Source organism: Callithrix jacchus, chromosome X, assembly GCF_049354715.1.
Source record: "Callithrix jacchus isolate 240 chromosome X, calJac240_pri, whole genome shotgun sequence".
Classification (NCBI taxonomy): Eukaryota; Metazoa; Chordata; class Mammalia; order Primates; family Cebidae; genus Callithrix; species Callithrix jacchus.
In genome coordinates, this window is record NC_133524.1 from 26,962,607 (window position 1) to 27,034,695 (window position 72,089).

At 42.0% G+C, this 72,089-nt stretch overlaps 3 pseudogenes across 2 annotated transcripts; all 3 read left to right on the forward strand.

Annotated features, from left to right (window-relative positions):
- Positions 1–6,410: 6,410 nt before the first annotated feature.
- On the forward strand, positions 6,411–9,485 carry LOC144581102 (melanoma-associated antigen B6B pseudogene; annotated as a pseudogene). Its single transcript, XR_013531650.1, has 2 exons — positions 6,411–6,503; positions 7,478–9,485. The product of XR_013531650.1 is annotated as a melanoma-associated antigen B6B pseudogene (transcript).
- A 21,210-nt stretch (positions 9,486–30,695) lies between these two features.
- Positions 30,696–33,952, forward strand: LOC118150563 (melanoma-associated antigen B6B pseudogene; annotated as a pseudogene).
- A 21,047-nt stretch (positions 33,953–54,999) lies between these two features.
- Positions 55,000–58,075, forward strand: LOC144581094 (melanoma-associated antigen B6B pseudogene; annotated as a pseudogene). Its single transcript, XR_013531631.1, has 2 exons — positions 55,000–55,092; positions 56,068–58,075. The product of XR_013531631.1 is annotated as a melanoma-associated antigen B6B pseudogene (transcript).
- Positions 58,076–72,089: the final 14,014 nt, after the last annotated feature.

Below are 72,089 nucleotides of genomic sequence, written 5' to 3' on the forward strand. Positions count from 1 at the left end.
ATGGTATCAAGTTATCTCTCCAACCCGAAGGAAAGACAGACAGAATCCAAGTAAAGAAGCCAGAGTCAAAATATCCCATGTACGCTATAAATATATATACCTTATAGATATTTCCATAAATATTCAAAACAACCACTAGAAGTATCCTTTTTGTTTGAGATGGAGTCTCACTCTCTGGCCCAGGCTGGGGTGCAGTGGCACAATCTCGGCTCAGTACAACCACCGCTTCCTGGGTTCAAGAAATTCTTCTGCCTCGGCCTCAAAAGCAGCTGATATTATAGGCATTTGCCACCACACCCAGCTAATATTTGTATCTTTAGTAGAGTAGGGGTTTGGTTATGTTGGCAAGGCTGATCTGGAACTCCTGACCTCAGGTGATCCGCCTGCCTCGGTCTCCCAAAGTGCTGGAATTACAAGCGTGAACCACCGCCCCCTGCCAGGAATGTCTTGCAAAATGGTCCAATTAACCTGGAAAGCCACTACATCAAAATTGTAGGAAAACACGAAATGTATCTTCAAAAAAAATTAACTGAAGCAGTTCACAGATTAATCAAATTCCTAAATGGCCACAGGGAACTTATTCACCACTATCTTTGGGAATGACAAGAATGGAAACTATTATTAAGCAAGGTGAAACCTTTGAACACACATACATGAGGCCTCCAAATACCAAGGGTAGGGTGGGTTACAGGTTCCAGTAACTTTCCATGAGTAGCCAAAGCTCAAGCTACAGGACTCAGGGTGGGAGGGGCCATGCAGTCGCCGACCATGGTGAAGCTCCGCCTACAGGACTCAGGGTGGGAGGGGCCCTGCCGTCACTGCCCAAGGTGGAGCTCTGCCTACAGGACTCAAGGTGGGAGGGGCCCTGCCGTCACTGTCCAAGGTGAAGCTCTGCCTACAGGACTCAGGGTGGGAGGGGCCCTGCAGTTGCTGACCATGGTGAAGCTCCGCCTACAGGACTCGGGGTGGGCGGGACCCTGCAGTCACTGTCCATGGTGAAGCTCCGCCTACAGGACTCAGGGTGGGAGGGGCCCTGCAGTCATTGTCCCAGGTGAAGCACCGCCTACAGGACTCAGGATAGGAGGGGCCCTACAGTTACTGTCCATGGCGATGAATGAAGCACAAACCCTCACTGTGGCACAGGTGATTGTATTACCTGCGGGAAATAGAAGATTTACTACCCATCCTCAATCGCACCTCCAAGAGAGGAAAGTAGTAGTAAAGGGAGATAAGGGAGGAAAAAGAGATGGGAAGACACATGGAGATTCATGGAGAAGTAGCCAGAGAGGACAGATATGTTTTCACAGCATTTGCAAATAATATATTTACTAAGAAAGGCTTTCACCACTCGGGAAGTCAGGGTGGTGCACATATGCCTCCCAATTCCATACCTAGCCCATGATTTGCAGGGAAACTTTAGAAAACTCTGCCTGAAAACCTCTCAGAAACCATGGGCTGCCCTATGAGCAGTCAAAGCATGTTCTTCACCTAAGAGTATATTCCAGGCAAGGCTGGCATAAAGTTTATAGCAACTCTGAACATGGCGGGTGCCCACCCAAGCCTATCTTAGCGTATCTTAGTTATGTGCTAGGGCCTTGAGCTTCAGAAGTGGAAGAGGCTGGTGATGAGGGCTTCTAACAAGCACAGAGAAGTGTCTGGAGACCCTGAGGTCTTCAAGAGTTCTCAAAATGAGCTTATAGCTGGCAAAGAAAAAAAATGATACAAGGCAAGGCTTACACTTCATCATCTAGCATCCAGCACTTCTGTCCAGAGACTCTGGTCAGAAAGGCTCTCCTCCAGAGAAGGGCTTTCAATGACACTGTTTGTATCTGCATTTGGACAGCAGAAAAAAAAAAAAAAAGGAAAAGAAAAAAAAACACACTTGGTTATGTGCAGTTAAGGGGAAGTGGGAGTAAATAAAATATGTATTAGTCCATTCTCACACTGCTATAAAGATACTAGCTGACATCCTGTAATTTATAACAGAAAGAGGTTTAATTAGCTTACAGTTCCACATGGCTGTGAAGACTTCAGGAAACTTACAATTGTGGCAAAAGGCAAAGGGGAAACAAGACACCCTCTTCACAAGTTTTTGGCATGGAGAGAAGTGCAAGCAGAAGAAATGCCAAGTGCTTATGAAACCACCAGCTCTCAGGAGAACTTACTCACCATCACCAGAACAGCATGGGGGAAAAGTGGCCCCATGAACCAATCACATCCCTCACTCGACACGTGGGGATTACTGGTCTCTCCCATGACATGTGGGGATTACAATTTGAGATGATATTTCAGTGAGGACACAAAGCCAAACCATCTCAGAAGAGGTGAGAAGAAACAAAAGTGTAGTAAAAATTACTCCCCATTTTTATGTTTGCTCTGCAGCAAATTTGAAATGGTTTCTTCATGTCAGCAATACAGGATGTACTCAAAAGATACTGATGACAAATATTTTCAGGGCAGGTATAATGATTGAGTGGCAAAGGCACTGGCCTTTTGGCTACAGTTCAGGAATATTAAGGTCATAAGGAAAAGGTCACCCCACAGAAATTAGAGTTCAAATGAAAATAAGCCAGGAATATATATACAAGGGTGACAACTGAAATTTTTAAAAAGCCTGGATAGAGATCACACAACCTGTTATGACTGAATACTTCAAAATGAACTATCCACTCATCTATCCTCTTTCCTTTAAAATCAAATCATGTATACAAATCAAGTTTCAAAGAGAACTGAATGAATTATTGCTTTATTGCCTTTGAATTGTCCCTTTAATGTTTACTTGACTTCAGAGCCGAAGTTCATAAATCATATGCGTCACATATTTATTACTGCTTACCAAGTATATTAGCCAGAGATTTTATATTTACAAAACAAATGTATAAACTTTCAATCATTTTATTGTGATCTAGAACATTGCAACATGGCAATGGACCGGGAATTTTCACAGATCTGGGAACAAACTCTGAATTGAAACAGTTATGGTCCAATAATAAATTTTTAAAGTCAATGTTGGTAATTTTTTGGTTGTCTTATTCTTTTGGCATCTCCTTTGTAAAATTAAAAAATCTATACCTGGATTTCTTAGCATATTCACAATTGTGTGAGAAACTAAATCACAATATATTATACATAGACATCTTATTCACTGTTTCTCTTATTCTCCAACTATTAATTTAGTATCTCTTATTTAGAGCTCCTCCTCATAATTCAGGCAACAGTAAGAGGAAGAAAAAGTAGACCAGCCCATTACCCAGAGACTTTTAGAGTCTATAGATGCTGTCATATAAGGAGGATGGTGGAACTTAAAGATGTAAATAAGTGATAAGAAACTATAACAAAGGAGTATACGTATAATAAATTATAAGAAAGGAGTAAGCAAGAGAGACGGTTTTAGATGAGAGCAGTCAAGTGTAAATACTCTGAAAGAATACAATTGGAAGCACTGGGACATGGCAAATTTTGTAAAGGTAAATTTAAGTTAGCTGGGATGGTGGTCTAGATGAGGCCATGACAACTGAGAACAGGGGACTGACCCTCAGACGGTGTATGTCAGAGATGAGAGACTAAAAACTGAAATGGAAAACTGCCCTTAACATATACTTTGGAATTATGTGTAAACCAGAGAGAATCTCCACCTGGGGCAGAAATGAAAAGTATCCTGTGCTCATGGTCCACCACAGGTCAACACAGTGCAAAAGTTAGGTGTTTTCTGCACATAATCTCCAAGGTGTTTCTGAAGAGTAGGGATGATATTTCCTTGAGATGTGATGTCCAGAGGCCACGGTGATGGCACTCTTCACTGGGCTGGGAGGGCCAAAGCCCACGCCATCAAAAAAAAAAAAAAAAAATAGGTTATCTTGAGTGTAATTGGCACTCTGCACTGGTCCGTGAGGGTCAGAGCCCACTCCAACAAAAAAAGTAGATTATCTTGAGTGTAACTGACTGAACTCTAGAGAGGGCTTGATTTTGGGTAGGGAGGAAATAAATAAAAATAGAGGTGATTTGGATGAACAAACACCTGGGAGGCAGTTTCTTTGTTCTTCATACAAAGTTTAGGACTTTTGGGTTGTATTCAGCTGGAAGAGACTTGCCCACTCAAAATTAAATAGGGAAAATTAACAATTTTACTTGCCAAGCATTATTTTATTTTTTCCAAAAATACTACATATTTTCTGACTTTTCAGTGATTTAAAACAATAAAACTTTATTGTGGTTTGTGTTGTTGTCTGGGGTAATAATAATCAGTAATGAATGTAATTCTTAAAAGATTACCTTTTCAGATGCCTTATAAACATTACATATATTCCAACAGTTCTACAAGATAGGGCTTATCAGGCTCATTTGCTCATGAAAACCTTGCAATTTCCTCAAGTTCACTGACTCCTAAGAGGCAGAGCTGGGACTAGACCCCTGGTCTGAACTAGTTTAAAGCTCACATTGTTCCACTCCACCCAGCCTGAGGCAGATCTTGTGTCTGTTCATTCAGTTTTCTTTTTATGATTCCAAAATGTATTTCAGGTGATAAAAATAAAGATCCTGTAGCCTAAGTACTATAAGCAGTCCTAATGAAGAAAGGTTAATATGAGAATAAATCCTGACTTGGGGACTGCATGTGGGCTTCATTTTCCTAGGATCCTGCTGCTTCTAGTCATAAGGTTCCTTGAGAGCTGACTCTGTCATGGGGCTGGCTTTTGTTTAGCTACAGCAATTCCTCTCATTACAGAACCCTTCCCCTGGGACTTCCTCAATGTGACCTCCTGTTCAAATATGGAACCTGACAAAAACCAATAACTAATTATATCATGTAACGTGAAATACACCTTTCACAACAGCAACAATATCCAAATTACATCTAATAAAAAATCAAATAGAAATGTACATGTTCATTAAGGAGACAGCCATAAAAATTTTCTGAAAGACTTAGGAAAAGGAAGTATCCAATAAAGGAGTATACCATATATATTTACTGTGGAGGGGAAATTGTAAAGATGTTGATTCTCCTTTAATTTTATACAGATTCATTGCCTCAAACCCAGGCTGTTCTTTCTCATGACCAAACTGAACCCTGGAAAAGTTAAAGGAAGAATTAAAAAAAAAAAAAAACAATATTAACAACAGCAAAACAACAAAAATGAGACCCCTGAGAAACAGTAATTTTGTACTGAACAAGAACTGGTGTGTGGGCAGGTAGGGGCATGTGGTGAACTAGTGACAGGTATGAACACTACAATAGAGGGAGACAACAGAATTGGCTAGAGGCAAAGTTTTAAAATATTGGTCTTTGCTTCCTTCGTTGTGCCATGGTTCAATGCATTTTTTTTTTTCCTGCTTCACTAAAGGAAATTCAGTCGGGAACTCAGACCTCATGTGCCAGTTCCATGGGGTAATACTGGGACAGCAAAAACATTTGGATAGGCTGAAGAAGTATGAACCCAGACAATGTGCTAATAGTTCCTAAAACCTCTTTAGTGGAGGAGGACTGGCCTTTAAATTCATACTATTTTAATATAATATAAAGAATGGACTAAATGAGAATACCAAATACTGCAGTGAGTCATGAATGTAATATTTGGTATTCTAGTTTAGTCCATTCTTTATATTATATTAAAGATATATACGTACCACCTGATAGTGGTACAAATTCATTTATGAAAATGTTGAATACAGACACTGATGACAGCCAAGAGAGAGATCCCAGACATAGCTGCCAGGCTAAGAAGTCCCCTCACTTTCTCCTTAGGAATTGTACAGGACATAGCCAGAGGAAGGGGATGGATTCATATGAGAAAATGGAGAAAACCAAGACCCTGCCAGCAGTCAATGTGAGGACCCTGAGTGAGGAGTGAGGGGCTCCACAGCTCAGAAGAGACAAGAGTGGCCCCAGAATCTCCCTTCTTCTTCAATCTTGCATCACAACTTAATAGCAGCAGCCAGGTCTAGGATGCCCCAGGCAGTAGTGGTCAGGTGAGGTATAACTGAATTACACATGAGGAGTCTCAAGAAGTTGAAGTCTAGTGTGAGAGGGTGTCCTCAAGTCAGTAGAGGGCGCATGGCAAGAATGAAGTCAAGACACTCAGTGAGGGCTGAGGGCAAACTCCATTCCGGAAGAGGGGCTGCCACAGAGCCCCTCCCCTACTGTCAGTCTTGGAAGGTCCCGCCATGGCTTCCGGTCTTGGACTCTAACTTTTTTCCTACTCTGGGCTGTGGGGAATGAGATCCTTGGTCTCCAGTCGAATGATTTACCTCAACAGACAGAGAAGTCCAAGCATCCACAAAGAGCCCCTGAAAAAACTTTATGTGAGTTCTGTGGAATCTGCTGTGCGCACAGAACACCGGGGAGAGTGACAGAGCCCTGCCCCTACCGTTATGCTGGGAATACCAGGTGGGGGTGACCGGAAGTAGTTCCCCCTGACTTCCGACTAGAAAGGGGGCTGGGCCCGAAGCCTTCATCCGTAAAGTGCTGTGTCACCTCAGCGGCGTTCCAGATCTTCTCAGCTGTTTTGGTGGGTATCTTGACCTAAAACTTGGGGTGAATGCCCCGACGACCACAAACCCTTTCCCCCTAAAAAAAGAAAAAAAAAAAAAAAAAAAAAAAGCGGCTCCACAGAGCCGGTCCCTGAGGAGTCGGCAAGCATAGCCGCTAGGCCCAAAGTGCATTCACTTTTTCCGTCGGGTTGAAGAGCATGAAGGCCTCGGTCCAAGGCTGGTGGACTCAGGTCAGGAGGGAGAGAAATCTCAGGCACTCCATAGTCAAAAGAGAATCCTCCTTAAGATTGAGGGGACTCCATGCCCCAGAACGGGGTGACACCGAAGTCTGCTGCTGACGTCAGTATGGGGTCCCGGCAGGTCTCTAGAGACTGAAGTGCATTCTCACTTTGTTCCCGTCAGCGTCAGAGAAGTAGGGCCCTGGACGTAAGGAGATGGCAGCCGGTCAGCGAGGGTGATTTCCAGGTTGTGGGAAGAGTGAGGGCGAGGAGTCTGATTACCATGGGGACAATTCTCACTAAAACAGCAAGAGAATTCAAATGCTCCCACTGTTGTTGGCCATAGGCAGTCTGGGTGTCCTTGGAATGAAGTGTTGGGCAGAAGTGCTTCTTTATTTCCTCCTCATTAGTATTGTAAAAATTACTAGTGTCAATGTTAGAGCTGCAGAGGAGAATGGGCCTCTGGGTCTTGTCAATTTTTATGATGATCCTGAATATACATAGAGAGGATCAGACCCCTGAACAGAGGGGCCCCCATTGCCAGCCCCTGCTGTCACCTCAGTAAGCCCCAAAATGGGCTGTCATGCTACCGTCTAATACTCACTCTTAACTTCCTCCTGAGTTCGAAGGGCACAAACTTACCAGGAGAATAGGAGTCCTGTGAGTTCCTAGAGCAGTTGTTTCTCAAAAACCTGTAGAAGGGGCCCTGGTTAAAGCCAAGACGCTTGCTCTCTGGTGAAGGTGTCGATGTGATGCCATTCTCTCCCGTCCAGGTGCCAGCCTTCCTGCCCACACTCCTACCTGCTGTCACAGGCCAAAACCATCATGCCTCGGGGTCAGAAGAGTAAGCACCGTGCCCGTGACAAACGCCGAGAGACCCATGGTCAGCCTCAGGGTCTCACAGGTCCCCAGACCACTGTGGAAAAGCAAGAAGAGCCCCATTCTTCCACTGTCTCTTCTCCTGATTATCGGGGTGCTCATCCTAAGTCTTCTGATGCCTCCTTTCCTCAGGAGTCTCAGGGAGCTTCACCCACTGGCTCTCCTGATGCAGCTGTTTCATGCTCAAAATCTGATGTGGCTGCCAAGGGTCAAGATGAGAAAAATGCAAGCACCTCCCCAAATGCCTCCGTTCCTCAGGAGTCTCAGAGAGCTTCACCCGCTGGCTCTCTTGATGCAGGTGCTTCATGCTCAAAATCTGATGTGGCTGCCAAGGGTCAAGATGAGAAAAATGCAAGCACCTCCCCTAATGCCTCCGTTCCTCAGGAGTCTCAGAGAGCTTCACCCACTGGCTCTCTTGATGCAGGTGCTTCATGCTCAAAATCTGATGTGGCTGCCAAGGGTCAAGATGAGAAAAATGCAAGCACCTCCCCTAATGCCTCTGCTCCTCAGGGGGCTCAGGGAGTTTCATCCACTGGCTCTCTTGATGCAGGCATTTCATGCTGGAAATTTGATATGCCTGGCTTGAGTGAAGATGAGGAAAGTGCAATCGCCTCCCATAGAGCTGCCTTCTTTAAGACCACAGATCGAGATCCTCTAAACAGGAAGGCTAGAGTGTTGGTGCAGTTCCTACAGGAGAAGTTTGAGAAGAAAGAGATCATTTTGAAGGCCGACATGCTGAAGCGTATTAACAGAAAGTACAAGGTGTACTTGCCCGAGATCCTCAAGAAAACCTCCAACCATTTGGCAGTGGTTTTTGGCGTTGAATTGAAAGAAATGGATTCCAGCGGCGAATCCTACACCCTTGTCAGCATGCTGGGCCTCTCCAGTGAAGGAATTCTGAGTGGTGTTAATGGGCTGGCGAAGTCGGGTATCCTGATGTCTCTCCTGAGTTTCATTTTCATAAGAGGGAACTGTGCCATTGAAAAGGAGGTCTGGGACTTCCTGAGTGTTTTGGGGATCTATGACGGAGTCGTGCACTCAATCTATGGGGAGCCCCGGAAGATCATTATGGAAGATTTGGTGCAAGATAAGTACCTGGAGTACTGGCAGGTGTGCGACGGTGATCCTCCATGCTATGGGTTCCTGTGGGGTCCACGAGCCCATGCTGAAACCAGTAAGATGAGCGTCCTGAGAGCTTTGGCCAATATCAATAATACTGTCCCCGGTTTCTACCCACATCTGTATGAAGAGGCTTTGATAGATGAGGCACAGAGAGCATTGAGACTGAGAGCTTAAAGGCAGGGCTGGCACTGTTCTCTTGGCCAGGGAACCTTATGGGAGTATATCCTACAGATCCACTTCTAGGGAAGTCTGAATTAGAATTTTTGCCGTATGCTAGAAGAAGAGAGTAGTGAGCTTTCTAAATAGTGCAGTATAGTAGAGGCTGGAGGGAAAAGATGTGTATCTTTCTTTTGTCCTGTTACACATGAGTAACACAGATTTATGTTTTGCTTTTACTATTAATATTCAAGATTGTTCCTGTTAAGTGAAGGTTTATTTTGCTTCATACTATAAACGTATCAGTAACATAGCTCTCACATTCATAGCTGTTTAAGCAATTTGGAAGTTACGGTTTTGGTATTAATAAAACAAAATCATACACCGTTCATATTTTCTCTATAATTCAGAACTAGATAACATGGTAACAGAGAAGGGATTTTGATATGAATCTTAAAGAACTCCACAGTAAACTAGTTGACACCGTAATATAATGAGAAAACAAAGTAAAAACGGAAATGTAAAAGTTGCCTAATTCTTGGGGTTTGCCTTATTCCTTTTCTTAATATAAATAAAGGATGGTTGGATTTATTTAGGTTATTAAAAACTGCTGTTAGTTTGTTTTATTCTAGTGTACTTCATATTCTGTTATTGACTACATCAAAAAAACTCCTCTGATTGGAGAGTGGTGTTTTCTGGGTTTAAAAAAATCATATGAAATGCAGTGATCAATATAAGCCAGAATGAGCTCACTAAAATCCTTTTTGAAACAAGGCTGCTAAATTTAAAAACTTTCCATAGGCTTTTATTGTTTCAGATATCTTCGAGATGTGGTAATTGTGTTTCTTAATATATCATTAGGAAAATTAAAAATTAATAATATTGTGTAAAAACCCATATTATGGTAACTGCCATTCATTACTCAGTATTTCCTACTTAGTATGCCTTATTTTTTCATTTTTATAATTTTATTTTACTTTAGGTGCATACTATAGCTGCCATTTCTCCCCATGCTATCCCCCCACCCTCCCCTAACCCCCCTCAACTGTCCCCAGTGTGTGATGGTCCTCTCCCTGAGTCCACATGTTCTCCTTATTCAACGCCCACCTATGAGTGAGAACATGCGGTGTTTGGTTTTCTGTTCTTGTTTCAGTCTGCTGAGAATGATGGCTTCCAGACTCATCCAGGTCCCTACAAAGGACACCAACTCATCATTTTTTACGGCTGTGCAGTATTTCACAGTGTATACGTACCACATTTTCTTTGCCCAGCCTATCGTTGATGGGCATCTGGGTTGGTTCCAGGTCTTTGCTATTGTACACAGGGCAGCAATGAACATACGTGTGCACTGTCTTTATAGTAGAATGATTTATAGTTCTTTGGGTATATACCCAGTAATGGGATTGCTGGGTCAAATGGAATTTCTATTTCTAGATCCTTGAGAAATCGCCACACTGTGTTCCACAATGGCTGAACTAATTTACACTCCCACCAACTGTGTAGGAGTGTTCCTATTGCTCCACATCCTCTCCAGCATCTGTTTGTCTCCAGACTTTTTAATGATTGCCATTCTAACTGGCATGAAATGTTATCTCAATGTGGTTTTGATTTGAGTTTGTCTAATGATGAGTGATGATGAGCATTTTTTCCTATGTTTGTTGGCCTCATATGTGTCTTCTTTTGAAAAGTATCTGTGCATATCCTTCACCCACTTTGGGGTTGTTTTTTTTTTTTTTTCTTATATATCTGTTTTAGTTCTTTGTAGATCCTGGATATCACCCCTTTGTCCAGTGGGTAGATTGCAAAATTTTTTCCCATTCTGTTGGTTGCTGGTTTGCTCTAATGATGGTTTCTTTTGCTGTACAGAAGCTCTGAATTTTAATTAGATCCTATTTGTCTATATTGGCTTTTGTTGCCATTGCTTTTGTTGTTGTAGTCATGAAGTCCTTGCCTATGCCTATGTCCTGGATGGTTCTGCCTACATTTTCTTCTAGTGTTTTTATGGTATTAGGTTTTATGTTTAAATCTGAATCCATCTGGAGTTAATTTTAGTGTAAGGTGACAGGAAGGGGTCCGGTGTCTGCTTTCTGCACATTGCTAGCCAGTTTTCCCAACGCCATTTAATAAACATGGAGTTCTTTCCCCATTTCTTGTTTTTATCGGGTTTGTCAAAGATCAGATGATGGTAGATGTGTGGTGTTGCTTCTGGGGCCTCTGTTCTGTTCCATTGGTCCATGTCTGTTTTGGTACCAGTACCATGCTGTTTTGATTACTGTAGCCTTGTAGTATAATTTGAAGTCCAGCAGTGTGATGCCTCCAGCTTTGTTCTTTTTACTTAGGACTGTCTTGGCTATGCAGGCTCTCTTGTGATTCCATATGAAGTTTAAAGTGTTTTTTTCTAGTTCTGTGAAGAAGGTCATTGGTAGCTTGATGGGGATAGCGCTGAATCTATAGATTACTTTGGGTAGTATGGCCATTTTCACAATATTAATTATTCCCAACCATGAGCATGGAATGTTTTTCCATCGTTTGTGTCCTCTGTTATTTCATTGAGCGGTGGTTTGTAGTTCTCCTTGAAGAGGTCCTTGACTTCCTTTGTTAGTTGTATTCCTAGGTATTTTATTCTCTTTGTAGCTATTGTGAAAGGGAGTTTGCTCTTGATTTGGCTCTCTGTTTGTTATTGATATATAGGAATGCTTGTGATTTTTGCAATTGAATTTTGTATCCTGAGACTTTGCTGAAGTTGCTTATCAGTTTGAGAGGATTCTGGGCTTAGACAATGGGTTCTTCTAGATATACAATCATGTCATCTGCAAATAGGGACAGTTTGACTTCCTCCTTTCCTAATTGAATACTCTTTATTTCTTTTTCTTGCCTGATTGCTCTGGCTAGAACCTCCAGTACTGTATTGAATAGGAGTGGTGAGAGAGGGCATCCTTGTCTAGTGCCTGATTTCAAAGGGAATTCTTCCAGCTCTTGCCCGTTCAGTATGATGTTGGCTGCGGGTTTGTCATCTATAGCTTTTATGATTTTATGATACACAGCATCGATACCTAGTTTATTGAGCGTTTTTAGCATGAAGGGCTGTTGAATTTTGTTGAAGACCTTCTCTGCATCTGTTGAGATAATCGTGGTTTTTGTCTTTGGTTCCATTTATGTGATGGATTATGCTTATGGATTTGCATATGTTGAATCAGCCTTGCATCCCTGGGATGAAGCCTACTTGGTTGTGATGGATAAGCTTCTTGATGTGCTGTTGCAGTCTGTTTGCCAGTATTTTATTGAAGATTTTTGCATCGATGTTCATCATGGATATTAGCCTGAAGTTTTCTTTTTTATTTGAGTCTCTGCCTGGTTTTGGTATCAGGATGATCATGGTCTCATAAAATGAGTTAGGGAAGATTTCCTCCTTTTGTATTGTTTGATATAGTTTTAGAAGGAGTGGAACCAGCTCCTCTTTGTATGCCTGCTAGAATTCAGTATGCCTTATTTTTATAGACAGTACTTACACCCCAAAATTCCTACATGATAGGGTTTAGCAGCCTCACTTCGATATGAATAAACTGCAAATATCTAAAAGTTCATAGGCTTGTAATTGACACAGCTGGGACTAGATCTCTGGCCTGGATTCATCTAGAGCCCACATTTTTCCATTCCTCTCAGCCTAAGCCAGACTTTGTGTCTTTTAATTCATTTTTCCTCCCACTGCCCAAACTGTTTATCAGAGCATTAAAAGGACACAGTACCCAAAGCACTTCTTTGGAATATATAACTAGAGCAATAATAATGCTGAATACATGACTAGTATAAATTAAGAAAAGAAAAGATAATATTCACTGACAGTATGATCATCTACATATTCAACATCAAATAACCTGATAAGATCAGGAGCTCCACAAATCATCCTGCACTTCCCTTTCCCCATAGAAATTAAATATGCTCAAAGCAAAGTACATAATACGTTAAATCTGGCTGTTGAGGCAAAAGAATAGATCAGTGTGTTGTTTTGACTGATAATTCACCACTTGTCCTAGGCCTCCCGGCTTGTGGTACAGCTTCCCCGTCTCATACAAAACCTGGGACAGGGAGCCATTGTCTGCAAGGTTTGCAGTAGGGAACCTGTTCAATAATTTGCAGTTGTGTGACATTTCCCAGCAGTCAAAGAGAAAGGAAGATGAGAACCCCCATCAATGAGGATTCTGGAGACTAATGCCTCCGAATATAGGGGTCACTGAGAGACCAGGCCCTGCCTACTCTCAGATCTAGAAGGCCCAAGGTATAGCTGTAAGCTAAAATTTCTCTATTTATGTAAGGCTCTCAGGTATATAAGAGTCCTGATCTAAGGGTGGTGTGTTCTGGTTAGTGGGAAGAGGATACCAGACTCTGAAATCTCTCAAGATGAGGACTCTGAATGAATTATGAGGAATGATCCACCCAGAAGAGTAGGGGCTCCTAAAACTTTATTTTTCTTTCTGCCTTGGCTGGCCATAGTCAGGACTATCTGGTTGAACTTCCCCCTTGTTTTCCCTAGGGCTTCTACTAGTACTTCACGGAGATAAAGGCTTTGATCTCATGGCAGTAGCTCTGATTCTGCTCATGAAGGAGATCCTAACAAGCCTGCATTGGATTTAAGGTGAGGACAAGGGTAGCCAACGAGTAGCACCCTGACTTCCCTCTCTGGTTTCTCAGTAAAGGGCAAGCTTTGGCTTGAGGCTGACAGACTCAGGTTAGTAGAGGAAGGACTTCCACATCCCCCAATCAATGTTAGAAACCTGAGTGAGAATTGAGGTAGCCACTGACTCCAAAGCAGTGGAAAAGGATTCTGACCCTGCTGTTATTCCTCAGAAGATCCTGAATCACTGTGGCCAGATGTGGCTGTCCCTAACTTCCAATTTTGACATTCCAGGAAGATATGGCCTTGGTCTGAAGAGTGTGGCCTTAAGTACACAGCAGTGTGGAAGGTGGAGTTTCAGATTTGGTTACGTAGGAGTCAAGTTAAAGACACTGAGGGAGGATAGAGGAGACCACTCATCCCAGAACAGAGGGAATGCACAGTGCCTTGTCCCTATTGTCAGACCTATGAGGACCAGGGCAGAGCCATCAGGCTAAAGTGCTTGGTCTGAGGCTGGTCATCTCATCATAGAGAATGTTATCAGCTTGAGCCAGGAGTCAGGGCAAGGATGATGAGGAAGGAGCAGAACATGGAGCATAACAATGGAGGCAGCACATCATCTCTCCCCTACTGTTAGTCCTGGGAGATTCGGGGAGAAATGTCAGGCAGAGCAAAAGCACCCCTCAATTCCTTCTCAGGGTGACAGGGAAATGAGGGCCTTATTGAGAGTTGGACAGTAACGGGTCAAGAAAGGGAGAAATTGTGAGCACTGTCATGAGTCAAAATGAAGAATCTGAGCGAGAACTGGTGAGGCCAACCATCATGAGGCCTCAAAGTGCCCACCACAGCTTTCTGTCTTGGGAGAGTACAGGCAGGTATGGCCATATAAGGCTGCCCTGCTTTTACTCTACTAGGTCATGGAGAATTCTGGGCCTAGCTATGAGGAAATGCCCTCCGGTCAAAGAATAGAGGAGCTGTAGGTCCACCTAGGAGTCAAATTGAGGACCCTGGGTGGAGACCAAGGTGATCACACTCCTTCCCCACAATAGAAGGGGCAATAAAATGTCCAGCCCCCATCCTGGCTTTCAGCATTTCAAACCCCATAGCAGGACGGTCAGGTAGAGGCTTCCCCAGTGTTTTATGCCGGTCTAAGGGAGGTGAGATCCTTATTAAGAATGTGAAGCCAAGATAGCGTGGAAGAGGGGTTCCAGGCCCTATGCAGAGCCAAGATGAGAACTCAGAATAAGATCTGAAAATATAGTGATCCCAAGACAGAAAGGATCCCCTACAGTTGTCACCCCTGACAGTGGAGGTAGGCTGAGGCACCCCTTTACTTTTTTGGGTTCCAGGGGGATTTGAAGTGTGAACATCAGAGCAGCACAGGAAAGAGGTACCAGGCCCTGACAACAATTAGCATAATAATCCTGAATGTCAACTGAAATTACTCCCCAACCCCAAAACACAAAGAATCCCATAGTCAGTCCCTGCTCCACCCCAGTAGGTCCCAAGCTGGGCTGTCAAGCTGTAGCCTAAGATTCACCCTAACTTGCTTCATGGGGTTCTCAGAGGACAGGCTGCCTGGGAGAACAAGTGCCCCGTGGGCTCTTAGAGCAGCGATCTCACAGAAACCTGGATTGGCAGCCAAGGTGGTCACTCCCTGCTGACGGTGCTCACACTATTTCATTCTACCACCAGGTGTCTGTCTCAGCAGCCATCCTATTCACACTTCTGTCTGCTGTCCCTGCCCATAGTCATTTCTTGGGGTCAGAAGAGTAAGTTCCACACTCATGAGAAATGCCACTAGGGTCTCCAGGGTGCTCATTTCACTGCAGGAGAGGAGGAGTCCCTCTCCTCCTTTTCTCCTGTTTTGAGGAATGCTCCTCAGATCTATCTTGCTACTGACATTCTCCAGGAGGCTCAGAGGGCCGCCTTCCTCATCACTACTTCTGTAGATGTTTCATACACAAGATCTGATGAAGATGCCAAGAAGCAAAATGAGGAAAAGCCAAGCACCTCTCCAGCAGCAGCCTATACTTGGACTCACACAGCGACCTTCTATTCAGTATTCCTGCTAGAGTAGTGTAAAATAAAAGAGCCCTTTACAATCAGCATTGCTGAATGCTGTTAACAAAACAGCCATTTCAATGCTTCTTTCAGTAGACTGGATATTCCCAACAATAGGATTCTGAGTGGTGATAAAGGGTTTCTTAAAGTGGTATCTTGATGATGCTCCTGGAAATAAGCTTCATGAAGGTTAACTGCACCACAAAAGAGATCTGAACATTTCTGAATAAGATTTGGGTATATGCTGGGAGAATGACTTCATTTATGAAGAGTCCAGAAAATAATTTGGTACAGAAAAGTACCTAGAGTATCAGCAGGTGTACAACAGAGATCTTCTGCACTATGGATTCCTGTGGAATCCAAGAGCCTGTGCTGAAACCAGCAACATGAAAAACCGATGACTTTTGGCCAAAGTCAATGATATCTTCCAGGAGTTTCTTCTCATCCCTTTATATAAGGATTTGAGACAGGAGGAAGAGCAAGCCTAAGGAATGGATGTAGCCAGAACTGAGGTTAATGCCATGGCCAGTGCATATTCTGGGGCTACAAACAGCAGTTTCTCCCATGTCAAGTGAAGCTTGAGGGAGATTTTTCACCCTTTTGAAAAGTAATGCAGTTAATGTTCTAATTAGTAGAGGACCTAGGCAGGACTGGAAGAAATATAGTTTATATCTTGGTTGCATTTATGTTCTATGTGAATAACTGGGTTTTTGTTTTCAATTATTGTTTTATTTTATTTATTTTTTCCTTCCAACTTTTATTTTAGGTTCAGGGGATGCATGTGCAGAATTTGTATATGGGTAGATTGCAACTTGCTGTGGTTTGATGTACAAATTATTTTATCACCTAGGTAGTAAGTATAGTACCCAACAGGAAGTTTACAATCCTCATCCTCCTCCCACCCTTCCCCGTCAAGAAGAGTCCAGGGTTTAACATTCCTTGTGTCTATGTTTACTCAATGTTTAGCTTCCACATGTGAGTGAGAACATGTGGTATGAGGTTTCCTGTTCCTGTGTTAATTTGCTTAGGATAACGATCTCCAGTTGCATCCGTGTTACAGCAAAGGACCTGCTTTTGACCATTTTTATGGCTGTGTAGTATTTCATGATGTATATGTGGCACGTTTTTTTTTATCCCATTCACTATTGATGGGCATTGAGGTGGATTCCGTGTCTTGGCTATTGTGAAAAGTAATGTGATAAACATATGCATGCACGTCTCTCTATGATAAAAATGCTTTATATTCCTTTGGGAGTATACCCACTAATGGGATTGCAGGATCAAATGGCAGACTCTGTTTTAAGGTCTTTGAGAAATGTCCAAACTGCTCTTCACAGTGGCTAAAATAATTTACATGCCCACTAGCAGTGGATAAGTGTTCCCTTTTCACCGCAACATCACCAGCATTTACTTTTTTCATTTTTAAATCATAGTCATTCTAATTGGCATGAGATGGTATCCGATTGTGGTCGTGATTAGCATTTCTCTAATGATTGGTGATGTTGAACATACACAAATCAATAATGCGATTCATCACATAACCAGAAGTAAAAGCAAAAACTATATGATCATCTTAACAGATACAGAAAAGGATGTTGATAATATTCCACATCTCTTCATGTTAAAAACCCTCATCAGACAAGGCATCAAAGGAAGATACCTCAAAATAATAGAGCCATCTATGACATACCCACCGTCAACATCATACCAAATATGCAAAAGCTAAAAGCATTGCCTTGAGAACTGGAACAAGACAAGGATGCCCACTCTTGCCAGTCCTATTCAATATTGTTCTGGAAGTTCTAGCCAGAGCAATCAGGAAAAAAGAAATAAAGAACTAGATAACCAAATCAGAAGAGAGGAAGTCAAACTATCTCTCTTTGCAGATGATATGATTCTATACCTAGAAAACGCCATAGTCCTTTCCAATAGCTCCTAGACCATATAAACAACTTTAGTCTAGTTTTAGGATACAAAATTAATGTAGAGAAATCAGTAGCATTTCTATATACCAATAATGTCCAAGCTGAGAGTCAAACAAAAAATGTAATGCTATTCACAAGAGCCACAAAAAGACTAAAACACCTACCTATACATCTAGCCAGGGAGGGCAATGACCACTACAATGAAAATTACAAACCACTGCTCAAAGAAAGCAGAGACAACACAAACAAATGGTAAAGCATTTCATGTTCATAGACAGAAAGAATTAATATTGTTAAAATGGCCATTCTGCCCAAAGCAATTCACTAATTCAATGATATTCCTATCAAACTACCAACAACAGTTTTCACATAATTAGAAAAAAATCCAAAATTCATATGGAGCCAGAAAAGGGACCAAATAGCCAAAGCAATTCTAAGCAAGGAGACCAAAGCCAGAGCTCTGACACTACGTGACCTCAAATTATACTACAAAGCTGCAGTAACCAAAACAATGCAACTCGTAGCAAAACAAGGCTACAGTAACCAAAAAAGCATGCTGCTGGTAGCAAAAAAGACACACAGACCAATAGAACAGGTTAGGGAATCCCAGAAATCCAGCCATATACCTACAACCATCTGAGCTTCCACAAATTCTACAATAACAAGCAATGGGGAAAGGATTCCTTATTCAATAAATGGTGCTGGGATTACTGGCTGGCCATATGCAGAAGAGTGAAACTGAACACCTTTTATACCATATTTAAAACTCAACTCAAGATGGATTAAAGGCTTAAATGTAAAACCTAAAACTATAAAACCCTTGAAGAAATTCTAAGAAATACCATTGTGGACATAGTCCCCAGCAAACATTTCATGATGAAGACACCAAAAGCCACTGTAACAAAAATAACAACAACAAAAATAGATCAAAAAAAAAAAAAAAAGCAGAAAGAGAAAAATAGATAAAAACAAAAAAATAGACAAAAGTTATATAAAAATAAAGAAAATTAGCCAAATTACCAAAAATAGACCGAAAAGAATCCATAAACAAGTATGATCTAATTAAACCAAAAAGCTTCTGCACAGTCAAGGAAAGTATCAACAGAACAAACAGACAACCTAAAGAATGAGGGAAAATCTTTGCAAACTATGCATCTGACAATGTCTAATATCCAGAATCTACAAGGAATTTAAAGAAATATACAAGCACAAAACAACTCCAATAAAAAATGGGTAAAGGACTTGAACAGACACTTCTCAAAAGACGACATACAAGTGACCAATAAATACATGTGAAAAATGCACTTTTATGTATTTAGGTATCAGTTAAAATATTTTTATCTTACATCAAAGCTTTATTTGCTATTTTCACAGTCTGCAAGCAGTATCTTTGTACATGCAAAGGTCATCCTGTTTCATAGCAGTTAACTTGATTTCAAATTGCTCTTTTGATTTTCCACCTGCGTAATATAACTTCTTTATAGTTAAAAATTATTTTAAAAACTTGTAGGCATACAATAATGGGTGGGTCTATAAAGCTTCATTTCTAAACATCAAAAATATACTTTTTTGTAGGTGAGTGGGATTGGATAAAGTGCCTCTTGCTTGTTCTCCTCAAAACTCCTAGAGCTTGTAAATATATAAAGCAATTTCAAGAACACCAGCAGGTAGAAAGCTTAAAATTCCTATACACAGAACTTGAGTTCCTTTTCTGTCATGACTCAAACAGGAATCTCAGGAAGCAATTCATAAGAAAGGTTAGAAAAATATATACTGTGTGTGTGTGTGTATACATACACATAAATATTATATATTTTACATATTTTAATTCCTCTCACCCCATATTGCAAAGAATTTTGAAGATCATAATAATCTGGGAAGTGCATGACTGTGTGTGTGTGTGTGTGTGTGTGTGTGTGTGTGTGTGTACACATAAATATACATAATACCACCATGCCTGGATAATTTTTAAAAATATGTTTATATATACATATATATAACATTTCCACTCCCCTCACCCCATCTTACAAAGCATTGTGAAGATCATAATAATCTGAAAAGCACATGACTTATAAGATATTAGATTAATTTAGGAAACAACACTGTATAAAATATCTTCGATGACACAATATATTATTTTTGTGATCCCCCTATTTACAGGATCTATAAGGTTATGTAGAATAAGATAATTTAAGAGCTCAAATTCCTTCAAAACCAGCGTAACTTTTAGTAGGCTGGATGCCACCAGGGTTGTCAAGAAAGTGCCCATCAGAATCATGGAAGATGTTACGGCATCAAGTGTGACCGTAACTACGTACAGAGACTCTGGAAGGGCAAAGGGGAGAGACTGAGAAGTATTAATTTTAAGGATTATTTCTTGACAGAAATCTCCAGCTGATTTCCCAGAGCAAAGAAACTGATCTTCTGTCCTCCTCCCTGCAGGAACTCCCCCAGAAAAAAAGAGAAAATTCTAAAGCCTGGTGGGAAAAGGAAACATAGACTGGCAAAGACTCAGAACAATCATGCCTACTGCCTCTCTACCTGGCTTTAAGCTACCAGAGGTTTGGCTGGTGCAGAATTCTAACAGACTTTCTAGCAGTTTCTCAGAGCAGAGCAGAGCAGAGCAGAGCAGAGCAGAGCAGAGCAGAGGTTTGCTACTCCCTAAGGGCATCTGGCCAAGGCAGATCCCCTTCCTAATGTAGAGTGGGTTCTGCTTGCTTCAGGTGGCTTCCTCTATCTCGATTCTGTTCCTTTTACCCCATGGAATCATGATGCCATAGGACTTTTATTTTCATGTTTTAGCACATGGCAGAGGGAAAAGGCACATTCAGAGGCTAGAGGATGTCTCTCTATCACTTGAGATTTGGCATGGGTTCAACATATTAATTGTGGGGAAAGGTAATTTCCCAGTGGATAGTGCCTTTCTTTTACTTTCCAACTCTTCTGAAAGTTCACCCTGAAATGCTGGTTTACACAAAGACCAACAACTAATCTGGCTTCCTGTATTAAAGAACAGGGCTGGGTGGTTGGGACTGCAGACATCCAGTGGGACATGAAGAAACTAGTAAGAAAGAGATTGAAGTGATAGCCCTCATCCTGGGTAGAACAGTCTTCCACACAGACCTGAGCCACCTTTAAGAAGTGTTTGGTTTGGAGGTGAACCAACCTATATCTGCGGATTTTTACTTTGTTGTTGCTATTGTTTGAGACAGGGTATCTCTTCCATTGTCTAGGCTGGAGTGCAATGGCTTGATCACGGCTCACTGCAGCTTAGACTTCCTGGGCTCAAGTGGTCCTCCCACCTCAACCTCCCAATCAGCTGGGACTACAGGTATACACCACCACGCTTAGATAATTTTTGAAAATATTTTTAATAGAGACAGGGTTTTGCTATGTTGCCCAGGCTGGTCTTGAACTCCTGGGCTCAAGGGATCCTCCTAAGTCATCCTCCGAGTGTTCTGGGATTACAGGCATAAGCCACACTGCCCAGCTGGATTTCTACTTTTGAAATTATTCGTAGGTTCCAGAGCAATCTCTGGCCATCATGATGAATATTTTATTTATTCTTTATTTTTTATTGCGTTTTAGGTTTTGGGGTACATGTGCAGACCATGTAAGATAGTTGCAGAGATACACACATGGCAGTGTGTTTTGCTGCCTTCCGCCCCTTCACCCACATTTGGCATTTCTCCCCATGCTATCCCTCCCCAGCTCCCCCGCGCTGTCCCTCCCCTATTCCCCCCAATAGACCCCAGTGTGTAGTACTCCCTTCCCTGTGTCCATGTGTTCTCATTGTTCATCACCCGCCTATGAGTGAGAATATGCGGTGTTTCATTTTCTGTTCTTGTGTCAGTTTGCTGAGAATGATGTTTTCCAGATTCATCCATGTCCCTACAAAGGACACGAACTCATCATTTTTGATTACTGCATAATATTCCATGGTGTATATGTGCCACATTTTCCCAGACCAGTCTAGATGAATATTTTATGTATTTATTTATGTGTTTGGTTTAGAAACAGGATCTCGATCTGTGGCCCAGGCTGGAGCACTGTGACAGGATGATGGTTCACTGCACCGTCGGATCCCCGGGCTCATGTAATGTTCCTAACATGCCCTTCCAAGTAGCTAGGGGTGCAAGTGCATGCCACCTTGCCCACCTGATTGTTGTTTTCTATTTTCTGTAGAGATGGGGGGTCTTGGCCAGTCTGCTCTTGAACTTCTGGCCTCAAACAATCCTCCCACCTCAGCCTACCAAAGTACAGGGATTACAGGTATAAGCCACTGAGCCTGGTCTGAAAAAATTAAAAGGATGTATCAACAATGCAGCTATCAGCACCAGGTAGGAATAGCTGAAGACTACTTTAAAGAAATCAGACTAAGGATTTTCCCAAATCTCTTGCTCAGCCTCTTAGGTTTAGAACCTCAGATGTATGCCTAATTCTATTTGCACTCCTTACCAATATCTAAATTCAATCTCACTTCCCCAGATGCACAAAGAAAACTCATTTTTCTGAAGGTATACGGCTTGGCTTGTCCTCCAGAAAAATATTCTCACTTGATTGTTATTTCCCTGATTCCTGGAAAACCTGAAGTTGTCAGTTCAGCTTCACTCAAAACTCCCAACATCCCAAACACCATGAGGTTACTCTTTTACCAGAATTTCTTTTTTGGCACTGAGTAATTCTCTACAATATTGATTTTTGAGGGCTCACCATAGAATTTCACAGGCCAAAGACCTCTAGCTCATTAAACAAGAAACCAAGAGCAACAGTATCTGCTGGAGAGGAAAACAAGGCAGATATACCAGAAGACCAGCTGTGAAAATGCTAATGTGCAAAAGGGGGAAAGAGAGATACTCTACATGCATAAGATTTTACACTCTGTGTATGTTTTCATTTAAGGTGATCCAAAGGCCTACGTGAGAAGGATTGGATAGAGAGAAAGTGACTTCTTGGTGCACAAAAGTTTAAAGTGTATTAAATTAGTTTAAAAGATTTCCAGACTCCTTGATGCAAACATGAGAAACTAGAGTATAACCCCAGCACCTTACCCAGTTTAAAAACATAGGAAATAAATAACCTGACAAAAACAAGCAATGGGGAAAGGATTCCCTATCTATAGCTGGTTTTGGGAAAACTGGCTAGCCCTATGCAGAAAGCTGAAACTGGATCCCTTCCTTACACTTTATACAAAAATCAACGCCAGATGTATTAAAGATTTAAACATAAGACCTAAAACCATAAAAACCCTAGAAGAAAACCTAGACAATACCATTCTGGACATAGGCATGGGCAAGGACTTTATGACTGAAACACCAAAAGCAATGGCAAAAAAAAAGCCAAGATAGATAAATGGGATCTAATTAAACTTAAGAGCTTCTGCACAGCAATGGAAACTATCATTAGAGTGAACAGGCAACCTACAGAATGGGAGAAAGTTTTTGCCATCTACCCATCTGACAAAGGGCTAATATCCAGAATCTACAAAGAATCCAAAGAACTTAAAAAAAATTACAAGAAAGAAACCCCCCCCCAAAAAAATCAAAAAGTGGGCAAAATATATGAACAGACATTTCCCGAAAGGAGACATTTACCCAGCCAACAAACATAAAAAAAAAAAAGACCATCATCACTGGTCATTAGAGAAATGCAAATCAAAACCACGATGAGATACCATCTCACCCAGTTAGAATGGTGATCATTAAAAAATCAGGAGACAGCATATGCTGGAGAGGATGTAGAGAAATAGGAACACTTTTACAATGTTGGTGGGAGTGTAAATTAGTTCAACCATTGTGGAAGACAGTGTGGCAATTCAAGGATCCAGAACTAGAAACACCATTTCACTCAGCAATCCCACTTACCAGGTATATAAGCAAAGGATTACAAATCATTCTATTATAAAGACACATGCACAAGTATGCTTAATGTGGCACTGTTCACAATAGGAAAACTTGGAACCCACATAAATGTCCATCGGTAGCAGACTGAATAAAGAAAATGTGGCACATATACAACATGGAATACTATGCAACCATAAAAAGATGGGTTCATGTCCTTTGCAGGGAAACCATCATTCTCAGCAAACTAACACAAGAAGAGAAAACCAAACACTGCACATTCTCTCTCATAAGTAGGAGTTGAAAAATGAGAATACATGGACACAGGGAGGGGAATATCACACACTGGGGCCTCTTGGGGGCTGGGGGCTGGGGGCTGGGGAGGGATAGCATTAGGCAAAATACCTAATGTAGATGACCGGGTGATAGATGCAGAAAATCACCATGAAACATGTATACCTATTTAACAAATCTGCACGTTCTGCATAGGCACCATGAGGCTTTTGCTCTCATAAATGGATAAATCCATTGTCTAAGATGGTATCAAGTTATCTCTCCAACCCGAAGGAAAGACAGACAGAATCCAAGTAAAGAAGCCAGAGTCAAAATATCCCATGTACGCTATAAATATATATACCTTATAGATATTTCCATAAATATTCAAAACAACCACTAGAAGTATCCTTTTTGTTTGAGATGGAGTCTCACTCTCTGGCCCAGGCTGGGGTGCAGTGGCACAATCTCGGCTCAGTACAACCACCGCTTCCTGGGTTCAAGAAATTCTTCTGCCTCGGCCTCAAAAGCAGCTGATATTATAGGCATTTGCCACCACACCCAGCTAATATTTGTATCTTTAGTAGAGTAGGGGTTTGGTTATGTTGGCAAGGCTGATCTGGAACTCCTGACCTCAGGTGATCCGCCTGCCTCGGTCTCCCAAAGTGCTGGAATTACAAGCGTGAACCACCGCCCCCTGCCAGGAATGTCTTGCAAAATGGTCCAATTAACCTGGAAAGCCACTACATCAAAATTGTAGGAAAACACGAAATGTATCTTCAAAAAAAATTAACTGAAGCAGTTCACAGATTAATCAAATTCCTAAATGGCCACAGGGAACTTATTCACCACTATCTTTGGGAATGACAAGAATGGAAACTATTATTAAGCAAGGTGAAACCTTTGAACACACATACATGAGGCCTCCAAATACCAAGGGTAGGGTGGGTTACAGGTTCCAGTAACTTTCCATGAGTAGCCAAAGCTCAAGCTACAGGACTCAGGGTGGGAGGGGCCATGCAGTCGCCGACCATGGTGAAGCTCCGCCTACAGGACTCAGGGTGGGAGGGGCCCTGCCGTCACTGCCCAAGGTGGAGCTCTGCCTACAGGACTCAAGGTGGGAGGGGCCCTGCCGTCACTGTCCAAGGTGAAGCTCTGCCTACAGGACTCAGGGTGGGAGGGGCCCTGCAGTTGCTGACCATGGTGAAGCTCCGCCTACAGGACTCGGGGTGGGCGGGACCCTGCAGTCACTGTCCATGGTGAAGCTCCGCCTACAGGACTCAGGGTGGGAGGGGCCCTGCCGTCACTGCCCAAGGTGGAGCTCTGCCTACAGGACTCAAGGTGGGAGGGGCCCTGCCGTCACTGTCCAAGGTGAAGCTCTGCCTACAGGACTCAGGGTGGGAGGGGCCCTGCAGTTGCTGACCATGGTGAAGCTCCGCCTACAGGACTCGGGGTGGGCGGGACCCTGCAGTCACTGTCCATGGTGAAGCTCCGCCTACAGGACTCAGGGTGGGAGGGGCCCTGCCGTCACTGCCCAAGGTGGAGCTCTGCCTACAGGACTCAAGGTGGGAGGGGCCCTGCCGTCACTGTCCAAGGTGAAGCTCTGCCTACAGGACTCAGGGTGGGAGGGGCCCTGCAGTTGCTGACCATGGTGAAGCTCCGCCTACAGGACTCGGGGTGGGCGGGACCCTGCAGTCACTGTCCATGGTGAAGCTCCGCCTACAGGACTCAGGGTGGGAGGGGCCCTGCAGTCATTGTCCCAGGTGAAGCACCGCCTACAGGACTCAGGATAGGAGGGGCCCTACAGTTACTGTCCATGGCGATGAATGAAGCACAAACCCTCACTGTGGCACAGGTGATTGTATTACCTGCGGGAAATAGAAGATTTACTACCCATCCTCAATCGCACCTCCAAGAGAGGAAAGTAGTAGTAAAGGGAGATAAGGGAGGAAAAAGAGATGGGAAGACACATGGAGATTCATGGAGAAGTAGCCAGAGAGGACAGATATGTTTTCACAGCATTTGCAAATAATGTATTTACTAAGAAAGTCTTTCACCACTCGGGAAGTCAGGGTGGTGCACATATGCCTCCCAATTCCATACCTAGCCCATGATTTGCAGGGAAACTTTAGAAAACTCTGCCTGAAAACCTCTCAGAAACCATGGGCTGCCCTATGAGCAGTCAAAGCATGTTCTTCACCTAAGAGTATATTCCAGGCAAGGCTGGCATAAAGTTTATAGCAACTCTGAACATGGCGGGTGCCCACCCAAGCCTATCTTAGCGTATCTTAGTTATGTGCTAGGGCCTTGAGCTTCAGAAGTGGAAGAGGCTGGTGATGAGGGCTTCTAACAAGCACAGAGAAGTGTCTGGAGACCCTGAGGTCTTCAAGAGTTCTCAAAATGAGCTTATAGCTGGCAAAGAAAATAAATGATACAAGGCAAGGCTTACACTTCATCATCTAGCATCCAGCACTTCTGTCCAGAGACTCTGGTCAGAAAGGCTCTCCTCCAGAGAAGGGCTTTCAATGACACCGTTTGTATCTGCATTTGGACAGCAGAAAAAAAAAAAAAGGAAAAGAAAAAATAACACACTTGGTTATGTGCAGTTAAGGGGAAGTGGGAGTAAATAAAATATGTATTAGTCCATTCTCACACTGCTATAAAGATACTAGCTGACATCCTGTAATTTATAACAGAAAGAGGTTTAATTAGCTTACAGTTCCACATGGCTGTGAAGACTTCAGGAAACTTACAATTGTGGCAAAAGGCAAAGGGGAAACAAGACACCCTCTTCACAAGTTTTTGGCATGGAGAGAAGTGCAAGCAGAAGAAATGCCAAGTGCTTATGAAACCACCAGCTCTCAGGAGAACTTACTCACCATCACCAGAACAGCATGGGGGAAAAGTGGCCCCATGAACCAATCACATCCCTCACTCGACACGTGGGGATTACTGGTCTCTCCCATGACATGTGGGGATTACAATTTGAGATGATATTTCAGTGAGGACACAAAGCCAAACCATCTCAGAAGAGGTGAGAAGAAACAAAAGTGTAGTAAAAATTACTCCCCATTTTTATGTTTGCTCTGCAGCAAATTTGAAATGGTTTCTTCATGTCAGCAATACAGGATGTACTCAAAAGATACTGATGACAAATATTTTCAGGGCAGGTATAATGATTGAGTGGCAAAGGCACTGGCCTTTTGGCTACAGTTCAGGAATATTAAGGTCATAAGGAAAAGGTCACCCCACAGAAATTAGAGTTCAAATGAAAATAAGCCAGGAATATATATACAAGGGTGACAACTGAAATTTTTAAAAAGCCTGGATAGAGATCACACAACCTGTTATGACTGAATACTTCAAAATGAACTATCCACTCATCTATCCTCTTTCCTTTAAAATCAAATCATGTATACAAATCAAGTTTCAAAGAGAACTGAATGAATTATTGCTTTATTGCCTTTGAATTGTCCCTTTAATGTTTACTTGACTTCAGAGCTGAAGTTCATAAATCATATGCGTCACATATTTATTACTGCTTACCAAGTATATTAGCCAGAGATTTTATATTTACAAAACAAATGTATAAACTTTCAATCATTTTATTGTGATCTAGAACATTGCAACATGGCAATGGACCGGGAATTTTCACAGATCTGGGAACAAACTCTGAATTGAAACAGTTATGGTCCAATAATAAATTTTTAAAGTCAATGTTGGTAATTTTTTGGTTGTCTTATTCTTTTGGCATCTCCTTTGTAAAATTAAAAAATCTATACCTGGATTTCTTAGCATATTCACAATTGTGTGAGAAACTAAATCACAATATATTATACATAGACATCTTATTCACTGTTTCTCTTATTCTCCAACTATTAATTTAGTATCTCTTATTTAGAGCTCCTCCTCATAATTCAGGCAACAGTAAGAGGAAGAAAAAGTAGACCAGCCCATTACCCAGAGACTTTTAGAGTCTATAGATGCTGTCATATAAGGAGGATGGTGGAACTTAAAGATGTAAATAAGTGATAAGAAACTATAACAAAGGAGTATACGTATAATAAATTATAAGAAAGGAGTAAGCAAGAGAGACGGTTTTAGATGAGAGCAGTCAAGTGTAAATACTCTGAAAGAATACAATTGGAAGCACTGGGACATGGCAAATTTTGTAAAGGTAAATTTAAGTTAGCTGGGATGGTGGTCTAGATGAGGCCATGACAACTGAGAACAGGGGACTGACCCTCAGACGGTGTATGTCAGAGATGAGAGACTAAAAACTGAAATGGAAAACTGCCCTTAACATATACTTTGGAATTATGTGTAAACCAGAGAGAATCTCCACCTGGGGCAGAAATGAAAAGTATCCTGTGCTCATGGTCCACCACAGGTCAACACAGTGCAAAAGTTAGGTGTTTTCTGCACATAATCTCCAAGGTGTTTCTGAAGAGCAGGGATGATATTTCCTTGAGATGTGATGTCCAGAGGCCACGGTGATGGCACTCTTCACTGGGCTGGGAGGGCCAAAGCCCACGCCATCAAAAAAAAAAAAAAAAAATAGGTTATCTTGAGTGTAATTGGCACTCTGCACTGGTCCGTGAGGGTCAGAGCCCACTCCAACAAAAAAAGTAGATTATCTTGAGTGTAACTGACTGAACTCTAGAGAGGGCTTGATTTTGGGTAGGGAGGAAATAAATAAAAATAGAGGTGATTTGGATGAACAAACACCTGGGAGGCAGTTTCTTTGTTCTTCATACAAAGTTTAGGACTTTTGGGTTGTATTCAGCTGGAAGAGACTTGCCCACTCAAAATTAAATAGGGAAAATTAACAATTTTACTTGCCAAGCATTATTTTATTTTTTCCAAAAATACTACATATTTTCTGACTTTTCAGTGATTTAAAACAATAAAACTTTATTGTGGTTTGTGTTGTTGTCTGGGGTAATAATAATCAGTAATGAATGTAATTCTTAAAAGATTACCTTTTCAGATGCCTTATAAACATTACATATATTCCAACAGTTCTACAAGATAGGGCTTATCAGGCTCATTTGCTCATGAAAACCTTGCAATTTCCTCAAGTTCACTGACTCCTAAGAGGCAGAGCTGGGACTAGACCCCTGGTCTGAACTAGTTTAAAGCTCACATTGTTCCACTCCACCCAGCCTGAGGCAGATCTTGTGTCTGTTCATTCAGTTTTCTTTTTATGATTCCAAAATGTATTTCAGGTGATAAAAATAAAGATCCTGTAGCCTAAGTACTATAAGCAGTCCTAATGAAGAAAGGTTAATATGAGAATAAATCCTGACTTGGGGACTGCATGTGGGCTTCATTTTCCTAGGATCCTGCTGCTTCTAGTCATAAGGTTCCTTGAGAGCTGACTCTGTCATGGGGCTGGCTTTTGTTTAGCTACAGCAATTCCTCTCATTACAGAACCCTTCCCCTGGGACTTCCTCAATGTGACCTCCTGTTCAAATATGGAACCTGACAAAAACCAATAACTAATTATATCATGTAACGTGAAATACACCTTTCACAACAGCAACAATATCCAAATTACATCTAATAAAAAATCAAATAGAAATGTACATGTTCATTAAGGAGACAGCCATAAAAATTTTCTGAAAGACTTAGGAAAAGGAAGTATCCAATAAAGGAGTATACCATATATATTTACTGTGGAGGGGAAATTGTAAAGATGTTGATTCTCCTTTAATTTTATACAGATTCATTGCCTCAAACCCAGGCTGTTCTTTCTCATGACCAAACTGAACCCTGGAAAAGTTAAAGGAATAATTAAAAAAAAAAAAAAACAATATTAACAACAGCAAAACAACAAAAATGAGACCCCTGAGAAACAGTAATTTTGTACTGAACAAGAACTGGTGTGTGGGCAGGTAGGGGCATGTGGTGAACTAGTGACAGGTATGAACACTACAATAGAGGGAGACAACAGAATTGGCTAGAGGCAAAGTTTTAAAATATTGGTCTTTGCTTCCTTCGTTGTGCCATGGTTCAATGCATTTTTTTTTTTCCTGCTTCACTAAAGGAAATTCAGTCGGGAACTCAGACCTCATGTGCCAGTTCCATGGGGTAATACTGGGACAGCAAAAACATTTGGATAGGCTGAAGAAGTATGAACCCAGACAATGTGCTAATAGTTCCTAAAACCTCTTTAGTGGAGGAGGACTGGCCTTTAAATTCATACTATTTTAATATAATATAAAGAATGGACTAAATGAGAATACCAAATACTGCAGTGAGTCATGAATGTAATATTTGGTATTCTAGTTTAGTCCATTCTTTATATTATATTAAAGATATATACGTACCACCTGATAGTGGTACAAATTCATTTATGAAAATGTTGAATACAGACACTGATGACAGCCAAGAGAGAGATCCCAGACATAGCTGCCAGGCTAAGAAGTCCCCTCACTTTCTCCTTAGGAATTGTACAGGACATAGCCAGAGGAAGGGGATGGATTCATATGAGAAAATGGAGAAAACCAAGACCCTGCCAGCAGTCAATGTGAGGACCCTGAGTGAGGAGTGAGGGGCTCCACAGCTCAGAAGAGACAAGAGTGGCCCCAGAATCTCCCTTCTTCTTCAATCTTGCATCACAACTTAATAGCAGCAGCCAGGTCTAGGATGCCCCAGGCAGTAGTGGTCAGGTGAGGTATAACTGAATTACACATGAGGAGTCTCAAGAAGTTGAAGTCTAGTGTGAGAGGGTGTCCTCAAGTCAGTAGAGGGCGCATGGCAAGAATGAAGTCAAGACACTCAGTGAGGGCTGAGGGCAAACTCCATTCCGGAAGAGGGGCTGCCACAGAGCCCCTCCCCTACTGTCAGTCTTGGAAGGTCCCGCCATGGCTTCCGGTCTTGGACTCTAACTTTTTTCCTACTCTGGGCTGTGGGGAATGAGATCCTTGGTCTCCAGTCGAATGATTTACCTCAACAGACAGAGAAGTCCAAGCATCCACAAAGAGCCCCTGAAAAAACTTTATGTGAGTTCTGTGGAATCTGCTGTGCGCACAGAACACCGGGGAGAGTGACAGAGCCCTGCCCCTACCGTTATGCTGGGAATACCAGGTGGGGGTGACCGGAAGTAGTTCCCCCTGACTTCCGACTAGAAAGGGGGCTGGGCCCGAAGCCTTCATCCGTAAAGTGCTGTGTCACCTCAGCGGCGTTCCAGATCTTCTCAGCTGTTTTGGTGGGTATCTTGACCTAAAACTTGGGGTGAATGCCCCGACGACCACAAACCCTTTCCCCCTAAAAAAAGAAAAAAAAAAAAAAAAAAAAAAAAAGCGGCTCCACAGAGCCGGTCCCTGAGGAGTCGGCAAGCATGGCCGCTAGGCCCAAAGTGCATTCACTTTTTCCGTCGGGTTGAAGAGCATGAAGGCCTCGGTCCAAGGCTGGTGGACTCAGGTCAGGAGGGAGAGAAATCTCAGGCACTCCATAGTCAAAAGAGAATCCTCCTTAAGATTGAGGGGACTCCATGCCCCAGAACGGGGTGACACCGAAGTCTGCTGCTGACGTCAGTATGGGGTCCCGGCAGGTCTCTAGAGACTGAAGTGCATTCTCACTTTGTTCCCGTCAGCGTCAGAGAAGTAGGGCCCTGGACGTAAGGAGATGGCAGCCGGTCAGCGAGGGTGATTTCCAGGTTGTGGGAAGAGTGAGGGCGAGGAGTCTGATTACCATGGGGACAATTCTCACTAAAACAGCAAGAGAATTCAAATGCTCCCACTGTTGTTGGCCATAGGCAGTCTGGGTGTCCTTGGAATGAAGTGTTGGGCAGAAGTGCTTCTTTATTTCCTCCTCATTAGTATTGTAAAAATTACTAGTGTCAATGTTAGAGCTGCAGAGGAGAATGGGCCTCTGGGTCTTGTCAATTTTTATGATGATCCTGAATATACATAGAGAGGATCAGACCCCTGAACAGAGGGGCCCCCATTGCCAGCCCCTGCTGTCACCTCAGTAAGCCCCAAAATGGGCTGTCATGCTACCGTCTAATACTCACTCTTAACTTCCTCCTGAGTTCGAAGGGCACAAACTTACCAGGAGAATAGGAGTCCTGTGAGTTCCTAGAGCAGTTGTTTCTCAAAAACCTGTAGAAGGGGCCCTGGTTAAAGCCAAGACGCTTGCTCTCTGGTGAAGGTGTCGATGTGATGCCATTCTCTCCCGTCCAGGTGCCAGCCTTCCTGCCCACACTCCTACCTGCTGTCACAGGCCAAAACCATCATGCCTCGGGGTCAGAAGAGTAAGCACCGTGCCCGTGACAAACGCCGAGAGACCCATGGTCAGCCTCAGGGTCTCACAGGTCCCCAGACCACTGCGGAAAAGCAAGAAGAGCCCCATTCTTCCACTGTCTCTTCTCCTGATTATCGGGGTGCTCATCCTAAGTCTTCTGATGCCTCCTTTCCTCAGGAGTCTCAGGGAGCTTCACCCACTGGCTCTCCTGATGCAGCTGTTTCATGCTCAAAATCTGATGTGGCTGCCAAGGGTCAAGATGAGAAAAATGCAAGCACCTCCCCAAATGCCTCCGTTCCTCAGGAGTCTCAGAGAGCTTCACCCGCTGGCTCTCTTGATGCAGGTGCTTCATGCTCAAAATCTGATGTGGCTGCCAAGGGTCAAGATGAGAAAAATGCAAGCACCTCCCCTAATGCCTCCGTTCCTCAGGAGTCTCAGAGAGCTTCACCCACTGGCTCTCTTGATGCAGGTGCTTCATGCTCAAAATCTGATGTGGCTGCCAAGGGTCAAGATGAGAAAAATGCAAGCACCTCCCCTAATGCCTCTGCTCCTCAGGGGGCTCAGGGAGTTTCATCCACTGGCTCTCTTGATGCAGGCATTTCATGCTGGAAATTTGATATGCCTGGCTTGAGTGAAGATGAGGAAAGTGCAATCGCCTCCCATAGAGCTGCCTTCTTTAAGACCACAGATCGAGATCCTCTAAACAGGAAGGCTAGAGTGTTGGTGCAGTTCCTACAGGAGAAGTTTGAGAAGAAAGAGATCATTTTGAAGGCCGACATGCTGAAGCGTATTAACAGAAAGTACAAGGTGTACTTGCCCGAGATCCTCAAGAAAACCTCCAACCATTTGGCAGTGGTTTTTGGCGTTGAATTGAAAGAAATGGATTCCAGCGGCGAATCCTACACCCTTGTCAGCATGCTGGGCCTCTCCAGTGAAGGAATTCTGAGTGGTGTTAATGGGCTGGCGAAGTCGGGTATCCTGATGTCTCTCCTGAGTTTCATTTTCATAAGAGGGAACTGTGCCATTGAAAAGGAGGTCTGGGACTTCCTGAGTGTTTTGGGGATCTATGACGGAGTCGTGCACTCAATCTATGGGGAGCCCCGGAAGATCATTATGGAAGATTTGGTGCAAGATAAGTACCTGGAGTACTGGCAGGTGTGCGACGGTGATCCTCCATGCTATGGGTTCCTGTGGGGTCCACGAGCCCATGCTGAAACCAGTAAGATGAGCGTCCTGAGAGCTTTGGCCAATATCAATAATACTGTCCCCGGTTTCTACCCACATCTGTATGAAGAGGCTTTGATAGATGAGGCACAGAGAGCATTGAGACTGAGAGCTTAAAGGCAGGGCTGGCACTGTTCTCTTGGCCAGGGAACCTTATGGGAGTATATCCTACAGATCCACTTCTAGGGAAGTCTGAATTAGAATTTTTGCCGTATGCTAGAAGAAGAGAGTAGTGAGCTTTCTAAATAGTGCAGTATAGTAGAGGCTGGAGGGAAAAGATGTGTATCTTTCTTTTGTCCTGTTACACATGAGTAACACAGATTTATGTTTTGCTTTTACTATTAATATTCAAGATTGTTCCTGTTAAGTGAAGGTTTATTTTGCTTCATACTATAAACGTATCAGTAACATAGCTCTCACATTCATAGCTGTTTAAGCAATTTGGAAGTTACGGTTTTGGTATTAATAAAACAAAATCATACACCGTTCATATTTTCTCTATAATTCAGAACTAGATAACATGGTAACAGAGAAGGGATTTTGATATGAATCTTAAAGAACTCCACAGTAAACTAGTTGACACCGTAATATAATGAGAAAACAAAGTAAAAACGGAAATGTAAAAGTTGCCTAATTCTTGGGGTTTGCCTTATTCCTTTTCTTAATATAAATAAAGGATGGTTGGATTTATTTAGGTTATTAAAAACTGCTGTTAGTTTGTTTTATTCTAGTGTACTTCATATTCTGTTATTGACTACATCAAAAAAACTCCTCTGATTGGAGAGTGGTGTTTTCTGGGTTTAAAAAAATCATATGAAATGCAGTGATCAATATAAGCCAGAATGAGCTCACTAAAATCCTTTTTGAAACAAGGCTGCTAAATTTAAAAACTTTCCATAGGCTTTTATTGTTTCAGATATCTTCGAGATGTGGTAATTGTGTTTCTTAATATATCATTAGGAAAATTAAAAATTAATAATATTGTGTAAAAACCCATATTATGGTAACTGCCATTCATTACTCAGTATTTCCTACTTAGTATGCCTTATTTTTTCATTTTTATAATTTTATTTTACTTTAGGTGCATACTATAGCTGCCATTTCTCCCCATGCTATCCCCCCACCCTCCCCTAACCCCCCTCAACTGTCCCCAGTGTGTGATGGTCCTCTCCCTGAGTCCACATGTTCTCCTTATTCAACGCCCACCTATGAGTGAGAACATGCGGTGTTTGGTTTTCTGTTCTTGTTTCAGTCTGCTGAGAATGATGGCTTCCAGACTCATCCAGGTCCCTACAAAGGACACCAACTCATCATTTTTTACGGCTGTGCAGTATTTCACAGTGTATACGTACCACATTTTCTTTGCCCAGCCTATCGTTGATGGGCATCTGGGTTGGTTCCAGGTCTTTGTTATTGTACACAGGGCAGCAATGAACATACGTGTGCACTGTCTTTATAGTAGAATGATTTATAGTTCTTTGGGTATATACCCAGTAATGGGATTGCTGGGTCAAATGGAATTTCTATTTCTAGATCCTTGAGAAATCGCCACACTGTGTTCCACAATGGCTGAACTAATTTACACTCCCACCAACTGTGTAGGAGTGTTCCTATTGCTCCACATCCTCTCCAGCATCTGTTTGTCTCCAGACTTTTTAATGATTGCCATTCTAACTGGCATGAAATGTTATCTCAATGTGGTTTTGATTTGAGTTTGTCTAATGATGAGTGATGATGAGCATTTTTTCCTATGTTTGTTGGCCTCATATGTGTCTTCTTTTGAAAAGTATCTGTGCATATCCTTCACCCACTTTGGGGTTGTTTTTTTTTTTTTTTTTTCTTATATATCTGTTTTAGTTCTTTGTAGATCCTGGATATCACCCCTTTGTCCAGTGGGTAGATTGCAAAATTTTTTCCCATTCTGTTGGTTGCTGGTTTGCTCTAATGATGGTTTCTTTTGCTGTACAGAAGCTCTGAATTTTAATTAGATCCTATTTGTCTATATTGGCTTTTGTTGCCATTGCTTTTGTTGTTGTAGTCATGAAGTCCTTGCCTATGCCTATGTCCTGGATGGTTCTGCCTACATTTTCTTCTAGTGTTTTTATGGTATTAGGTTTTATGTTTAAATCTGAATCCATCTGGAGTTAATTTTAGTGTAAGGTGACAGGAAGGGGTCCGGTGTCTGCTTTCTGCACATTGCTAGCCAGTTTTCCCAACGCCATTTAATAAACATGGAGTTCTTTCCCCATTTCTTGTTTTTATCGGGTTTGTCAAAGATCAGATGATGGTAGATGTGTGGTGTTGCTTCTGGGGCCTCTGTTCTGTTCCATTGGTCCATGTCTGTTTTGGTACCAGTACCATGCTGTTTTGATTACTGTAGCCTTGTAGTATAATTTGAAGTCCAGCAGTGTGATGCCTCCAGCTTTGTTCTTTTTACTTAGGACTGTCTTGGCTATGCAGGCTCTCTTGTGATTCCATATGAAGTTTAAAGTGTTTTTTTCTAGTTCTGTGAAGAAGGTCATTGGTAGCTTGATGGGGATAGCGCTGAATCTATAGATTACTTTGGGTAGTATGGCCATTTTCACAATATTAATTATTCCCAACCATGAGCATGGAATGTTTTTCCATCGTTTGTGTCCTCTGTTATTTCATTGAGCGGTGGTTTGTAGTTCTTCTTGAAGAGGTCCTTGACTTCCTTTGTTAGTTGTATTCCTAGGTATTTTTTTCTCTTTGTAGCTATTGTGAATGGGAGTTTGCTCTTGATTTGGCTCTCTGTTTGTTATTGATATATAGGAATGCTTGTGATTTTTGCAAATTGAATTTTGTATCCTGAGACTTTGCTGAAGTTGCTTATCAGTTTGAGAGGATTCTGGGCTTAGACAATGGGTTCTTCTAGATATACAATCATGTCGTCTGCAAATAGGGACAGTTTGACTTCCTCCTTTCCTAATTGAATACTCTTTATTTCTTCTTCTTGCCTGATTCCTCTGGCTAGAACCTCCAATACTGTATTGAATAGGAGTGGTGAGAGAGGGCATCCTTGTCTAGTGCCTGATTTCAAAGGGAATTCTTCCAGCTCTTGCCTGTTCAGTATGATGTTGGCTGCGGGTTTGTCACATATAGCTTTTATCATTTTATGATACACAGCATCAATACCTAGTTTATTGAGCGTTTTTAGCATGAAGGGCTGTTGAATTTTGTTGAAGACCTTCTCTGCATCTGTTGAGGTAATCGTGGTTTTTGTCTTTGGTTCCATTTATGTGATAAATTATGTTTATGGATTTGCATATGTTGAATCAGCCTTGCATCCCTGGGATGAAGCCTACTTGGTTGTGATGGATAAGCTTCTTGATGTGCTGTTGCAATCTGTTTGCCAGTATTTTATTGAAGATTTTTGCATAGATGTTCATCATGGATATTAGCCTGAAGTTTTCTTTTTTAGTTGAGTCTCTGCCTGGTTTTGGTATCAGGATGATCATGGTCTCATAAAATGAGTTAGGGAAGATTTCCTCCTTTTGTATTGTTTGATATAGTTTTAGAAGGAGTGGAACCAGCTCCTCTTTGTATGCCTGGTAGAATTCAGTATGCCTTATTTTTATAGACAGTACTTACAACCCAAAATTCCTACACGATAGGGTTTAGCAGCCTCACTTCGATATGAATAAACTGCAAATATCTAAAAGTTCATAGGCTTGTAATTGACACAGCTGGGACTAGATCTCTGGCCTGGATTCATCTAGAGCCCACATTTTTCCACTCCTCTCAGCTTGAGCCAGACTTTGTGTCTTTTAATTCATTTTTCCTCCCACTGCCCAAACTGTTTATCAGAGCATTAAAAGGACACAGTACCCAAAGCACTTCTTTGGACTATATAACTAGAGCAATAATAATGCTGCATACATGACTAGTATAAATTAAGAAAAGAAAAGATAATATTCAGTGACAGTATGATCATCTATATATTCAACATCAAATAACCTGGTAAGATCAGGAGCTCCACAAATCATCCTGTACTTCCCTTTCCCCATAGAAATTAAATATACTCAAAGCAAAGTACATAATACGTTAAATCTGGCTGTTGAAGCAAAAGAATAGATCAGTGTGTTGTTTTGACTGATAATTCACCACTTGTCCTAGGCCTCCCGGCTTGTGGTACAGCTTCCCCATGTCATACAAAACCTGGGACAGGGAGCCATTGTCTGCAAGGTTTGCAGTAGGGAACCTGCTCAATAATTTGCAGTTGTGTGACATTTCCCAGCAGTCAAAGAGAAAGGAAGATGAGAACCCCCATCAATGAGGATTCTGGAGACCAATTCCTCAGAATATAGGGGTCACTGAGAGACCAGGCCCTGCCTACTCTCAGATCCAAAAGGCCCAAGCTATAGCTGTAAGCTAAAATTTCTCTATTTATGTAAGGCTCTCAGGTATATAAGAGTCCTGATCTAAGGGTGGTGTGTTCTGGTGAGTGGGAAGAGGATACCAGACTCTGAAAACTCTCAAGATGAGGACTCTGAATGAATTATGAGGAATGATCCACCCAGAACAGTAGGGGCTCCTAAAACTTTATTTTTCTTTCTGCCTTGGCTGGCCATAGTCAGGACTATCTGGTTGAAGTTCCCCCTTGTTTTCCCTAGGGCTTCTACTAGTACTCCACGGAGATAAAGGCTTTGATCTCATGGCAGTAGCTCTGATTCTGCTCATGAAGGAGATCCTAACAAGCCTGCATTGGATTTAAAGTGAGGACAAGGGTAGCCAACAAGTAGCACCCTGACTTCCCTCTCTGGTTTCTCAGTAAAGGGCAAGCTTTGGCTTGAGGCTGACAGACTCAGGTTAGTAGAGGAAGGACTTCCACATCCCCCAATCAATGTTAGAAACCTGAGTGAGAATTGAGGTAGCCACTGACTCCAAAGCAGTGGAAAAGGATTCTGACCCTGCTATTATTCCTCAGAAGATCCTGAATCACTGTGGCCAGATGTGGCTGTCCCTAACTTCCAATTGTGACATTCCAGGAAGATATGGCCTTGGTCTGAGGAGTGTGGCCTTAAGTACACAGCAGCGTGGAAGGTGGAGTTTCAGATTTGGTTACGTAGGAGTCAAGTTAAAGACACTGAGGGAGGATAGAGGAGACCACTCATCCCAGAACAGAGGGAATGCACAGTGTCCTGTCCCTATTATCAGACCTACGAGGACCAGGGAAGAGCCATCAGGCTAAAGTGCTTGGTCTGAGGCTGGTCATCTCATCATAGAGAACGTTATCAGCTTGAGCCAGGAGTCAGGGCAAGGATGATGAGGAAGGAGCAGAACATGGAGCATAACAATGGAGGCAGCACATCATCTCTCCCCTACTGTTAGTCCTGGGAGATTCGGGGAGAAATGTCAGGCAGAGCAAAAGCACCCCTCAATTCCTTCTCAGGGTGACAGGGAAATGAGGGCCTTATTGAGAGTTGGACAGTAACGGGTCAAGAAAGGGAGAAATTGTGAGCACTGTCATGAGTCAAAATGAAGAATCTGAGCGAGAACTGGTGAGGCCAACCATCATGAGGCCTCAAAGTGCCCACCACAGCTTTCTGTCTTGGGAGAGTACAGGCAGGTATGGCCATATAAGGCTGCCCTGCTTTTACTCTACTAGGTCATGGAGAATTCTGGGCCTAGCTATGAGGAAATGCCCTCCGGTCAAAGAATAGAGGAGCTGTAGGTCCACCTAGGAGTCAAATTGAGGACCCTGGGTGGAGACCAAGGTGATCACACTCCTTCCCCACAATAGAAGGGGCAATAAAATGTCCAGCCCCCATCCTGGCTTTCAGCATTTCAAACCCCATAGCAGGACGGTCAGGTAGAGGCTTCCCCAGTGTTTTATGCCGGTCTAAGGGAGGTGAGATCCTTATTAAGAATGTGAAGCCAAGATAGCGTGGAAGAGGGGTTCCAGGCCCTATGCAGAGCCAAGATGAGAACTCAGAATAAGATCTGAAAATATAGTGATCCCAAGACAGAAAGGATCCCCTACAGTTGTCACCCCTGACAGTGGAGGTAGGCTGAGGCACCCCTTTACTTTTTTGGGTTCCAGGGGGATTTGAAGTGTGAACATCAGAGCAGCACAGGAAAGAGGTACCAGGCCCTGACAACAATTAGCATAATAATCCTGAATGTCAACTGAAATTACTCCCCAACCCCAAAACACAAAGAATCCCATAGTCAGTCCCTGCTCCACCCCAGTAGGTCCCAAGCTGGGCTGTCAAGCTGTAGCCTAAGATTCACCCTAACTTGCTTCATGGGGTTCTCAGAGGACAGGCTGCCTGGGAGAACAAGTGCCCCGTGGGCTCTTAGAGCAGCGATCTCACAGAAACCTGGATTGGCAGCCAAGGTGGTCACTCCCTGCTGACGGTGCTCACACTATTTCATTCTACCACCAGGTGTCTGTCTCAGCAGCCATCCTATTCACACTTCTGTCTGCTGTCCCTGCCCATAGTCATTTCTTGGGGTCAGAAGAGTAAGTTCCACACTCATGAGAAATGCCACTAGGGTCTCCAGGGTGCTCATTTCACTGCAGGAGAGGAGGAGTCCCTCTCCTCCTTTTCTCCTGTTTTGAGGAATGCTCCTCAGATCTATCTTGCTACTGACATTCTCCAGGAGGCTCAGAGGGCCGCCTTCCTCATCACTGCTTCTGTAGATGTTTCATACACAAGATCTGATGAAGATGCCAAGAAGCAAAATGAGGAAAAGCCAAGCACCTCTCCAGCAGCAGCCTATACTTGGACTCACACAGCGACCTTCTATTCAGTATTCCTGCTAGAGTAGTGTAAAATAAAAGAGCCCTTTACAATCAGCATTGCTGAATGCTGTTAACAAAACAGCCATTTCAATGCTTCTTTCAGTAGACTGGATATTCCCAACAATAGGATTCTGAGTGGTGATAAAGGGTTTCTTAAAGTGGTATCTTGATGATGCTCCTGGAAATAAGCTTCATGAAGGTTAACTGCACCACAAAAGAGATCTGAACATTTCTGAATAAGATTTGGGTATATGCTGGGAGAATGACTTCATTTATGAAGAGTCCAGAAAATAATTTGGTACAGAAAAGTACCTAGAGTATCAGCAGGTGTACAACAGAGATCTTCTGCACTATGGATTCCTGTGGAATCCAAGAGCCTGTGCTGAAACCAGCAACATGAAAAACCGATGACTTTTGGCCAAAGTCAATGATATCTTCCAGGAGTTTCTTCTCATCCCTTTATATAAGGATTTGAGACAGGAGGAAGAGCAAGCCTAAGGAATGGATGTAGCCAGAACTGAGGTTAATGCCATGGCCAGTGCATATTCTGGGGCTACAAACAGCAGTTTCTCCCATGTCAAGTGAAGCTTGAGGGAGATTTTTCACCCTTTTGAAAAGTAATGCAGTTAATGTTCTAATTAGTAGAGGACCTAGGCAGGACTGGAAGAAATATAGTTTATATCTTGGTTGCATTTATGTTCTATGTGAATAACTGGGTTTTTTGTTTTCAATTATTGTTTTATTTTATTTATTTTTTCCTTCCAACTTTTATTTTAGGTTCAGGGGATGCATGTGCAGAATTTGTATATGGGTAGATTGCAACTTGCTGTGGTTTGATGTACAAATTATTTTATCACCTAGGTAGTAAGTATAGTACCCAACAGGAAGTTTACAATCCTCATCCTCCTCCCACCCTTCCCCGTCAAGAAGAGTCCAGGGTTTAACATTCCTTGTGTCTATGTTTACTCAATGTTTAGCTTCCACATGTGAGTGAGAACATGTGGTATGAGGTTTCCTGTTCCTGTGTTAATTTGCTTAGGATAACGATCTCCAGTTGCATCCGTGTTACAGCAAAGGACCTGCTTTTGACCATTTTTATGGCTGTGTAGTATTTCATGATGTATATGTGGCACGTTTTTTTTTTATCCCATTCACTATTGATGGGCATTGAGGTGGATTCCGTGTCTTGGCTATTGTGAAAAGTAATGTGATAAACATATGCATGCACGTCTCTCTATGATAAAAATGCTTTATATTCCTTTGGGAGTATACCCACTAATGGGATTGCAGGATCAAATGGCAGACTCTGTTTTAAGGTCTTTGAGAAATGTCCAAACTGCTCTTCACAGTGGCTAAAATAATTTACATGCCCACTAGCAGTGGATAAGTGTTCCCTTTTCACCGCAACATCACCAGCATTTACTTTTTTCATTTTTAAATCATAGTCATTCTAATTGGCATGAGATGGTATCCGATTGTGGTCGTGATTAGCATTTCTCTAATGATTGGTGATGTTGAACATACACAAATCAATAATGCGATTCATCACATAACCAGAAGTAAAAGCAAAAACTATATGATCATCTTAACAGATACAGAAAAGGATGTTGATAATATTCCACATCTCTTCATGTTAAAAACCCTCATCAGACAAGGCATCAAAGGAAGATACCTCAAAATAATAGAGCCATCTATGACATACCCACCGTCAACATCATACCAAATATGCAAAAGCTAAAAGCATTGCCTTGAGAACTGGAACAAGACAAGGATGCCCACTCTTGCCAGTCCTATTCAATATTGTTCTGGAAGTTCTAGCCAGAGCAATCAGGAAAAAAGAAATAAAGAACTAGATAACCAAATCAGAAGAGAGGAAGTCAAACTATCTCTCTTTGCAGATGATATGATTCTATACCTAGAAAACGCCATAGTCCTTTCCAATAGCTCCTAGACCATATAAACAACTTTAGTCTAGTTTTAGGATACAAAATTAATGTAGAGAAATCAGTAGCATTTCTATATACCAATAATGTCCAAGCTGAGAGTCAAACAAAAAATGTAATGCTATTCACAAGAGCCACAAAAAGACTAAAACACCTACCTATACATCTAGCCAGGGAGGGCAATGACCACTACAATGAAAATTACAAACCACTGCTCAAAGAAAGCAGAGACAACACAAACAAATGGTAAAGCATTTCATGTTCATAGACAGAAAGAATTAATATTGTTAAAATGGCCATTCTGCCCAAAGCAATTCACTAATTCAATGATATTCCTATCAAACTACCAACAACAGTTTTCACATAATTAGAAAAAAATCCAAAATTCATATGGAGCCAGAAAAGGGACCAAATAGCCAAAGCAATTCTAAGCAAGGAGACCAAAGCCAGAGCTCTGACACTACGTGACCTCAAATTATACTACAAAGCTGCAGTAACCAAAACAATGCAACTCGTAGCAAAACAAGGCTACAGTAACCAAAAAAGCATGCTGCTGGTAGCAAAAAAGACACACAGACCAATAGAACAGGTTAGGGAATCCCAGAAATCCAGCCATATACCTACAACCATCTGAGCTTCCACAAATTCTACAATAACAAGCAATGGGGAAAGGATTCCTTATTCAATAAATGGTGCTGGGATTACTGGCTGGCCATATGCAGAAGAGTGAAACTGAACACCTTTTATACCATATTTAAAACTCAACTCAAGATGGATTAAAGGCTTAAATGTAAAACCTAAAACTATAAAACCCTTGAAGAAATTCTAAGAAATACCATTGTGGACATAGTCCCCAGCAAACATTTCATGATGAAGACACCAAAAGCCACTGTAACAAAAATAACAACAACAAAAATAGATCAAAAAAAAAAAAAAAAAGCAGAAAGAGAAAAATAGATAAAAACAAAAAAATAGACAAAAGTTATATAAAAATAAAGAAAATTAGCCAAATTACCAAAAATAGACCGAAAAGAATCCATAAACAAGTATGATCTAATTAAACCAAAAAGCTTCTGCACAGTCAAGGAAAGTATCAACAGAACAAACAGACAACCTAAAGAATGAGGGAAAATCTTTGCAAACTATGCATCTCACAATGTCTAATATCCAGAATCTACAAGGAATTTAAAGAAATATACAAGCACAAAACAACTCCAATAAAAAATGGGTAAAGGACTTGAACAGACACTTCTCAAAAGACGACATACAAGTGACCAATAAATACATGTGAAAAATGCACTTTTATGTATTTAGGTATCAGTTAAAATATTTTTATCTTACATCAAAGCTTTATTTGCTATTTTCACAGTCTGCAAGCAGTATCTTTGTACATGCAAAGGTCATCCTGTTTCATAGCAGTTAACTTGATTTCAAATTGCTCTTTTGATTTTCCACCTGCGTAATATAACTTCTTTATAGTTAAAAATTATTTTAAAAACTTGTAGGCATACAATAATGGGTGGGTCTATAAAGCTTCATTTCTAAACATCAAAAATATACTTTTTTGTAGGTGAGTGGGATTGGATAAAGTGCCTCTTGCTTGTTCTCCTCAAAACTCCTAGAGCTTGTAAATATATAAAGCAATTTCAAGAACACCAGCAGGTAGAAAGCTTAAAATTCCTATACACAGAACTTGAGTTCCTTTTCTGTCATGACTCAAACAGGAATCTCAGGAAGCAATTCATAAGAAAGGTTAGAAAAATATATACTGTGTGTGTGTGTGTATACATACACATAAATATTATATATTTTACATATTTTAATTCCTCTCACCCCATATTGCAAAGAATTTTGAAGATCATAATAATCTGGGAAGTGCATGACTGTGTGTGTGTGTGTGTGTGTGTGTGTGTGTGTGTGTACACATAAATATACATAATACCACCATGCCTGGATAATTTTTAAAAATATGTTTATATATACATATATATAACATTTCCACTCCCCTCACCCCATCTTACAAAGCATTGTGAAGATCATAATAATCTGAAAAGCACATGACTTATAAGATATTAGATTAATTTAGGAAACAACACTGTATAAAATATCTTCGATGACACAATATATTATTTTTGTGATCCCCCTATTTACAGGATCTATAAGGTTATGTAGAATAAGATAATTTAAGAGCTCAAATTCCTTCAAAACCAGCGTAACTTTTAGTAGGCTGGATGCCACCAGGGTTGTCAAGAAAGTGCCCATCAGAATCATGGAAGATGTTACGGCATCAAGTGTGACCGTAACTACGTACAGAGACTCTGGAAGGGCAAAGGGGAGAGACTGAGAAGTATTAATTTTAAGGATTATTTCTTGACAGAAATCTCCAGCTGATTTCCCAGAGCAAAGAAACTGATCTTCTGTCCTCCTCCCTGCAGGAACTCCCCCAGAAAAAAAGAGAAAATTCTAAAGCCTGGTGGGAAAAGGAAACATAGACTGGCAAAGACTCAGAACAATCATGCCTACTGCCTCTCTACCTGGCTTTAAGCTACCAGAGGTTTGGCTGGTGCAGAATTCTAACAGACTTTCTAGCAGTTTCTCAGAGCAGAGCAGAGCAGAGCAGAGCAGAGCAGAGCAGAGCAGAGCAGAGCAGAGCAGAGGTTTGCTACTCCCTAAGGGCATCTGGCCAAGGCAGATCCCCTTCCTAATGTAGAGTGGGTTCTGCTTGCTTCAGGTGGCTTCCTCTATCTCGATTCTGTTCCTTTTACCCCATGGAATCATGATGCCATAGGACTTTTATTTTCATGTTTTAGCACATGGCAGAGGGAAAAGGCACATTCAGAGGCTAGAGGATGTCTCTCTATCACTTGAGATTTGGCATGGGTTCAACATATTAATTGTGGGGAAAGGTAATTTCCCAGTGGATAGTGCCTTTCTTTTACTTTCCAACTCTTCTGAAAGTTCACCCTGAAATGCTGGTTTACACAAAGACCAACAACTAATCTGGCTTCCTGTATTAAAGAACAGGGCTGGGTGGTTGGGACTGCAGACATCCAGTGGGACATGAAGAAACTAGTAAGAAAGAGATTGAAGTGATAGCCCTCATCCTGGGTAGAACAGTCTTCCACACAGACCTGAGCCACCTTTAAGAAGTGTTTGGTTTGGAGGTGAACCAACCTATATCTGCGGATTTTTACTTTGTTGTTGCTATTGTTTGAGACAGGGTATCTCTTCCATTGTCTAGGCTGGAGTGCAATGGCTTGATCACGGCTCACTGCAGCTTAGACTTCCTGGGCTCAAGTGGTCCTCCCACCTCAACCTCCCAATCAGCTGGGACTACAGGTATACACCACCACGCTTAGATAATTTTTGAAAATATTTTTAATAGAGACAGGGTTTTGCTATGTTGCCCAGGCTGGTCTTGAACTCCTGGGCTCAAGGGATCCTCCTAAGTCATCCTCCGAGTGTTCTGGGATTACAGGCATAAGCCACACTGCCCAGCTGGATTTCTACTTTTGAAATTATTCGTAGGTTCCAGAGCAATCTCTGGCCATCATGATGAATATTTTATTTATTCTTTATTTTTTATTGCGTTTTAGGTTTTGGGGTACATGTGCAGACCATGTAAGATAGTTGCAGAGATACACACATGGCAGTGTGTTTTGCTGCCTTCCGCCCCTTCACCCACATTTGGCATTTCTCCCCATGCTATCCCTCCCCAGCTCCCCCGCGCTGTCCCTCCCCTATTCCCCCCAATAGACCCCAGTGTGTAGTACTCCCTTCCCTGTGTCCATGTGTTCTCATTGTTCATCACCCGCCTATGAGTGAGAATATGCGGTGTTTCATTTTCTGTTCTTGTGTCAGTTTGCTGAGAATGATGTTTTCCAGATTCATCCATGTCCCTACAAAGGACACGAACTCATCATTTTTGATTACTGCATAATATTCCATGGTGTATATGTGCCACATTTTCCCAGACCAGTCTAGATGAATATTTTATGTATTTATTTATGTGTTTGGTTTAGAAACAGGATCTCGATCTGTGGCCCAGGCTGGAGCACTGTGACAGGATGATGGTTCACTGCACCGTCGGATCCCCGGGCTCATGTAATGTTCCTAACATGCCCTTCCAAGTAGCTAGGGGTGCAAGTGCATGCCACCTTGCCCACCTGATTGTTGTTTTCTATTTTCTGTAGAGACGGGGGGTCTTGGCCAGTCTGCTCTTGAACTTCTGGCCTCAAACAATCCTCCCACCTCAGCCTACCAAAGTACAGGGATTACAGGTATAAGCCACTGAGCCTGGTCTGAAAAAATTAAAAGGATGTATCAACAATGCAGCTATCAGCACCAGGTAGGAATAGCTGAAGACTACTTTAAAGAAATCAGACTAAGGATTTTCCCAAATCTCTTGCTCAGCCTCTTAGGTTTAGAACCTCAGATGTATGCCTAATTCTATTTGCACTCCTTACCAATATCTAAATTCAATCTCACTTCCCCAGATGCACAAAGAAAACTCATTTTTCTGAAGGTATACGGCTTGGCTTGTCCTCCAGAAAAATATTCTCACTTGATTGTTATTTCCCTGATTCCTGGAAAACCTGAAGTTGTCAGTTCAGCTTCACTCAAAACTCCCAACATCCCAAACACCATGAGGTTACTCTTTTACCAGAATTTCTTTTTTGGCACTGAGTAATTCTCTACAATATTGATTTTTGAGGGCTCACCATAGAATTTCACAGGCCAAAGACCTCTAGCTCATTAAACAAGAAACCAAGAGCAACAGTATCTGCTGGAGAGGAAAACAAGGCAGATATACCAGAAGACCAGCTGTGAAAATGCTAATGTGCAAAAGGGGGAAAGAGAGATACTCTACATGCATAAGATTTTACACTCTGTGTATGTTTTCATTTAAGGTGATCCAAAGGCCTACGTGAGAAGGATTGGATAGAGAGAAAGTGACTTCTTGGTGCACAAAAGTTTAAAGTGTATTAAATTAGTTTAAAAGATTTCCAGACTCCTTGATGCAAACATGAGAAACTAGAGTATAACCCCAGCACCTTACCCAGTTTAAAAACATAGGAAATAAATAACCTGACAAAAACAAGCAATGGGGAAAGGATTCCCTATCTATAGCTGGTTTTGGGAAAACTGGCTAGCCCTATGCAGAAAGCTGAAACTGGATCCCTTCCTTACACTTTATACAAAAATCAACGCCAGATGTATTAAAGATTTAAACATAAGACCTAAAACCATAAAAACCCTAGAAGAAAACCTAGACAATACCATTCTGGACATAGGCATGGGCAAGGACTTTATGACTGAAACACCAAAAGCAATGGCAAAAAAAAAGCCAAGATAGATAAATGGGATCTAATTAAACTTAAGAGCTTCTGCACAGCAATGGAAACTATCATTAGAGTGAACAGGCAACCTACAGAATGGGAGAAAGTTTTTGCCATCTACCCATCTGACAAAGGGCTAATATCCAGAATCTACAAAGAATCCAAAGAACTTAAAAAAAATTACAAGAAAGAAACCCCCCCCCAAAAAAATCAAAAAGTGGGCAAAATATATGAACAGACATTTCCCGAAAGGAGACATTTACCCAGCCAACAAACATAAAAAAAAAAAAGACCATCATCACTGGTCATTAGAGAAATGCAAATCAAAACCACGATGAGATACCATCTCACCCAGTTAGAATGGTGATCATTAAAAAATCAGGAGACAGCATATGCTGGAGAGGATGTAGAGAAATAGGAACACTTTTACAATGTTGGTGGGAGTGTAAATTAGTTCAACCATTGTGGAAGACAGTGTGGCAATTCAAGGATCCAGAACTAGAAACACCATTTCACTCAGCAATCCCACTTACCAGGTATATAAGCAAAGGATTACAAATCATTCTATTATAAAGACACATGCACAAGTATGCTTAATGTGGCACTGTTCACAATAGGAAAACTTGGAACCCACATAAATGTCCATCGGTAGCAGACTGAATAAAGAAAATGTGGCACATATACAACATGGAATACTATGCAACCATAAAAAGATGGGTTCATGTCCTTTGCAGGGAAACCATCATTCTCAGCAAACTAACACAAGAAGAGAAAACCAAACACTGCACATTCTCTCTCATAAGTAGGAGTTGAAAAATGAGAATACATGGACACAGGGAGGGGAATATCACACACTGGGGCCTCTTGGGGGCTGGGGGCTGGGGGCTGGGGAGGGATAGCATTAGGCAAAATACCTAATGTAGATGACCGGGTGATAGATGCAGAAAATCACCATGAAACATGTATACCTATTTAACAAATCTGCACGTTCTGCATAGGCACCATGAGGCTTTTGCTCTCATAAATGGATAAATCCATTGTCTAAGATGGTATCAAGTTATCTCTCCAACCCGAAGGAAAGACAGACAGAATCCAAGTAAAGAAGCCAGAGTCAAAATATCCCATGTACGCTATAAATATATATACCTTATAGATATTTCCATAAATATTCAAAACAACCACTAGAAGTATCCTTTTTGTTTGAGATGGAGTCTCACTCTCTGGCCCAGGCTGGGGTGCAGTGGCACAATCTCGGCTCAGTACAACCACCGCTTCCTGGGTTCAAGAAATTCTTCTGCCTCGGCCTCAAAAGCAGCTGATATTATAGGCATTTGCCACCACACCCAGCTAATATTTGTATCTTTAGTAGAGTAGGGGTTTGGTTATGTTGGCAAGGCTGATCTGGAACTCCTGACCTCAGGTGATCCGCCTGCCTCGGTCTCCCAAAGTGCTGGAATTACAAGCGTGAACCACCGCCCCCTGCCAGGAATGTCTTGCAAAATGGTCCAATTAACCTGGAAAGCCACTACATCAAAATTGTAGGAAAACACGAAATGTATCTTCAAAAAAAATTAACTGAAGCAGTTCACAGATTAATCAAATTCCTAAATGGCCACAGGGAACTTATTCACCACTATCTTTGGGAATGACAAGAATGGAAACTATTATTAAGCAAGGTGAAACCTTTGAACACACATACATGAGGCCTCCAAATACCAAGGGTAGGGTGGGTTACAGGTTCCAGTAACTTTCCATGAGTAGCCAAAGCTCAAGCTACAGGACTCAGGGTGGGAGGGGCCATGCAGTCGCCGACCATGGTGAAGCTCCGCCTACAGGACTCAGGGTGGGAGGGGCCCTGCCGTCACTGCCCAAGGTGGAGCTCTGCCTACAGGACTCAAGGTGGGAGGGGCCCTGCCGTCACTGTCCAAGGTGAAGCTCTGCCTACAGGACTCAGGGTGGGAGGGGCCCTGCAGTTGCTGACCATGGTGAAGCTCCGCCTACAGGACTCGGGGTGGGCGGGACCCTGCAGTCACTGTCCATGGTGAAGCTCCGCCTACAGGACTCAGGGTGGGAGGGGCCCTGCCGTCACTGCCCAAGGTGGAGCTCTGCCTACAGGACTCAAGGTGGGAGGGGCCCTGCCGTCACTGTCCAAGGTGAAGCTCTGCCTACAGGACTCAGGGTGGGAGGGGCCCTGCAGTTGCTGACCATGGTGAAGCTCCGCCTACAGGACTCGGGGTGGGCGGGACCCTGCAGTCACTGTCCATGGTGAAGCTCCGCCTACAGGACTCAGGGTGGGAGGGGCCCTGCCGTCACTGCCCAAGGTGGAGCTCTGCCTACAGGACTCAAGGTGGGAGGGGCCCTGCCGTCACTGTCCAAGGTGAAGCTCTGCCTACAGGACTCAGGGTGGGAGGGGCCCTGCAGTTGCTGACCATGGTGAAGCTCCGCCTACAGGACTCGGGGTGGGCGGGACCCTGCAGTCACTGTCCATGGTGAAGCTCCGCCTACAGGACTCAGGGTGGGAGGGGCCCTGCAGTCATTGTCCCAGGTGAAGCACCGCCTACAGGACTCAGGATAGGAGGGGCCCTACAGTTACTGTCCATGGCGATGAATGAAGCACAAACCCTCACTGTGGCACAGGTGATTGTATTACCTGCGGGAAATAGAAGATTTACTACCCATCCTCAATCGCACCTCCAAGAGAGGAAAGTAGTAGTAAAGGGAGATAAGGGAGGAAAAAGAGATGGGAAGACACATGGAGATTCATGGAGAAGTAGCCAGAGAGGACAGATATGTTTTCACAGCATTTGCAAATAATGTATTTACTAAGAAAGTCTTTCACCACTCGGGAAGTCAGGGTGGTGCACATATGCCTCCCAATTCCATACCTAGCCCATGATTTGCAGGGAAACTTTAGAAAACTCTGCCTGAAAACCTCTCAGAAACCATGGGCTGCCCTATGAGCAGTCAAAGCATGTTCTTCACCTAAGAGTATATTCCAGGCAAGGCTGGCATAAAGTTTATAGCAACTCTGAACATGGCGGGTGCCCACCCAAGCCTATCTTAGCGTATCTTAGTTATGTGCTAGGGCCTTGAGCTTCAGAAGTGGAAGAGGCTGGTGATGAGGGCTTCTAACAAGCACAGAGAAGTGTCTGGAGACCCTGAGGTCTTCAAGAGTTCTCAAAATGAGCTTATAGCTGGCAAAGAAAATAAATGATACAAGGCAAGGCTTACACTTCATCATCTAGCATCCAGCACTTCTGTCCAGAGACTCTGGTCAGAAAGGCTCTCCTCCAGAGAAGGGCTTTCAATGACACCGTTTGTATCTGCATTTGGACAGCAGAAAAAAAAAAAAAGGAAAAGAAAAAATAACACACTTGGTTATGTGCAGTTAAGGGGAAGTGGGAGTAAATAAAATATGTATTAGTCCATTCTCACACTGCTATAAAGATACTAGCTGACATCCTGTAATTTATAACAGAAAGAGGTTTAATTAGCTTACAGTTCCACATGGCTGTGAAGACTTCAGGAAACTTACAATTGTGGCAAAAGGCAAAGGGGAAACAAGACACCCTCTTCACAAGTTTTTGGCATGGAGAGAAGTGCAAGCAGAAGAAATGCCAAGTGCTTATGAAACCACCAGCTCTCAGGAGAACTTACTCACCATCACCAGAACAGCATGGGGGAAAAGTGGCCCCATGAACCAATCACATCCCTCACTCGACACGTGGGGATTACTGGTCTCTCCCATGACATGTGGGGATTACAATTTGAGATGATATTTCAGTGAGGACACAAAGCCAAACCATCTCAGAAGAGGTGAGAAGAAACAAAAGTGTAGTAAAAATTACTCCCCATTTTTATGTTTGCTCTGCAGCAAATTTGAAATGGTTTCTTCATGTCAGCAATACAGGATGTACTCAAAAGATACTGATGACAAATATTTTCAGGGCAGGTATAATGATTGAGTGGCAAAGGCACTGGCCTTTTGGCTACAGTTCAGGAATATTAAGGTCATAAGGAAAAGGTCACCCCACAGAAATTAGAGTTCAAATGAAAATAAGCCAGGAATATATATACAAGGGTGACAACTGAAATTTTTAAAAAGCCTGGATAGAGATCACACAACCTGTTATGACTGAATACTTCAAAATGAACTATCCACTCATCTATCCTCTTTCCTTTAAAATCAAATCATGTATACAAATCAAGTTTCAAAGAGAACTGAATGAATTATTGCTTTATTGCCTTTGAATTGTCCCTTTAATGTTTACTTGACTTCAGAGCTGAAGTTCATAAATCATATGCGTCACATATTTATTACTGCTTACCAAGTATATTAGCCAGAGATTTTATATTTACAAAACAAATGTATAAACTTTCAATCATTTTATTGTGATCTAGAACATTGCAACATGGCAATGGACCGGGAATTTTCACAGATCTGGGAACAAACTCTGAATTGAAACAGTTATGGTCCAATAATAAATTTTTAAAGTCAATGTTGGTAATTTTTTGGTTGTCTTATTCTTTTGGCATCTCCTTTGTAAAATTAAAAAATCTATACCTGGATTTCTTAGCATATTCACAATTGTGTGAGAAACTAAATCACAATATATTATACATAGACATCTTATTCACTGTTTCTCTTATTCTCCAACTATTAATTTAGTATCTCTTATTTAGAGCTCCTCCTCATAATTCAGGCAACAGTAAGAGGAAGAAAAAGTAGACCAGCCCATTACCCAGAGACTTTTAGAGTCTATAGATGCTGTCATATAAGGAGGATGGTGGAACTTAAAGATGTAAATAAGTGATAAGAAACTATAACAAAGGAGTATACGTATAATAAATTATAAGAAAGGAGTAAGCAAGAGAGACGGTTTTAGATGAGAGCAGTCAAGTGTAAATACTCTGAAAGAATACAATTGGAAGCACTGGGACATGGCAAATTTTGTAAAGGTAAATTTAAGTTAGCTGGGATGGTGGTCTAGATGAGGCCATGACAACTGAGAACAGGGGACTGACCCTCAGACGGTGTATGTCAGAGATGAGAGACTAAAAACTGAAATGGAAAACTGCCCTTAACATATACTTTGGAATTATGTGTAAACCAGAGAGAATCTCCACCTGGGGCAGAAATGAAAAGTATCCTGTGCTCATGGTCCACCACAGGTCAACACAGTGCAAAAGTTAGGTGTTTTCTGCACATAATCTCCAAGGTGTTTCTGAAGAGCAGGGATGATATTTCCTTGAGATGTGATGTCCAGAGGCCACGGTGATGGCACTCTTCACTGGGCTGGGAGGGCCAAAGCCCACGCCATCAAAAAAAAAAAAAAAAAATAGGTTATCTTGAGTGTAATTGGCACTCTGCACTGGTCCGTGAGGGTCAGAGCCCACTCCAACAAAAAAAGTAGATTATCTTGAGTGTAACTGACTGAACTCTAGAGAGGGCTTGATTTTGGGTAGGGAGGAAATAAATAAAAATAGAGGTGATTTGGATGAACAAACACCTGGGAGGCAGTTTCTTTGTTCTTCATACAAAGTTTAGGACTTTTGGGTTGTATTCAGCTGGAAGAGACTTGCCCACTCAAAATTAAATAGGGAAAATTAACAATTTTACTTGCCAAGCATTATTTTATTTTTTCCAAAAATACTACATATTTTCTGACTTTTCAGTGATTTAAAACAATAAAACTTTATTGTGGTTTGTGTTGTTGTCTGGGGTAATAATAATCAGTAATGAATGTAATTCTTAAAAGATTACCTTTTCAGATGCCTTATAAACATTACATATATTCCAACAGTTCTACAAGATAGGGCTTATCAGGCTCATTTGCTCATGAAAACCTTGCAATTTCCTCAAGTTCACTGACTCCTAAGAGGCAGAGCTGGGACTAGACCCCTGGTCTGAACTAGTTTAAAGCTCACATTGTTCCACTCCACCCAGCCTGAGGCAGATCTTGTGTCTGTTCATTCAGTTTTCTTTTTATGATTCCAAAATGTATTTCAGGTGATAAAAATAAAGATCCTGTAGCCTAAGTACTATAAGCAGTCCTAATGAAGAAAGGTTAATATGAGAATAAATCCTGACTTGGGGACTGCATGTGGGCTTCATTTTCCTAGGATCCTGCTGCTTCTAGTCATAAGGTTCCTTGAGAGCTGACTCTGTCATGGGGCTGGCTTTTGTTTAGCTACAGCAATTCCTCTCATTACAGAACCCTTCCCCTGGGACTTCCTCAATGTGACCTCCTGTTCAAATATGGAACCTGACAAAAACCAATAACTAATTATATCATGTAACGTGAAATACACCTTTCACAACAGCAACAATATCCAAATTACATCTAATAAAAAATCAAATAGAAATGTACATGTTCATTAAGGAGACAGCCATAAAAATTTTCTGAAAGACTTAGGAAAAGGAAGTATCCAATAAAGGAGTATACCATATATATTTACTGTGGAGGGGAAATTGTAAAGATGTTGATTCTCCTTTAATTTTATACAGATTCATTGCCTCAAACCCAGGCTGTTCTTTCTCATGACCAAACTGAACCCTGGAAAAGTTAAAGGAATAATTAAAAAAAAAAAACAATATTAACAACAGCAAAACAACAAAAATGAGACCCCTGAGAAACAGTAATTTTGTACTGAACAAGAACTGGTGTGTGGGCAGGTAGGGGCATGTGGTGAACTAGTGACAGGTATGAACACTACAATAGAGGGAGACAACAGAATTGGCTAGAGGCAAAGTTTTAAAATATTGGTCTTTGCTTCCTTCGTTGTGCCATGGTTCAATGCATTTTTTTTTTTCCTGCTTCACTAAAGGAAATTCAGTCGGGAACTCAGACCTCATGTGCCAGTTCCATGGGGTAATACTGGGACAGCAAAAACATTTGGATAGGCTGAAGAAGTATGAACCCAGACAATGTGCTAATAGTTCCTAAAACCTCTTTAGTGGAGGAGGACTGGCCTTTAAATTCATACTATTTTAATATAATATAAAGAATGGACTAAATGAGAATACCAAATACTGCAGTGAGTCATGAATGTAATATTTGGTATTCTAGTTTAGTCCATTCTTTATATTATATTAAAGATATATACGTACCACCTGATAGTGGTACAAATTCATTTATGAAAATGTTGAATACAGACACTGATGACAGCCAAGAGAGAGATCCCAGACATAGCTGCCAGGCTAAGAAGTCCCCTCACTTTCTCCTTAGGAATTGTACAGGACATAGCCAGAGGAAGGGGATGGATTCATATGAGAAAATGGAGAAAACCAAGACCCTGCCAGCAGTCAATGTGAGGACCCTGAGTGAGGAGTGAGGGGCTCCACAGCTCAGAAGAGACAAGAGTGGCCCCAGAATCTCCCTTCTTCTTCAATCTTGCATCACAACTTAATAGCAGCAGCCAGGTCTAGGATGCCCCAGGCAGTAGTGGTCAGGTGAGGTATAACTGAATTACACATGAGGAGTCTCAAGAAGTTGAAGTCTAGTGTGAGAGGGTGTCCTCAAGTCAGTAGAGGGCGCATGGCAAGAATGAAGTCAAGACACTCAGTGAGGGCTGAGGGCAAACTCCATTCCGGAAGAGGGGCTGCCACAGAGCCCCTCCCCTACTGTCAGTCTTGGAAGGTCCCGCCATGGCTTCCGGTCTTGGACTCTAACTTTTTTCCTACTCTGGGCTGTGGGGAATGAGATCCTTGGTCTCCAGTCGAATGATTTACCTCAACAGACAGAGAAGTCCAAGCATCCACAAAGAGCCCCTGAAAAAACTTTATGTGAGTTCTGTGGAATCTGCTGTGCGCACAGAACACCGGGGAGAGTGACAGAGCCCTGCCCCTACCGTTATGCTGGGAATACCAGGTGGGGGTGACCGGAAGTAGTTCCCCCTGACTTCCGACTAGAAAGGGGGCTGGGCCCGAAGCCTTCATCCGTAAAGTGCTGTGTCACCTCAGCGGCGTTCCAGATCTTCTCAGCTGTTTTGGTGGGTATCTTGACCTAAAACTTGGGGTGAATGCCCCGACGACCACAAACCCTTTCCCCCTAAAAAAAGAAAAAAAAAAAAAAAAAAAAAAAAGCGGCTCCACAGAGCCGGTCCCTGAGGAGTCGGCAAGCATGGCCGCTAGGCCCAAAGTGCATTCACTTTTTCCGTCGGGTTGAAGAGCATGAAGGCCTCGGTCCAAGGCTGGTGGACTCAGGTCAGGAGGGAGAGAAATCTCAGGCACTCCATAGTCAAAAGAGAATCCTCCTTAAGATTGAGGGGACTCCATGCCCCAGAACGGGGTGACACCGAAGTCTGCTGCTGACGTCAGTATGGGGTCCCGGCAGGTCTCTAGAGACTGAAGTGCATTCTCACTTTGTTCCCGTCAGCGTCAGAGAAGTAGGGCCCTGGACGTAAGGAGATGGCAGCCGGTCAGCGAGGGTGATTTCCAGGTTGTGGGAAGAGTGAGGGCGAGGAGTCTGATTACCATGGGGACAATTCTCACTAAAACAGCAAGAGAATTCAAATGCTCCCACTGTTGTTGGCCATAGGCAGTCTGGGTGTCCTTGGAATGAAGTGTTGGGCAGAAGTGCTTCTTTATTTCCTCCTCATTAGTATTGTAAAAATTACTAGTGTCAATGTTAGAGCTGCAGAGGAGAATGGGCCTCTGGGTCTTGTCAATTTTTATGATGATCCTGAATATACATAGAGAGGATCAGACCCCTGAACAGAGGGGCCCCCATTGCCAGCCCCTGCTGTCACCTCAGTAAGCCCCAAAATGGGCTGTCATGCTACCGTCTAATACTCACTCTTAACTTCCTCCTGAGTTCGAAGGGCACAAACTTACCAGGAGAATAGGAGTCCTGTGAGTTCCTAGAGCAGTTGTTTCTCAAAAACCTGTAGAAGGGGCCCTGGTTAAAGCCAAGACGCTTGCTCTCTGGTGAAGGTGTCGATGTGATGCCATTCTCTCCCGTCCAGGTGCCAGCCTTCCTGCCCACACTCCTACCTGCTGTCACAGGCCAAAACCATCATGCCTCGGGGTCAGAAGAGTAAGCACCGTGCCCGTGACAAACGCCGAGAGACCCATGGTCAGCCTCAGGGTCTCACAGGTCCCCAGACCACTGTGGAAAAGCAAGAAGAGCCCCATTCTTCCACTGTCTCTTCTCCTGATTATCGGGGTGCTCATCCTAAGTCTTCTGATGCCTCCTTTCCTCAGGAGTCTCAGGGAGCTTCACCCACTGGCTCTCCTGATGCAGCTGTTTCATGCTCAAAATCTGATGTGGCTGCCAAGGGTCAAGATGAGAAAAATGCAAGCACCTCCCCAAATGCCTCCGTTCCTCAGGAGTCTCAGAGAGCTTCACCCGCTGGCTCTCTTGATGCAGGTGCTTCATGCTCAAAATCTGATGTGGCTGCCAAGGGTCAAGATGAGAAAAATGCAAGCACCTCCCCTAATGCCTCCGTTCCTCAGGAGTCTCAGAGAGCTTCACCCACTGGCTCTCTTGATGCAGGTGCTTCATGCTCAAAATCTGATGTGGCTGCCAAGGGTCAAGATGAGAAAAATGCAAGCACCTCCCCTAATGCCTCTGCTCCTCAGGGGGCTCAGGGAGTTTCATCCACTGGCTCTCTTGATGCAGGCATTTCATGCTGGAAATTTGATATGCCTGGCTTGAGTGAAGATGAGGAAAGTGCAATCGCCTCCCATAGAGCTGCCTTCTTTAAGACCACAGATCGAGATCCTCTAAACAGGAAGGCTAGAGTGTTGGTGCAGTTCCTACAGGAGAAGTTTGAGAAGAAAGAGATCATTTTGAAGGCCGACATGCTGAAGCGTATTAACAGAAAGTACAAGGTGTACTTGCCCGAGATCCTCAAGAAAACCTCCAACCATTTGGCAGTGGTTTTTGGCGTTGAATTGAAAGAAATGGATTCCAGCGGCGAATCCTACACCCTTGTCAGCATGCTGGGCCTCTCCAGTGAAGGAATTCTGAGTGGTGTTAATGGGCTGGCGAAGTCGGGTATCCTGATGTCTCTCCTGAGTTTCATTTTCATAAGAGGGAACTGTGCCATTGAAAAGGAGGTCTGGGACTTCCTGAGTGTTTTGGGGATCTATGACGGAGTCGTGCACTCAATCTATGGGGAGCCCCGGAAGATCATTATGGAAGATTTGGTGCAAGATAAGTACCTGGAGTACTGGCAGGTGTGCGACGGTGATCCTCCATGCTATGGGTTCCTGTGGGGTCCACGAGCCCATGCTGAAACCAGTAAGATGAGCGTCCTGAGAGCTTTGGCCAATATCAATAATACTGTCCCCGGTTTCTACCCACATCTGTATGAAGAGGCTTTGATAGATGAGGCACAGAGAGCATTGAGACTGAGAGCTTAAAGGCAGGGCTGGCACTGTTCTCTTGGCCAGGGAACCTTATGGGAGTATATCCTACAGATCCACTTCTAGGGAAGTCTGAATTAGAATTTTTGCCGTATGCTAGAAGAAGAGAGTAGTGAGCTTTCTAAATAGTGCAGTATAGTAGAGGCTGGAGGGAAAAGATGTGTATCTTTCTTTTGTCCTGTTACACATGAGTAACACAGATTTATGTTTTGCTTTTACTATTAATATTCAAGATTGTTCCTGTTAAGTGAAGGTTTATTTTGCTTCATACTATAAACGTATCAGTAACATAGCTCTCACATTCATAGCTGTTTAAGCAATTTGGAAGTTACGGTTTTGGTATTAATAAAACAAAATCATACACCGTTCATATTTTCTCTATAATTCAGAACTAGATAACATGGTAACAGAGAAGGGATTTTGATATGAATCTTAAAGAACTCCACAGTAAACTAGTTGACACCGTAATATAATGAGAAAACAAAGTAAAAACGGAAATGTAAAAGTTGCCTAATTCTTGGGGTTTGCCTTATTCCTTTTCTTAATATAAATAAAGGATGGTTGGATTTATTTAGGTTATTAAAAACTGCTGTTAGTTTGTTTTATTCTAGTGTACTTCATATTCTGTTATTGACTACATCAAAAAAACTCCTCTGATTGGAGAGTGGTGTTTTCTGGGTTTAAAAAAATCATATGAAATGCAGTGATCAATATAAGCCAGAATGAGCTCACTAAAATCCTTTTTGAAACAAGGCTGCTAAATTTAAAAACTTTCCATAGGCTTTTATTGTTTCAGATATCTTCGAGATGTGGTAATTGTGTTTCTTAATATATCATTAGGAAAATTAAAAATTAATAATATTGTGTAAAAACCCATATTATGGTAACTGCCATTCATTACTCAGTATTTCCTACTTAGTATGCCTTATTTTTTCATTTTTATAATTTTATTTTACTTTAGGTGCATACTATAGCTGCCATTTCTCCCCATGCTATCCCCCCACCCTCCCCTAACCCCCCTCAACTGTCCCCAGTGTGTGATGGTCCTCTCCCTGAGTCCACATGTTCTCCTTATTCAACGCCCACCTATGAGTGAGAACATGCGGTGTTTGGTTTTCTGTTCTTGTTTCAGTCTGCTGAGAATGATGGCTTCCAGACTCATCCAGGTCCCTACAAAGGACACCAACTCATCATTTTTTACGGCTGTGCAGTATTTCACAGTGTATACGTACCACATTTTCTTTGCCCAGCCTATCGTTGATGGGCATCTGGGTTGGTTCCAGGTCTTTGTTATTGTACACAGGGCAGCAATGAACATACGTGTGCACTGTCTTTATAGTAGAATGATTTATAGTTCTTTGGGTATATACCCAGTAATGGGATTGCTGGGTCAAATGGAATTTCTATTTCTAGATCCTTGAGAAATCGCCACACTGTGTTCCACAATGGCTGAACTAATTTACACTCCCACCAACTGTGTAGGAGTGTTCCTATTGCTCCACATCCTCTCCAGCATCTGTTTGTCTCCAGACTTTTTAATGATTGCCATTCTAACTGGCATGAAATGTTATCTCAATGTGGTTTTGATTTGAGTTTGTCTAATGATGAGTGATGATGAGCATTTTTTCCTATGTTTGTTGGCCTCATATGTGTCTTCTTTTGAAAAGTATCTGTGCATATCCTTCACCCACTTTGGGGTTGTTTTTTTTTTTTTTTTCTTATATATCTGTTTTAGTTCTTTGTAGATCCTGGATATCACCCCTTTGTCCAGTGGGTAGATTGCAAAATTTTTTCCCATTCTGTTGGTTGCTGGTTTGCTCTAATGATGGTTTCTTTTGCTGTACAGAAGCTCTGAATTTTAATTAGATCCTATTTGTCTATATTGGCTTTTGTTGCCATTGCTTTTGTTGTTGTAGTCATGAAGTCCTTGCCTATGCCTATGTCCTGGATGGTTCTGCCTACATTTTCTTCTAGTGTTTTTATGGTATTAGGTTTTATGTTTAAATCTGAATCCATCTGGAGTTAATTTTAGTGTAAGGTGACAGGAAGGGGTCCGGTGTCTGCTTTCTGCACATTGCTAGCCAGTTTTCCCAACGCCATTTAATAAACATGGAGTTCTTTCCCCATTTCTTGTTTTTATCGGGTTTGTCAAAGATCAGATGATGGTAGATGTGTGGTGTTGCTTCTGGGGCCTCTGTTCTGTTCCATTGGTCCATGTCTGTTTTGGTACCAGTACCATGCTGTTTTGATTACTGTAGCCTTGTAGTATAATTTGAAGTCCAGCAGTGTGATGCCTCCAGCTTTGTTCTTTTTACTTAGGACTGTCTTGGCTATGCAGGCTCTCTTGTGATTCCATATGAAGTTTAAAGTGTTTTTTTCTAGTTCTGTGAAGAAGGTCATTGGTAGCTTGATGGGGATAGCGCTGAATCTATAGATTACTTTGGGTAGTATGGCCATTTTCACAATATTAATTATTCCCAACCATGAGCATGGAATGTTTTTCCATCGTTTGTGTCCTCTGTTATTTCATTGAGCGGTGGTTTGTAGTTCTTCTTGAAGAGGTCCTTGACTTCCTTTGTTAGTTGTATTCCTAGGTATTTTTTTCTCTTTGTAGCTATTGTGAATGGGAGTTTGCTCTTGATTTGGCTCTCTGTTTGTTATTGATATATAGGAATGCTTGTGATTTTTGCAAATTGAATTTTGTATCCTGAGACTTTGCTGAAGTTGCTTATCAGTTTGAGAGGATTCTGGGCTTAGACAATGGGTTCTTCTAGATATACAATCATGTCGTCTGCAAATAGGGACAGTTTGACTTCCTCCTTTCCTAATTGAATACTCTTTATTTCTTCTTCTTGCCTGATTCCTCTGGCTAGAACCTCCAATACTGTATTGAATAGGAGTGGTGAGAGAGGGCATCCTTGTCTAGTGCCTGATTTCAAAGGGAATTCTTCCAGCTCTTGCCTGTTCAGTATGATGTTGGCTGCGGGTTTGTCACATATAGCTTTTATCATTTTATGATACACAGCATCAATACCTAGTTTATTGAGCGTTTTTAGCATGAAGGGCTGTTGAATTTTGTTGAAGACCTTCTCTGCATCTGTTGAGGTAATCGTGGTTTTTGTCTTTGGTTCCATTTATGTGATAAATTATGTTTATGGATTTGCATATGTTGAATCAGCCTTGCATCCCTGGGATGAAGCCTACTTGGTTGTGATGGATAAGCTTCTTGATGTGCTGTTGCAATCTGTTTGCCAGTATTTTATTGAAGATTTTTGCATAGATGTTCATCATGGATATTAGCCTGAAGTTTTCTTTTTTAGTTGAGTCTCTGCCTGGTTTTGGTATCAGGATGATCATGGTCTCATAAAATGAGTTAGGGAAGATTTCCTCCTTTTGTATTGTTTGATATAGTTTTAGAAGGAGTGGAACCAGCTCCTCTTTGTATGCCTGGTAGAATTCAGTATGCCTTATTTTTATAGACAGTACTTACAACCCAAAATTCCTACACGATAGGGTTTAGCAGCCTCACTTCGATATGAATAAACTGCAAATATCTAAAAGTTCATAGGCTTGTAATTGACACAGCTGGGACTAGATCTCTGGCCTGGATTCATCTAGAGCCCACATTTTTCCACTCCTCTCAGCTTGAGCCAGACTTTGTGTCTTTTAATTCATTTTTCCTCCCACTGCCCAAACTGTTTATCAGAGCATTAAAAGGACACAGTACCCAAAGCACTTCTTTGGACTATATAACTAGAGCAATAATAATGCTGCATACATGACTAGTATAAATTAAGAAAAGAAAAGATAATATTCAGTGACAGTATGATCATCTATATATTCAACATCAAATAACCTGGTAAGATCAGGAGCTCCACAAATCATCCTGTACTTCCCTTTCCCCATAGAAATTAAATATACTCAAAGCAAAGTACATAATACGTTAAATCTGGCTGTTGAAGCAAAAGAATAGATCAGTGTGTTGTTTTGACTGATAATTCACCACTTGTCCTAGGCCTCCCGGCTTGTGGTACAGCTTCCCCATGTCATACAAAACCTGGGACAGGGAGCCATTGTCTGCAAGGTTTGCAGTAGGGAACCTGCTCAATAATTTGCAGTTGTGTGACATTTCCCAGCAGTCAAAGAGAAAGGAAGATGAGAACCCCCATCAATGAGGATTCTGGAGACCAATTCCTCAGAATATAGGGGTCACTGAGAGACCAGGCCCTGCCTACTCTCAGATCCAAAAGGCCCAAGCTATAGCTGTAAGCTAAAATTTCTCTATTTATGTAAGGCTCTCAGGTATATAAGAGTCCTGATCTAAGGGTGGTGTGTTCTGGTGAGTGGGAAGAGGATACCAGACTCTGAAAACTCTCAAGATGAGGACTCTGAATGAATTATGAGGAATGATCCACCCAGAACAGTAGGGGCTCCTAAAACTTTATTTTTCTTTCTGCCTTGGCTGGCCATAGTCAGGACTATCTGGTTGAAGTTCCCCCTTGTTTTCCCTAGGGCTTCTACTAGTACTCCACGGAGATAAAGGCTTTGATCTCATGGCAGTAGCTCTGATTCTGCTCATGAAGGAGATCCTAACAAGCCTGCATTGGATTTAAAGTGAGGACAAGGGTAGCCAACAAGTAGCACCCTGACTTCCCTCTCTGGTTTCTCAGTAAAGGGCAAGCTTTGGCTTGAGGCTGACAGACTCAGGTTAGTAGAGGAAGGACTTCCACATCCCCCAATCAATGTTAGAAACCTGAGTGAGAATTGAGGTAGCCACTGACTCCAAAGCAGTGGAAAAGGATTCTGACCCTGCTATTATTCCTCAGAAGATCCTGAATCACTGTGGCCAGATGTGGCTGTCCCTAACTTCCAATTGTGACATTCCAGGAAGATATGGCCTTGGTCTGAGGAGTGTGGCCTTAAGTACACAGCAGCGTGGAAGGTGGAGTTTCAGATTTGGTTACGTAGGAGTCAAGTTAAAGACACTGAGGGAGGATAGAGGAGACCACTCATCCCAGAACAGAGGGAATGCACAGTGTCCTGTCCCTATTATCAGACCTACGAGGACCAGGGAAGAGCCATCAGGCTAAAGTGCTTGGTCTGAGGCTGGTCATCTCATCATAGAGAACGTTATCAGCTTGAGCCAGGAGTCAGGGCAAGGATGATGAGGAAGGAGCAGAACATGGAGCATAACAATGGAGGCAGCACATCATCTCTCCCCTACTGTTAGTCCTGGGAGATTCGGGGAGAAATGTCAGGCAGAGCAAAAGCACCCCTCAATTCCTTCTCAGGGTGACAGGGAAATGAGGGCCTTATTGAGAGTTGGACAGTAACGGGTCAAGAAAGGGAGAAATTGTGAGCACTGTCATGAGTCAAAATGAAGAATCTGAGCGAGAACTGGTGAGGCCAACCATCATGAGGCCTCAAAGTGCCCACCACAGCTTTCTGTCTTGGGAGAGTACAGGCAGGTATGGCCATATAAGGCTGCCCTGCTTTTACTCTACTAGGTCATGGAGAATTCTGGGCCTAGCTATGAGGAAATGCCCTCCGGTCAAAGAATAGAGGAGCTGTAGGTCCACCTAGGAGTCAAATTGAGGACCCTGGGTGGAGACCAAGGTGATCACACTCCTTCCCCACAATAGAAGGGGCAATAAAATGTCCAGCCCCCATCCTGGCTTTCAGCATTTCAAACCCCATAGCAGGACGGTCAGGTAGAGGCTTCCCCAGTGTTTTATGCCGGTCTAAGGGAGGTGAGATCCTTATTAAGAATGTGAAGCCAAGATAGCGTGGAAGAGGGGTTCCAGGCCCTATGCAGAGCCAAGATGAGAACTCAGAATAAGATCTGAAAATATAGTGATCCCAAGACAGAAAGGATCCCCTACAGTTGTCACCCCTGACAGTGGAGGTAGGCTGAGGCACCCCTTTACTTTTTTGGGTTCCAGGGGGATTTGAAGTGTGAACATCAGAGCAGCACAGGAAAGAGGTACCAGGCCCTGACAACAATTAGCATAATAATCCTGAATGTCAACTGAAATTACTCCCCAACCCCAAAACACAAAGAATCCCATAGTCAGTCCCTGCTCCACCCCAGTAGGTCCCAAGCTGGGCTGTCAAGCTGTAGCCTAAGATTCACCCTAACTTGCTTCATGGGGTTCTCAGAGGACAGGCTGCCTGGGAGAACAAGTGCCCCGTGGGCTCTTAGAGCAGCGATCTCACAGAAACCTGGATTGGCAGCCAAGGTGGTCACTCCCTGCTGACGGTGCTCACACTATTTCATTCTACCACCAGGTGTCTGTCTCAGCAGCCATCCTATTCACACTTCTGTCTGCTGTCCCTGCCCATAGTCATTTCTTGGGGTCAGAAGAGTAAGTTCCACACTCATGAGAAATGCCACTAGGGTCTCCAGGGTGCTCATTTCACTGCAGGAGAGGAGGAGTCCCTCTCCTCCTTTTCTCCTGTTTTGAGGAATGCTCCTCAGATCTATCTTGCTACTGACATTCTCCAGGAGGCTCAGAGGGCCGCCTTCCTCATCACTGCTTCTGTAGATGTTTCATACACAAGATCTGATGAAGATGCCAAGAAGCAAAATGAGGAAAAGCCAAGCACCTCTCCAGCAGCAGCCTATACTTGGACTCACACAGCGACCTTCTATTCAGTATTCCTGCTAGAGTAGTGTAAAATAAAAGAGCCCTTTACAATCAGCATTGCTGAATGCTGTTAACAAAACAGCCATTTCAATGCTTCTTTCAGTAGACTGGATATTCCCAACAATAGGATTCTGAGTGGTGATAAAGGGTTTCTTAAAGTGGTATCTTGATGATGCTCCTGGAAATAAGCTTCATGAAGGTTAACTGCACCACAAAAGAGATCTGAACATTTCTGAATAAGATTTGGGTATATGCTGGGAGAATGACTTCATTTATGAAGAGTCCAGAAAATAATTTGGTACAGAAAAGTACCTAGAGTATCAGCAGGTGTACAACAGAGATCTTCTGCACTATGGATTCCTGTGGAATCCAAGAGCCTGTGCTGAAACCAGCAACATGAAAAACCGATGACTTTTGGCCAAAGTCAATGATATCTTCCAGGAGTTTCTTCTCATCCCTTTATATAAGGATTTGAGACAGGAGGAAGAGCAAGCCTAAGGAATGGATGTAGCCAGAACTGAGGTTAATGCCATGGCCAGTGCATATTCTGGGGCTACAAACAGCAGTTTCTCCCATGTCAAGTGAAGCTTGAGGGAGATTTTTCACCCTTTTGAAAAGTAATGCAGTTAATGTTCTAATTAGTAGAGGACCTAGGCAGGACTGGAAGAAATATAGTTTATATCTTGGTTGCATTTATGTTCTATGTGAATAACTGGGTTTTTTGTTTTCAATTATTGTTTTATTTTATTTATTTTTTCCTTCCAACTTTTATTTTAGGTTCAGGGGATGCATGTGCAGAATTTGTATATGGGTAGATTGCAACTTGCTGTGGTTTGATGTACAAATTATTTTATCACCTAGGTAGTAAGTATAGTACCCAACAGGAAGTTTACAATCCTCATCCTCCTCCCACCCTTCCCCGTCAAGAAGAGTCCAGGGTTTAACATTCCTTGTGTCTATGTTTACTCAATGTTTAGCTTCCACATGTGAGTGAGAACATGTGGTATGAGGTTTCCTGTTCCTGTGTTAATTTGCTTAGGATAACGATCTCCAGTTGCATCCGTGTTACAGCAAAGGACCTGCTTTTGACCATTTTTATGGCTGTGTAGTATTTCATGATGTATATGTGGCACGTTTTTTTTTTATCCCATTCACTATTGATGGGCATTGAGGTGGATTCCGTGTCTTGGCTATTGTGAAAAGTAATGTGATAAACATATGCATGCACGTCTCTCTATGATAAAAATGCTTTATATTCCTTTGGGAGTATACCCACTAATGGGATTGCAGGATCAAATGGCAGACTCTGTTTTAAGGTCTTTGAGAAATGTCCAAACTGCTCTTCACAGTGGCTAAAATAATTTACATGCCCACTAGCAGTGGATAAGTGTTCCCTTTTCACCGCAACATCACCAGCATTTACTTTTTTCATTTTTAAATCATAGTCATTCTAATTGGCATGAGATGGTATCCGATTGTGGTCGTGATTAGCATTTCTCTAATGATTGGTGATGTTGAACATACACAAATCAATAATGCGATTCATCACATAACCAGAAGTAAAAGCAAAAACTATATGATCATCTTAACAGATACAGAAAAGGATGTTGATAATATTCCACATCTCTTCATGTTAAAAACCCTCATCAGACAAGGCATCAAAGGAAGATACCTCAAAATAATAGAGCCATCTATGACATACCCACCGTCAACATCATACCAAATATGCAAAAGCTAAAAGCATTGCCTTGAGAACTGGAACAAGACAAGGATGCCCACTCTTGCCAGTCCTATTCAATATTGTTCTGGAAGTTCTAGCCAGAGCAATCAGGAAAAAAGAAATAAAGAACTAGATAACCAAATCAGAAGAGAGGAAGTCAAACTATCTCTCTTTGCAGATGATATGATTCTATACCTAGAAAACGCCATAGTCCTTTCCAATAGCTCCTAGACCATATAAACAACTTTAGTCTAGTTTTAGGATACAAAATTAATGTAGAGAAATCAGTAGCATTTCTATATACCAATAATGTCCAAGCTGAGAGTCAAACAAAAAATGTAATGCTATTCACAAGAGCCACAAAAAGACTAAAACACCTACCTATACATCTAGCCAGGGAGGGCAATGACCACTACAATGAAAATTACAAACCACTGCTCAAAGAAAGCAGAGACAACACAAACAAATGGTAAAGCATTTCATGTTCATAGACAGAAAGAATTAATATTGTTAAAATGGCCATTCTGCCCAAAGCAATTCACTAATTCAATGATATTCCTATCAAACTACCAACAACAGTTTTCACATAATTAGAAAAAAATCCAAAATTCATATGGAGCCAGAAAAGGGACCAAATAGCCAAAGCAATTCTAAGCAAGGAGACCAAAGCCAGAGCTCTGACACTACGTGACCTCAAATTATACTACAAAGCTGCAGTAACCAAAACAATGCAACTCGTAGCAAAACAAGGCTACAGTAACCAAAAAAGCATGCTGCTGGTAGCAAAAAAGACACACAGACCAATAGAACAGGTTAGGGAATCCCAGAAATCCAGCCATATACCTACAACCATCTGAGCTTCCACAAATTCTACAATAACAAGCAATGGGGAAAGGATTCCTTATTCAATAAATGGTGCTGGGATTACTGGCTGGCCATATGCAGAAGAGTGAAACTGAACACCTTTTATACCATATTTAAAACTCAACTCAAGATGGATTAAAGGCTTAAATGTAAAACCTAAAACTATAAAACCCTTGAAGAAATTCTAAGAAATACCATTGTGGACATAGTCCCCAGCAAACATTTCATGATGAAGACACCAAAAGCCACTGTAACAAAAATAACAACAACAAAAATAGATCAAAAAAAAAAAAAAAAAAGCAGAAAGAGAAAAATAGATAAAAACAAAAAAATAGACAAAAGTTATATAAAAATAAAGAAAATTAGCCAAATTACCAAAAATAGACCGAAAAGAATCCATAAACAAGTATGATCTAATTAAACCAAAAAGCTTCTGCACAGTCAAGGAAAGTATCAACAGAACAAACAGACAACCTAAAGAATGAGGGAAAATCTTTGCAAACTATGCATCTCACAATGTCTAATATCCAGAATCTACAAGGAATTTAAAGAAATATACAAGCACAAAACAACTCCAATAAAAAATGGGTAAAGGACTTGAACAGACACTTCTCAAAAGACGACATACAAGTGACCAATAAATACATGTGAAAAATGCACTTTTATGTATTTAGGTATCAGTTAAAATATTTTTATCTTACATCAAAGCTTTATTTGCTATTTTCACAGTCTGCAAGCAGTATCTTTGTACATGCAAAGGTCATCCTGTTTCATAGCAGTTAACTTGATTTCAAATTGCTCTTTTGATTTTCCACCTGCGTAATATAACTTCTTTATAGTTAAAAATTATTTTAAAAACTTGTAGGCATACAATAATGGGTGGGTCTATAAAGCTTCATTTCTAAACATCAAAAATATACTTTTTTGTAGGTGAGTGGGATTGGATAAAGTGCCTCTTGCTTGTTCTCCTCAAAACTCCTAGAGCTTGTAAATATATAAAGCAATTTCAAGAACACCAGCAGGTAGAAAGCTTAAAATTCCTATACACAGAACTTGAGTTCCTTTTCTGTCATGACTCAAACAGGAATCTCAGGAAGCAATTCATAAGAAAGGTTAGAAAAATATATACTGTGTGTGTGTGTGTATACATACACATAAATATTATATATTTTACATATTTTAATTCCTCTCACCCCATATTGCAAAGAATTTTGAAGATCATAATAATCTGGGAAGTGCATGACTGTGTGTGTGTGTGTGTGTGTGTGTGTGTGTGTGTGTACACATAAATATACATAATACCACCATGCCTGGATAATTTTTAAAAATATGTTTATATATACATATATATAACATTTCCACTCCCCTCACCCCATCTTACAAAGCATTGTGAAGATCATAATAATCTGAAAAGCACATGACTTATAAGATATTAGATTAATTTAGGAAACAACACTGTATAAAATATCTTCGATGACACAATATATTATTTTTGTGATCCCCCTATTTACAGGATCTATAAGGTTATGTAGAATAAGATAATTTAAGAGCTCAAATTCCTTCAAAACCAGCGTAACTTTTAGTAGGCTGGATGCCACCAGGGTTGTCAAGAAAGTGCCCATCAGAATCATGGAAGATGTTACGGCATCAAGTGTGACCGTAACTACGTACAGAGACTCTGGAAGGGCAAAGGGGAGAGACTGAGAAGTATTAATTTTAAGGATTATTTCTTGACAGAAATCTCCAGCTGATTTCCCAGAGCAAAGAAACTGATCTTCTGTCCTCCTCCCTGCAGGAACTCCCCCAGAAAAAAAGAGAAAATTCTAAAGCCTGGTGGGAAAAGGAAACATAGACTGGCAAAGACTCAGAACAATCATGCCTACTGCCTCTCTACCTGGCTTTAAGCTACCAGAGGTTTGGCTGGTGCAGAATTCTAACAGACTTTCTAGCAGTTTCTCAGAGCAGAGCAGAGCAGAGCAGAGCAGAGCAGAGCAGAGCAGAGCAGAGCAGAGCAGAGGTTTGCTACTCCCTAAGGGCATCTGGCCAAGGCAGATCCCCTTCCTAATGTAGAGTGGGTTCTGCTTGCTTCAGGTGGCTTCCTCTATCTCGATTCTGTTCCTTTTACCCCATGGAATCATGATGCCATAGGACTTTTATTTTCATGTTTTAGCACATGGCAGAGGGAAAAGGCACATTCAGAGGCTAGAGGATGTCTCTCTATCACTTGAGATTTGGCATGGGTTCAACATATTAATTGTGGGGAAAGGTAATTTCCCAGTGGATAGTGCCTTTCTTTTACTTTCCAACTCTTCTGAAAGTTCACCCTGAAATGCTGGTTTACACAAAGACCAACAACTAATCTGGCTTCCTGTATTAAAGAACAGGGCTGGGTGGTTGGGACTGCAGACATCCAGTGGGACATGAAGAAACTAGTAAGAAAGAGATTGAAGTGATAGCCCTCATCCTGGGTAGAACAGTCTTCCACACAGACCTGAGCCACCTTTAAGAAGTGTTTGGTTTGGAGGTGAACCAACCTATATCTGCGGATTTTTACTTTGTTGTTGCTATTGTTTGAGACAGGGTATCTCTTCCATTGTCTAGGCTGGAGTGCAATGGCTTGATCACGGCTCACTGCAGCTTAGACTTCCTGGGCTCAAGTGGTCCTCCCACCTCAACCTCCCAATCAGCTGGGACTACAGGTATACACCACCACGCTTAGATAATTTTTGAAAATATTTTTAATAGAGACAGGGTTTTGCTATGTTGCCCAGGCTGGTCTTGAACTCCTGGGCTCAAGGGATCCTCCTAAGTCATCCTCCGAGTGTTCTGGGATTACAGGCATAAGCCACACTGCCCAGCTGGATTTCTACTTTTGAAATTATTCGTAGGTTCCAGAGCAATCTCTGGCCATCATGATGAATATTTTATTTATTCTTTATTTTTTATTGCGTTTTAGGTTTTGGGGTACATGTGCAGACCATGTAAGATAGTTGCAGAGATACACACATGGCAGTGTGTTTTGCTGCCTTCCGCCCCTTCACCCACATTTGGCATTTCTCCCCATGCTATCCCTCCCCAGCTCCCCCGCGCTGTCCCTCCCCTATTCCCCCCAATAGACCCCAGTGTGTAGTACTCCCTTCCCTGTGTCCATGTGTTCTCATTGTTCATCACCCGCCTATGAGTGAGAATATGCGGTGTTTCATTTTCTGTTCTTGTGTCAGTTTGCTGAGAATGATGTTTTCCAGATTCATCCATGTCCCTACAAAGGACACGAACTCATCATTTTTGATTACTGCATAATATTCCATGGTGTATATGTGCCACATTTTCCCAGACCAGTCTAGATGAATATTTTATGTATTTATTTATGTGTTTGGTTTAGAAACAGGATCTCGATCTGTGGCCCAGGCTGGAGCACTGTGACAGGATGATGGTTCACTGCACCGTCGGATCCCCGGGCTCATGTAATGTTCCTAACATGCCCTTCCAAGTAGCTAGGGGTGCAAGTGCATGCCACCTTGCCCACCTGATTGTTGTTTTCTATTTTCTGTAGAGACGGGGGGTCTTGGCCAGTCTGCTCTTGAACTTCTGGCCTCAAACAATCCTCCCACCTCAGCCTACCAAAGTACAGGGATTACAGGTATAAGCCACTGAGCCTGGTCTGAAAAAATTAAAAGGATGTATCAACAATGCAGCTATCAGCACCAGGTAGGAATAGCTGAAGACTAATTTAAAGAAATCAGACTAAGGATTTTCCCAAATCTCTTGCTCAGCCTCTTAGGTTTAGAACCTCAGATGTATGCCTAATTCTATTTGCACTCCTTACCAATATCTAAATTCAATCTCACTTCCCCAGATGCACAAAGAAAACTCATTTTTCTGAAGGTATACGGCTTGGCTTGTCCTCCAGAAAAATATTCTCACTTGATTGTTATTTCCCTGATTCCTGGAAAACCTGAAGTTGTCAGTTCAGCTTCACTCAAAACTCCCAACATCCCAAACACCATGAGGTTACTCTTTTACCAGAATTTCTTTTTTGGCACTGAGTAATTCTCTACAATATTGATTTTTGAGGGCTCACCATAGAATTTCACAGGCCAAAGACCTCTAGCTCATTAAACAAGAAACCAAGAGCAACAGTATCTGCTGGAGAGGAAAACAAGGCAGATATACCAGAAGACCAGCTGTGAAAATGCTAATGTGCAAAAGGGGGAAAGAGAGATACTCTACATGCATAAGATTTTACACTCTGTGTATGTTTTCATTTAAGGTGATCCAAAGGCCTACGTGAGAAGGATTGGATAGAGAGAAAGTGACTTCTTTGTGCACAAAAGTTTAAAGTGTATTAAATTAGTTTAAAAGATTTCCAGACTCCTTGATGCAAACATGAGAAACTAGAGTATAACCCCAGCACCTTACCCAGTTTAAAAACATAGGAAATAAATAACCTGACAAAAACAAGCAATGGGAAAAGGATTCCCTATCTATAGCTGGTTTTGGGAAAACTGGCTAGCCCTATGCAGAAAGCTGAAACTGGATCCCTTCCTTACACTTTATACAAAAATCAACGCCAGATGTATTAAAGATTTAAACATAAGACCTAAAACCGTAAAAACCCTAGAAGAAAACCTAGACAATACCATTCTGGACATAGGCATGGGCAAGGACTTTATGACTGAAACACCAAAAGCAATGGCAAAAAAAAAGCCAAGATAGATAAATGGGATCTAATTAAACTTAAGAGCTTCTGCACAGCAATGGAAACTATCATTAGAGTGAACAGGCAACCTACAGAATGGGAGAAAGTTTTTGCCATCTACCCATCTGACAAAGGGCTAATATCCAGAATCTACAAAGAATCCAAAGAACTTAAAAAAAATTACAAGAAAGAAACCCCCCCCCAAAAAAATCAAAAAGTGGGCAAAATATATGAACAGACATTTCCCGAAAGGAGACATTTACCCAGCCAACAAACATAAAAAAAAAAAAAAGACCATCATCACTGGTCATTAGAGAAATGCAAATCAAAACCACGATGAGATACCATCTCACCCAGTTAGAATGGTGATCATTAAAAAATCAGGAGACAGCATATGCTGGAGAGGATGTAGAGAAATAGGAACACTTTTACAATGTTGGTGGGAGTGTAAATTAGTTCAACCATTGTGGAAGACAGTGTGGCAATTCAAGGATCCAGAACTAGAAACACCATTTCACTCAGCAATCCCACTTACCAGGTATATAAGCAAAGGATTACAAATCATTCTATTATAAAGACACATGCACAAGTATGCTTAATGTGGCACTGTTCACAATAGGAAAACTTGGAACCCACATAAATGTCCATCGGTAGCAGACTGAATAAAGAAAATGTGGCACATATACA